The sequence below is a fragment of the Platichthys flesus genome, chromosome 10 (assembly GCF_949316205.1).
Source record: "Platichthys flesus chromosome 10, fPlaFle2.1, whole genome shotgun sequence".
In the NCBI taxonomy this organism is placed as follows: Eukaryota; Metazoa; Chordata; class Actinopteri; order Pleuronectiformes; family Pleuronectidae; genus Platichthys; species Platichthys flesus.
The window spans coordinates 14493519-14565004 of NC_084954.1; the positions used below are offsets into that span (position 1 = coordinate 14493519).

The 71486-nt window shown below is 41.4% G+C and overlaps 4 protein-coding genes across 11 annotated transcripts; 2 read left to right on the forward strand and 2 right to left on the reverse strand.

Annotated features, from left to right (window-relative positions):
• The first annotated feature begins 10541 nt into the window (after positions 1-10541).
• chrm5a (cholinergic receptor, muscarinic 5a) lies at positions 10542-21037 on the forward strand. The gene is made up of 2 exons (XM_062396707.1): positions 10542-11039; positions 18923-21037. The coding sequence occupies exon 2, from the start codon at positions 18991-18993 to the stop codon at positions 20569-20571; it is 1581 nt and encodes a 526-aa protein (XP_062252691.1). The 5' UTR covers positions 10542-11039; positions 18923-18990; the 3' UTR covers positions 20572-21037.
• A 254-nt stretch (positions 21038-21291) lies between these two features.
• On the reverse strand, positions 21292-23822 carry zgc:194887 (uncharacterized protein LOC571819 homolog). Of its 3 annotated transcripts, none has more exons than XM_062396718.1 (3): positions 23641-23822; positions 23350-23501; positions 21292-22674 (listed from the first exon to the last, which is right to left on the reverse strand). In XM_062396718.1, exons 2-3 carry the CDS (start codon positions 23498-23500, stop codon positions 21980-21982), a joined length of 846 nt encoding a protein of 281 aa, XP_062252702.1. In that variant the 5' UTR covers position 23501; positions 23641-23822; the 3' UTR covers positions 21292-21979. The 3 variants fall into 3 exon arrangements, with proteins under 3 accessions (XP_062252702.1, XP_062252700.1, XP_062252701.1); XM_062396716.1 differs by having other exon boundaries at positions 23350-23506; XM_062396717.1 differs by having other exon boundaries at positions 23350-23511.
• A 370-nt stretch (positions 23823-24192) lies between these two features.
• On the reverse strand, positions 24193-27650 carry LOC133961552 (KATNB1-like protein 1). 2 transcript variants are annotated; one of them, XM_062396714.1, is made up of 10 exons: positions 27517-27650; positions 26531-26643; positions 26403-26440; positions 26049-26322; positions 25841-25956; positions 25706-25756; positions 25543-25632; positions 25312-25416; positions 24623-24716; positions 24193-24507 (listed from the first exon to the last, which is right to left on the reverse strand). In XM_062396714.1, the coding sequence occupies exons 2-10, from the start codon at positions 26636-26638 to the stop codon at positions 24475-24477; spliced, it is 909 nt and encodes a 302-aa protein (XP_062252698.1). In that variant the 5' UTR covers positions 26639-26643; positions 27517-27650; the 3' UTR covers positions 24193-24474. The 2 variants fall into 2 exon arrangements, with proteins under 2 accessions (XP_062252698.1, XP_062252697.1); XM_062396713.1 differs by having other exon boundaries at positions 25543-25635.
• On the forward strand, positions 27160-40230 carry acp7 (acid phosphatase 7, tartrate resistant (putative)). 5 transcript variants are annotated; one of them, XM_062396710.1, is made up of 16 exons: positions 27164-27228; positions 27382-27460; positions 28068-28190; positions 28371-28486; positions 29971-30171; positions 30251-30433; positions 31459-31484; positions 32409-32506; positions 36276-36338; positions 37392-37506; positions 37678-37791; positions 38550-38616; positions 39035-39102; positions 39205-39276; positions 39641-39778; positions 39890-40230. In XM_062396710.1, exons 4-16 carry the CDS (start codon positions 28378-28380, stop codon positions 39953-39955), a joined length of 1320 nt encoding a protein of 439 aa, XP_062252694.1. In that variant the 5' UTR covers positions 27164-27228; positions 27382-27460; positions 28068-28190; positions 28371-28377; the 3' UTR covers positions 39956-40230. The 5 variants fall into 5 exon arrangements, with proteins under 5 accessions (XP_062252696.1, XP_062252692.1, XP_062252694.1 ...); XM_062396712.1 differs by lacking the exon at positions 27382-27460 and having other exon boundaries at positions 27160-27228; positions 28366-28486; XM_062396708.1 differs by lacking the exon at positions 27382-27460 and having other exon boundaries at positions 27160-27228.
• The last annotated feature ends 31256 nt before the right edge of the window (positions 40231-71486 follow it).

Consider the following 71486-nt stretch of genomic DNA (forward strand, 5'->3'; position numbering starts at 1 on the left):
ACAACACATAGCTATAAGCAAATGGAAATTCCTCTCCTCTGATCAATACGCATTAGTTTAGCCTGAAGAATTCTTCATCGTGAAAGAGCCTTTTATTATTGGGCAGTCCAACTTCATGCTGTACTCACAACAAAAAGCCGCCCAGGCTCTAATCCACTACAGTGATTTGAACCTATTTCTTTTTTTCATACAGGAATGCATTTCCTGAGAAAGGTGTTCCATTTGAAAAGGCTTCAAAACCTTTGATGCGCAAATGTTTTGGATACTTGTTGTTGTGGGATGTTTGCTGTGAAGTACAACAGTAATGGATGGGCTGTAAATGCATCTGAGGGCACAAACCCTCAAGCACTTGCAAGGGATCTATGTAAGTGTTATGACATGTGAATACATTTAAGAATGTGTCTTCATATGTCCTCAAATAGACCCTGTTTATTATCAGTGACATACAAAGATAATTGAAGAATCACAGCTCTTACAGTGCAGCTCAGTATTGGTTGACTCTTTGATCACCAGTCACATTTTGAACACCTCCAAATCACATTAAACTTAATAAAATGAGGTAGTTATCTCTGATCTGACAAGCCACTGCTGTCATCTGTTCATTGTGTTTCAGCTACACATGCTTTGAGGCTGTCGCTGACTCCCAACCCCCATCTTATCTCCACACGTCATGTTGTGTATGATGGGTAATCTATAGCTCAATGATATTTGTCTGTAGGGTTCTGCTCTGTGTATCCCTCCTGTGGGGGTTGACATATGATATGTGTTTCACAATGCATTAGGGAATAAGCCATTCCTGCAAATAAATGTATGCAATCATCACCTATATTCACACACAAGGATTATTATCTAAATTATTCATATTTTTTCATTTTCTTGTATGAAGCACAAAAGCACAAGAGCTGCATTAAGATCAATAATGTTCAATAATGTTTTCTTTACCAGTGGATCTTTTAAAGCAAATCACACTTATTGTGAGTGTAAACTGTAAAGGTCGCCATTTAAAGAAATTACCCTTGTTTGTCAATAGATTTGTTTCAAAAGCAATAGTTTGACATTTTGAGTGAGAAATCACTTTGGATGAAAGGACAGATATCACTCTCACATCTGAGCAGTTACTGGGAAGCCACAAGTTAGCTTAGCTTAGCACAAACACTGGAAACAGAGGGAAACTTTATAAAATCGTCAATATGATTTGAAAAATACTTTTGCTGTGTAAAGAAGTTTATCTTTGCATTCAAAGTGCAATTCATATTACTGGCATTCACTTGAGACGTGTGTGTAGGTGCAGGCGTGTATGTGTGTGTGTTCGTTTGAGACAGTGAGTGACGTGCAGCATTTTGCATTTTTAGATAGTGGATGGCCTGTGGAGGAAAACACTGATGATGTATTAGAAAGGAGTTATGAAACCTACATTTTAAAAAAATCAAATCGCTTACATTAAAAGAATAATAAATAAAACAACAATCCCTGGTGGTGTGAGGTGAATGTGGGTATAAGGCGTGCAACCCTAGAAAAAAGCTTTCATCTTTTGACCTACGAGCTTACTTCCACATTTACCTTCAGGTTTCAGTGAAAGCTCTTTGTCCTGAAATCAACGCCGGCTGTTTGTCACATATGCAAACGAACGCAGCAACCGCCAGGTGAAGCCCTGCCAGCCTCAGTGCTGTGGTGCAAAAACAAGAATGATCACTGCACTCATTTGTGAAGCCTAATTATCTCCCTTTCTCTCTGACACTCACCCAAACATACCACCAGGTTACACGGAGCCATCACAGGTTCTGCTCACTGCTCATGTAACAGAGGGTCAAAGGAGATTTTACCTGCGAATTACTGTACAGACGCATAGAAGCAATTTGAGGTCATCTCATGCTGAACTGGGTCTATGGGTTAGCAGTGGTTCTCGATGCCAGAGGCAAACACTCTTTGCCACAGATTGCATCATGCTGCCTTTTGTAGCAGGATGTAACAGTGTCTATTTGGCCCACAAAGGTTATATCCAGTGGCGATTTTAGTCTGAAATTTCTGGTGGGGTAATTTTTGATGACGCCATGTCACCGTCACAAAAATAGAGGTAGCTGATTATTATAAGCAGTAGGCCTATATACAGTTGCAATCAGAAATATTCAACCCCCCAAAGATTTTAAGGATTTATCAATTAAAGTAGACAGAATCTTGTTCTTTGATCAAGATTCTGCTTCGGATGCCTTCTTTATGAGTTGAGTGATAAAGAAAATCAAGACGGAAAATGCATGATGTAGTATTTGTGTGTAGCAGTATATTTTGTTAAGATTGCCATGTCAAAATTATTCAACCCCTATATAATATTGTTGTTTTTAAAGCTGTCTGACAGGTTTTTTTGTCCTAAAGTTGAGTTGAAACATTATTAAGCCTTTGGGAACTCTATACTGATCCTTCATTTGCTTCAGCTGTGATGCATATATAAACCCCACCCATGAAGGTATTCAAGGTGAGTTGCAATCATGGAAAAGACAAAGGAGCTTACATAAAAGCTGAGAGAGGAGATTATTTCATCACACCTGAAAGGCCTTGGGTAGAAGAAGAATTCTCCAAAAAATTATATTCCAAGAGACACAATTGGGAACATTATAAGGAAGTTTACAACTGATGGAGCAGCTTCAAACATGCCTGGCCGTGGAAGAAAGCCCAGCATTTCATCAAGGACCCTCAGCAACTTAGTCAGAACAACTCAGATAAACCCCTGTGTGACTGCAAGACACCTACAGGATGACCTGATGAAGGCTGGTACAAGTGCTGCAGTGGCAACTATAAGACATGCACTGAATAATAAAGGACTTAATGGCCGGCTCCAAGACGCACTCAGCTCTTGACCACAAGCAACATCAAAAGTCGACTAGAATATGCCAGGAGGACTTTGGATAAGCCTACAGAGTTTTGGGTGACAGTTCTATGGACTGATGAAACCAAACTGTTTGGACGTATGGACCAGCGGTATGTCTGGCGTGTGAAAGGACAGGCTTATGACCAGAAGAATACCATCCCCACAGTCCAGCATGGAGGTTGGTCAAAGATGATGTTGGGCTGTTTTTCTGCGGCAGGAACTAGCAAACTTTATTGTGTACATGGCATCATGGATTCACAGAAATACCAGGCCATTTTAAAGAGGAATGTGATTCCTTCTGTTGACAAATTGAACCTTGGTGATCATTGGACTTTCCAGCAAGACAATGATCCAAAGCAAAATCTCCAAGTCCACCAAAGCTTGGTTGAGAAAAAGATCCTGGAACGTACTGGAGTGAAATTCACAGTCACCAGATTCAAATTTGATTGAAAATCTTTGGTGGGATTTAAAGAAGGCAGTTGCAGCATGTACGTATACATTTCACATTCTTTCGCGCTCAGCGCGACACAAAGATGTTGCCTATAATACAGCATTGGAGTAAAATGATTGCAACAGAGTAAAACGATTAGACAGACATAGCTTCACATCAATGTCAACATCAATACTCTGAATAAAGAGCTTCAGGAGACGTAATGCTACTTTAAACAGCTGCTCTTAAAATGCAGATGTGACTTTAAATACTCACGTTTCAGTTGATCACAGTAAATCTGTTTCTGCTGAATAATAATCTGTGTAACGTAGTCAAGTCAAATGGGTTGGAGAGTGAAACAACTTTACATACCATTAGATATCTTACGGGGTGGAGCTAATTCTCAAAACACACTCATCCTCATCAACACTTTTCCCCGCTGGGTGGATCGGATCATGTCCGTTCAAAAACTCCGTACGGTCCCGTTAGCATCGCCAAACTAACAAGTCATGTACCGATACCTGCTGATCACTACTAACACATAAATACAATACTGAACTTGACTCACCACAGAAACAGGAACACAGACGTCTTTAGCTTCTCTGTAAGGAAAACAAACCGAAAACCGAAGTGTTATTTATCAGATATGAGAGTGAAGCCTCTCCACAGACTCAGGGAGTGTTCACAGGGATTAGCCTGTTAGCCTGTTAGCTCATGTGGAGCCGAGCAGGCAACAGGCTGGAGGTGGAGTGGCGTTACGCTATATTCGAGTCGAGTTGCTGGGCAGATTTCGTGGGCGGAGTTGGGGCACTTTCAGATGTGCCCCAACTCCGTCATCTCCCGATGTTAACTTAGGCCTGTGTGGTTCATGCTCATTGGTGTTTCCATGGCAAGGGTCTTAAGCTTGGGCCATTGCTCCCAGAGCAGAGATGGACGGCAAGAGAGAAGCTCATTTCACAGAGCAAGCACACAGACAGAAACACACACGACTCAAATTACTCCAAAACAAGACTATAATGCTTGTGAGTCAAGTTTATTCACACACACATTCACGCTACTTTGCATATAAAATAAAATAAAATATATTTTGCCACAAAGTACAAATGTATTGAGCTTTCTGCACAACAGCGCCTTCAGGTTGGGCAGTGCCCCACCAGTGGCGTCCCTAATGTAGAAACGCCACTGGTTCTATCTATAAAATAGTGGAAAATCTTGTTTGATTTTGTGACGCATGTGGAAGTTCTTTGTTGAGATGGGCGTCCTCTGACTTCAGAACCAGGATAGGTTCAATCTCTGAAGCAATCATTTCTATCAATTTCAATGAGGACGTTGGTGCAGCATTCGTGTTTATTTGGACTGCACATTCTTTCTGAAGTACGACATGCAAGGTTTCATTACGCTGCGGTAGAGTGGAAATTCAGAAGGGTAGAGCTGACCTCAACAAGGTTTCAAGCTCCAAAACAGGGGTTGGATATTGTGTAGTGAAAAAGACAGAGAAACAAAAAATGACATGACATCAGATTTAATTACAGATCTCACCTCATCTTTCTCTTCACAGCTCCCTTTGACATCATCTCTCTGGAGGTGATGGTCAAAAGAACAAAAAAACAAATTGAACCTGACAAAGAACGTGACATCTCCCTCTTCGATTACAGAACACAGGAGGAAAACTGGTTAACTTCAGATCATGTGCTCATTCACTTTATAGGGGAATTGAAAGAGAGGGTTGATAACACTTTGCGTAAACAGAAAAACACCCTGACTCTGTCCATGAATTAACACAGTGCATGTTGTTTCTTTATTTCGTTCAGGAACTGCAGTGTAAAAACGAGAGGTTGTGGTTTTACATCATGTTGTGTGCTGCACCATTTCTTGGCTGCTGCACAGCGACGTCCCAGAGTTCCTGTGAGGTGACTGCCAGGTTGTTAATGAGCTTTAGAGGTGCCAACTATAGACTGTACAAGAAACGTGGCGGCTCTGCAAAACAACAAATCCAAAGCGTCTTGATCACCACCTTTGGGCTGGCTGCAGTATTCTTTATATATCTTACCTCCTCCATATTAATGGGTGGGATATGGACCTAACTAAAAAAACCTAAGTAATTGTCAAATGGAGCGAAGCTTACAAGCTAGTTCAGGCGGCCAACTCGAGATGCACGCCTCCAATAATGTTATGCCTCATCGTCACACGTCTGAGCCTAGACAATAAACACAGACTATGTTCTGCTGCAATAAACATTTCAAACGTGAGTTAGCTTCTGTCACTTTAGATAGTACTTGTCACACTGAAGTTGATTAAATTGGTTATTCTTCTGGCAAGTTGGTTTGAATTAGTTATTTGATGCCATGACAAGAGGGTGAAACATCATGACTGACATCTGAGGCTTTCTTGTGATTGGCCTAGCTTCTCTACCGCTGGTACTTTGCTTCCATGGCTCCATTTCCCCACTGCACGGACTTTGGCTCAAAAACGTGCAGGATTGCACAATCGTATCCAGGAAAAATTGGCTTCTTTTCTGGATAGTGGGTGGAAGTAGAGACGTTTCTGGGAACAAGTTCCCCATGTCCCCAGAGGATTATTATAAAACGACAGCACTTTGCTGCTGTGTGGCAAGTTGAATGGTCTGTCTGTTTCCATCTCTCACCTCAGAGAGAGGCAGATGGAAGCTTTCAGCGGGTGGTCCTGAGTTATTTGAATAATAAAAAGACACAGAAGCCCATCCAACATGGGAGCGGGGCTGTGCCCAGACAGACGGGCAGGGTGAGGGAGACGGAGATCAGATATCGATCACTCTTTATCTGTCTGTCTAAGGTCAGACGGGAGGGTAGCCATGTTTGAAAAGGTGTTGTGAGTTTTTCTCCTCACAGTGGAAATTTGGCAGCTACTGATAAGAATGAGACATTGGACTGAGCTCATTTGAAGCCTTGAGTCTGCAGACCAATGATTCAGATGAATGGAGGCTGGACAAGAGAGAAGACATTGTCCACAGCAGGGTCTGTGTCAGGATGCACATGAGCAAGTACACATATCACATGACTGTATATACAAAGACAGCGTTAACCCATTGAACTCGGTGTGAAAAGGAAAACTATAACTCTGGTTTGTAGCCTCATGATTGATGCATTTATTCTAAGTCACTTTGAATTAAAGTGTTGGCTAAATGTTATGTTATGTAATGTAATGTAACGTTTTCCTTATGTAAACATGAAACTGTGAGGGTGTGTTTTCAACTACGGGTGGAGATAGTGGTATTCTGAATGGTCCTCTATATAAGACACACCTACTATAAGTAACAATTGCTATTAGACACCCCCATTTAAGTGACATATACTATATGATATGCCCCTTCCAAATCACATTCACTGTAAGACACGCCAACCACATGTGATATTTCCTTTGAGGCACACCCATTTCAAGATACATTTACTTTAAGACACACCCACTACATGTAACATTTAACATGGGACACACCCATTTGAGGTATCATTTACTATAAGACACACCCACTTCATGTAAAATTTACCATGAGACACACCCATTTGAGGTATAATTTACTAGAAGACATGCAGAAGTATTTAAACTATGAAACGTGCCCACAATATGAAATGTGAACTATAAGACACGCCCATTCTAAATAACCTTTGCCGTAAGACACACCCCCTACATATAAAATGTGTAATACAAACAAATACAAACACGTGATCAGTACCAATACCATACTTATATTCAGTTTTATGTCCAACACATCTTAATTAACTTTGTCTTTTTGTGTGTTTGTTTCTTTCATTGTGACGTTCTGATCATGTGACAGGATGGGCACAACAGTATAAATAATTACTCTGTAATTCATGGTCTGTAATCTAAAGCTTCACGGACATGGATTACGGTGGAAGTGCTTATTGCGCTCGTAACTCGAACGCACGTGCAGCGGGCCGCGCAGCCTCGTCTCACCCAGACAAGGTCATTGTTGTTGACGCAGGAGAAGTGTTGGTGTTGGATGTCGGTATAGGAGTGCAAAGCACAGGTCCACAATAACAGCTCAATCAAGGCCGCCTACTAGCTAATCTCCTCTGTCAGTGCAACATTAAAGTTGCATTGCAGAGAGGGAGAGCTTGTGTGCCACAAGGCCCCGGCTGATATCTGGAGGAGGTGAACAAAGCTGGTGTTTATCGGAGACATGGATACTGTTAGATTCTAATTTCATTGTAAAGCACGTACATATTCATGACCTTTCATTCTATATAGCTTTGATGAAATTATTGATAACTTCCTTAAAAGTGGCAAAATCTTCAAAAGTTTTTTGTAAACAAGGTGTTTATGTAGCAAAATGCTTGAAAACCGGCAAAAACCTGCGTATCTCCTCATCTAAAGAGCTCCAAATGCACCCGTCTTTTATACTCGGGTATTAAAGTGAGCTCCACAGCGGGGGGACTTGTAAATCCACTGACACGGTACAAGGTATTGGAAAATCATTATATCAAAAAAGGAGATGTTGCTCGGGGGCCAGCGGGAGACGGAAAACAAAAAAGGAAAATAGGCAGGCACGTCGGCAGATAAACATTCGTTGCACATCAAAGCCTCGGAGAGAGGGGGAAGACCGGCGGAGGAGTCGATACTTTCAGCCGGCGCGGAGAGACATACGCCCGGGATCAACTAGATTAAAGGAGGCTGCGGAGTGAGGGATTGATCATGTCAGCGAGGTTATTCCGCTGGAGCTTTATCGTTTATAGTGATGGCGGTTAATCTCTACTTTGGCTAATAAAAATAAAGCCAACAACAGAGTGTTGGAGGTCGTTATTCAGCTAAATTAAGCTCACTTCAGGACCTGTCCCTCCCTCCAATTAATGAAAAGAAAGGACAAAAATGGAAAGGGGGGGAAAAAAAAGATGTCACAATTGCACCGTGTAGAGGCTGATCTTTTTTGCCAGCATATGGGTGCACAATTGGGTCAGGAGATAAGCAAGCCCCTGTGGACTGTGGACAGATGCAATCCGTCTCCGGCTGTGTTGATGTCCTCCCCCATCTTGTCTCTCTCGCAGGCACGCAGTGATCAGACAGTGACCTGTGGAAAAAACAGCCATGCCTTCAGGATGCAGATGAGGAGGAGAGGACATCAGATTTCAGCGTTCCTCTGACATCTGCTATCACGACGTAGCATTAGGATGCTTTCTCCGGAGAGGATGAGGCAGGGATGATCAAATTCAAACGGATATCATGAGGGGGAAAAAAAGAAAAAGAAGAATTGGAAAAAACATTATTTTGTGATTCTCCTGTTAAAGGTCATTGCAGTTATCAATTTCCAGTCACACGTTTAATTATAAAGTTAATAATGCATCGGTTTGTCATGATTTTATGATTGAATCAATACGGCAACTTGTACAAAGATAATCAATATGAACGAGCTCCAAAGGCCACATCCTTGTATGTGTGTGTGTGTGTCTGTCCACCTGAGCCTGTGTGTTGTGTAATGTATGGTAATATCAAATGAAAAATATGACCACCCTATAAACTTTATGCAGGTCAGCGATTCAGTGGTAATGATGAGCCAGGTGTCTGTCCCTTGGCCGTGCGCCTGGAAACGGCATTAGATTAGACTGTCAGGCGGGGCGGGAAGTGGAGGGGCGGTCAGATGGGTGATATACGGCGCCTTGCGGATCGGACATGGCGGGACTTTCATGAAACGCATCAATCATGTCATCAGCATACAGTGACGCTCTGACCTAGTGGCAATATAATTTCAGTGTGCTTTATGATGTGCGTCAACGTGAAGTATGGAGCCGTGTGTTTTCCGTCCATTATCCGCTAACAGCTTCTTCTGCTACTCGGGGAAAAGCTCAGGTCTTATTCTGAGTGTCTTTGCACAGAGGTCATCCCCACGGCTACTGACTTTTTATTTTTTAAATCTATTCTATTTGTGTGTTTTGTCACCAGATTTTTTTTTGCTTTTGTCTTTTATTTTGATTTGAACTATTCTAGGTACTTCATTTCTTTACTCTTACTTGATTACTGTTATAAACTTGCACCATTACCATATAAATATAGGTATTTTTTCCCATTTCTTTTAAATGTCATTTTAACACGTGGGTTTCTAAAAATTTGATAAAATTTTGACATGTTTTTATCAGTGTTATATGTATAGTACTTTATGCAGGTCAAGTTTATCATCATTTATTATTGCCTGATATTAGTACTGGTATCGCCCCCCAAAATGGGTCCTGGGTTTATAATGCGATCAATCATCTCACAACCCCTCATATTAATCCAATGATCAGATTCTAAATCACTTTATTAGATTATACAAAACAACAGCCTTGCTTTAGACTCCGTGCTTAGAACCCCTCCTCTCCAGTGAATAAGAATCAGATCAGCAGCCACTTTCGTCCCCTGACCTTGCTATGAATTGAATGAAGGGAAAATATCTACTGTATATTCTACAATACAAAGTATTCTATTGGCCTTGGCTGGATTTATAAGTGTGTCTCAGTTGAGATTTGATGGGAGCTCATGGCACAGATCAGCCCCCATGATCCAGATTAAAACATATAAAGACTTTACACCAATCAAGGGCAGTCGCCTAATGCCGAGCGAATAATTCCCCAATGAGGACAATGGCCTGCCTGATATACAGATGCACACGCGGACGGCACACACACATAAAGGTCCTGCATGGGGAAAAACATCTGTCCCATCAGTGGTCTGCTTATCTGGACCTGGCCATGTCACTGCTCTGCCATGTGAGCACAGAGGCAGCGGTGGTGTTTTATGGTCTGGAGATGAGTTTGCTGATATCCACCCAGAGAGCAGAGCGAGGGCTGATAACCAGGGTCACGCTCCCTCGTTCCCGCTCCTCTGTGAAGAGACGGACAAATTACATGCAAACAGAGGTAATGAATGCTTCGTGTGACACTGGTGTGCAGCCACACAAAGAGAGGGCTTTGGCTTGACTTATTGGCTTGAACACCATCCTCTCCTCCCCCCCCCCACACACACGTTTGCCAACAGACCCCTTGAAGCCACAGGGCCACCTCCTCCTCTCCCTCACCTCCCTCTGTCCCCACTCCCTCCCTCTCTCCGTTCTAAGCTGCATGCTCACTGTCCCGAAACATGATGAACCATTCAGCCCTGTGGGAATTTCTCCTCCCTTCTAGCGGGCGTCAGCTACATCTGTGTCTGTCAGCCAGAGTGAATGCAGCAGCAGCAGCAGCAGCAGCAGCAGCAGCACGGTGGCAGCAACAGTGACTTGTCTCAGGCAGCCTCTCTGTGACATTCTGCTTCAACTTGACTCAGAGCAGCTCATTCAGCTAAGCCCAGGAAAAGTTCCTTCCTTTGCTGTTTCTTTGGTTCTTGAATCAGATTCCTACAAACTCATTTGTGACAGAGGAAGGATGCTCTGCAGCTTGAGGATACCTCTCTCATGTGGACTCAGAGGGGCTGTTTTCGGACGCGTGATGGGAACATGATGCTGTGCTCTGCGCCTCTTGAGCAGGGATGGCCGAAGCCTTCTGGTGTCCACCCCCCTCCTCCTCCTTCTCATCTGTCTCTGAGCTCACACTTTTCCCCCGAATCTCCCTGGCATGCGAGGTCAAGTCAGCAGGCTCCCTGAAACCACCTCAATCCTGCCACCGACTGCGCTGCGATCCTGTTCCTCTGTGCCACACTTGACCTGAAGGCTTCCCAGGCAAAACAAAGGGATTAACCATGAACTTTGCTCAGACCAGCGGCCACAGCTCTGATGAAAAGTCAACTGTAAGTATATGTTTTTATATTTTTTCAGTACATCAATGACTTGTTACCCAGTCTGCAGGGAAGAAGAACTGTTTGATTATTCACTTCTTCATTAATGCGCACAGGCGCGACCTGGATTTAAGGGGGAATAGCGTCATGCGTGCACAAGTGCATGTCTGAGAGGTCTGAGCATGTATTTTTAATGTAGCCTTTTACCCTAATGAAAGCAACAGAGGGTGTGCTCCTGGAAAGGTGCGTGTGTGCCTCCGTTCTTCTGGAAGACTTCATGTGTAGAAAATTGCAATATTTTTATTGATGTTTATTTGCTCATACATGAGGTACATTTTTAAGCTTATTAGATATTTATGAATAACAGGGGAGAAAAATGTGTTTCCATTTTGAATACCTTTTTATAGCACAGTCCTATTTCTTCCACGCCCTGTCACATCTTTTCTCCAGCTCCCTTTAGACTTGCCTTAATTAGTATATACAATGTTCTTGTATGTTTTTTTTTTTTTTTATATATTTCATTCCAATACAATACAAATGATATTTCCCTTTCAGGTCTCTCACCTTCGCGCTCCTTCTCTCTTTGATCAAGGAGAAAATGAAAAAACAGGGGAGGGTTAAGCGGCAAAGCATGATTTTAACAAGTCCCCCTAGTCCCCACAGATTCAGCGAGGTGTCACAATAGACACCTCGCTGATGCAAAACTGGTGCTCTTCACAAAACAGCTATGGTTTGTTAGTTTTCGGACAAATCGTGACTGATGTGTGGACACGTTTTGTTCTTTTTTGCTTTTCTGCAGCTTTTGTAGTTTAAATCATATTTTGAGGTTGGAGTTTGTCCAGCAAGCATCAGACCTGGACTCCTTTTTGCTCTTGTTTTGAGAAAGCTAATTCCAAGCATTGATCTGAGCTTGTGAGGGAGATGCACAGATATGTTTAGTTGTCCTGGTGCTTTTGTGTGTTTGCCGTGTGTTTGAACAGCACAGAGAAAAAATATTTTTCAGACAAATGTAACATCACCCCGAGGAAATGGGATGTGTTAACGAGTTGAGAACAAATGACATATGATCCCGCATTCAAACTCTTCACACTACATTGTGTTACTGGCGGATCATGATCTAAATGATGGGGCGTTAATGAAATGTACTCACTCATTAAACAGAACTCCTCAAGGCTTGAAGTGTTTTCATTCCCTTCCCTTCAGAAGCAGCCAAAACCACTTTGGTGTCCACAAGCGGATCATAATATTCATAATGATCATTGTCTCTCCTCAGAGCAGCAATGACACAAATTAATAATTCCACCGAAGAATTTTTATTAAATGTAATCAACGACAGATAGAGGTGTGCGTTAGAAAATATGCATTCAACAGATGTTTTCCCCCCTCAACTGATCTTTTTATATATGGTGTAAAGGCCATGTTCTATCTTTGGTCACACACAGATTAATATTTTAGATTGCATGTTTTGGAGCAGCAGTTAATGTGAACATGTATAATCCTCCTCGAGGTCTTCTTAGGGTCCTTCATCCAGGACACCACATATATGCAAGAATCTCAAGCATGGGTCAGTGGGCTGAAAACAACATGCCCCAACCATTGTGCAAAAGAGCTCTGGGCTGATTTGCACATCATACAAACTCAACACCACGCAGACACACACAGCGTCCTTCACCTCCTTGGCTTCGACTCTGCGCTCTTTTGCTCCCTGCTTCCTTTGTCTTATGTTGGTCTCTGTCATCTTCTTTCCCTTTTATTTCACAAATGCCACACACACACACACACAGACACACACACACACACACACACACACACACACACACACATATTGTTGTTTGCTTTCTTTTGTTTTGGTGTGCAGAGCAGTTGTGATGCAACCGCAGAGGGGGTTGTAGAAAAAGGTTACATATGTCTGGGAGGCCTGGTGGGGGCCAGCGTATACGGAGCCACAGCACCGGAGCCGTGATGGCCAGGTGCCAGAAGGACCTGCAGGAACTGCCACCGCTCAACACGTCCACCTCTGCAATCAGTCAGGATGTCGAGGACCGATTTGTGCCACCTTGTCCGTCTGTTAATCACTGGATCGATGGGCATCCACTTGTGCGGATTTCACAAAGCTGTTTGATAATCTTCGGGATGTACGATGACAAGGAAGACTTGGGTTTCTTAGCAAGAGTGAGATTCCTGTGCACCACAATTTGTCACTGATTCACTGCAATGACCTCTTGGTATTACCCTCAGCATACGTATATTTTATTTAAAAAAACAAGTCACAAACACATGTGGTAAAATTGCTCAGCATGCAGAGTCTTTCTATTTCAACCCCTTCCGCCCTTATCCCCATGACCAGCGTCACAAGGCTCTTCGAGACAATGCGTCACAGCTGATACCAAACTGAATCCATGAAAACTTTTAAAAAAAAAGGCCAGAACAAACCATATTCACTATTTATAGTGTCCACCCCTCCCTCTGAGCTTGGAGTGTACCATTAAAATGCTTCCTGCTTCGATTTAGAAGCTATTAGCACGCTTGACTTGATCTGCCTCTTGAGGTCAAGAGCCAAACAAGTCTATTGTTTTGTGGGTGTGTGTGTGTGTGTGTGTGGTGTGTGTGTGTGTTTGTGTGTGCTTGTGTGAGTGTGTCTACTTAGTAAGACAAACGTCATCGATGAGTCAGGATTCAAGCTTTCTCAAACGCTGTAACCCTCGTCATTAATAACTTCTCTTTGAGAAAAATACATCCCTCATGGAGGAAGAAAAACTACTACTACACTGCATTTAGATGGCCTAAACCCAACACTGTGATAAAAAAAGTCTAACATCACTGATGAAAAGACTTACCTAAAATGACAGAAATTATTAATGAGTTAGTTTGGCCCATATCCCATCTGCTTACATAGAGGAGGGCAGGTGGATGAAGTGTTTGAGTCCACCAAACACTTTTGGAGTTTCAGGGGTTAACAGTGTTGCAACCAGATCCAATGAAATTTAAGTTGCTGGTGGGTCCTTCTTCAAACGTAGAAAACAGCAGAAATGAAACATAAAATGCCTCCATACTGCTTCTGTCGTGTCCTCCAAGAGTCCTGGAGCCCTGAGATTTAATGTTTTGTTAATGTTTGTAAAAAGCACATGAAGAATGAAATGTCGTGGCACCCCACCTTCCGCTCCACATGATGTAAATATCAAGGACAGTGATGCTCTGCGGTGAAGTCCCCTTCTAAACATGTTCACCATCGTTTTGTTTATTAATACTCTAACATTTACTAATTAGGCCTGAAAGAATGACAAAATATGGCTGAGGCTTATGGGAATCGCCGAAGGCTGAAATGCTTGTAAGAATTCTCCTCCCCTCTGTGTGCAAAAGGAAAACCTCATTATAATGGCATCGTGCCTCATTACCCGGGTTTCTGCCGAGGTAAAGCGGTCCATACCACAAAACGGATGAGAATCTGTGGACAGTTTCACGGCACCACCTCTTACAAACAGTGTAATGATGTTGGGAGTTGAGTGATGTAATATGAAATGTCCTTCTACAACAAGACATGGTACGATCCAAGTCCTGAAGGAGGAGCCCCCCGCAGTGCCTGGAATTTTATTTGTGTTGGCCTCGGGCTGCTGCTGGCACTGCTGCTAACCTGGCACTGTCAAGTCAATGGCAAGATAACAAAGTTGTAGCTCAAGCATTGGTTTTTATTGATTGTATCAAAAAATGTTAACGTGGATATGAACTATGATACATTTTAGAAAGTTGTTAAGAGAGACCACAGCAGAATAAAGAATGGCGATAACATACTCAGAGGAGACATGACACAGCTATTTGTGCAAAAAAGCCTAAATCACTTTTCTTAATGCATACCAAGCTCAATATTACCAATTTCATTAAGTCGTATAAACATATAAAAGTCCTATTTTTTTGTTATTAATTAAAATTCAATCAACAGCAAGCAAAAATAACAATAACAGATCATTCATTTGGTAATTTTCTGTCAGGGCTACTTGGGGGATAAAAGGTTGGTGAAACCAATGGCTGCAGAACTTCCATCACTGTCCGAGATTAGCCAAAGCATCTATCAATCAGATTGGTAATGTGGGACAGCTAAAAGTGGGACGGCTAAAATAAAATTGAAAAAAACATCATCACACATTTTCAACAACTCAATGCATAGTTTGTTGCTTGAATACATAACAAACATAATTTGGAACATTGTCTAAGATTGATATCCTTACATTAATCTTGTCATTATATCATTGACCTTGTCATGCAATTATATATAACTATAACTTTCTGTAAAATTATAACATTAATAAAAGTTAGTCGAACAAATATAATTATGTCTTGCTCATTGTCTTGAATTGGGACTGAAAGACATCACCGCAGCAAGTCCCTGGAACTCTCCACCTGTTGAAATCGTTTAAACGCAAGCTTAAACCTTAGTCTTTAGCCCGCTTTTTAATTAAGTATGGTTTAAAGACAACATTTTATTGCATTTATGTTTTCAATTCAATAAAATTTCTACTTTACCATCACTTTAGTATTTACCCATTTTTTTGACTTTTATTTCTTCTCTTTCTTGTGCTTTTTAGATTCGTTTTTGTAGCCTTTAAAATTGATTTGATAGTATCTCATTGTCAGCATTCGTATTTGCTTTGTCTGATCCCTTGCTCATCAGTCAGTTGTGATGCACTTTGCTTAGCACTGACCTGTGTGAGAGGTGATCGACTTTGATTTAAAATTGTGATGATTTATTGATTGATTGAATGATTGATTGATTGATCAACGTATTAGAGAGCCCGAGGTACATTTAGTAAGTTCTCTGATTGCTATCTCGACCTCAAATAGAAGATTGAGCCAACTTTATCAGGTGTTCAGTTCTCCAAAGTTGATAGTTGTGATCTGATTAAGTTGTGAGAATCTCGATTCCTGGTGTATGGACAATGCAAGTGGTCTGGACTGGTCGTTCAGTGCCTCTAAGAGCTAAAGTGTGGTGCTAACACATGAATTCACTCCTTTTCTTACTTCTCTGTGGGCATGTCTTAATGGATCCAACTGGCTAAGTTCTGAAAGCTTTTTTTTGTACTGAATATGTGCCAGAGTATATACACCCTTTGCCTACTTTGGCTGACGGCCTGGAAGCTCAATTGAATTTATGCACATTTAGGTTTTTTTCTGCAGAGGTGATGTACCCTTGAGTTCCCCGTCGCTTCACACTGAGAACCACACAGCATCTGTGCCTCTCTAATTGTACATTTATGCTCTCCGGGTGTGGGAGTACTTTCCAATAGGTTGCAACGATTGTGGAGAATCTGAATTTTACTGCTTGGAAGGTCATGCTCTGGATACAGATGCTCGTCATGGTGCTGAAACTACCTAATTTTAAGCAGAGCAAGTGGCGCAGCTGAAAATACGAACGTCACGGTGCCCAGTTGGAAGGGGTATTTCCTGAGGGAGAGGAGTGTCCTCTCTGGAAAGCTGGAACGAGCGGGTGAAAACTTATTAACCCAACTGACAGTGTGGAAAAGTATGACACACCAAAGCTTCATGCTCATAAAACTGGATGGGTACAAGTCCGTGTTTTCCCTGGGCATAACCATTGGCATACGTAAGTGTCTTCAAACTGAAAGGATTTATTGCTGCTTCAACACATATCTACTGAAAAACCTCAGAGGCAAGCACAAGACCAAATGACACAGTCATGCATTTGTAGGTCATGAAAGCAGAAGGCATCACGCCGCAGAATTTCCTGTGGTCTTATTTTGAAAACAGAGGTCCAAGTTGGCATGAAAAGCCCCTCATCCACTATTAATTGTTGTGTCCAGCACCCAGGGAGGAAATGTGCACGCACACCACTGCTCTAAGCCGCAGAGTGGGGGGACCATCTGAGCTGTGAGCTTTTGTACCTGGAGGGTGTTTACTGCCCTCTACTGGTGTAGGAGGATACTAGAGAATGGATGTGGCTTTATTATTCCAACAACAGCAGTGATAGTACTGCATGATGGATATTTCCATCATGCAGTACTACGCAGGTCAGTTTTGGACAACTTTGTAACTCCCCCTAGTGTTTCCAAGTGGTATAACTATTGGTGCACCTGTCTTAGTGCTGTGGTGAGGCTGAGTAAAACCAGTAGCATTAATAAATAGACTTGACTTCCAGTTGCTGTAGTTGTGGCCTAGTGGAAAGAGAATTACACTCAGTAGAGCTATACCTCCTCCGAGGCCAAACAGTTCTACGCATCTTTGTCTAGCTCGTAGCTCTGGCTCGACAGATCAAGAAATAAGATTAGGCAAAATCAAACATCTGAAAAAATATCTGATTCTATATTTTTGTATGTTATTTTGTAGGTGGCTGTGGAAATGCAAAGAAATTTATTCAATGGAGAAATTACTGCACAGACAATTCTCTGCTGGCCAGTAATGGTCTCTGTGATTGATCCCAGAAGGGAGTACAGTATGTTGCAGGATGATGGTATGTCTGAAACTCTAAACACAGCTGACATTTTCTTGTTTACTACAGTTCAAGCCCTCTCAGCAATGAAGTACACACTGAAATAGCAATTTGATGCTTGGCTGATAAATTAGCCGACGGTGAATTTGAAATGCAGGCAGTGATTTTGATGTTTCAGCAACTTCAGAGCTGTGGCACCTATTTTGTTTGTCATATACGTTTTAACACATTTCATGGCTGAGTGAACGAGAGTGCATCAGATTGATTTTCTAGTCTTGCTGCCTTCTAGCTGTAATTTCTCATCGAGTTTTGGAGATGATGCTGACACCATTGGTTGATAGAAAGAAATTATAGCAGTTTCTCAGTATTATTTGATAGTCTTTATTATTTATACTTTACCTATCTGTGATCAAGAGATGGAATAGCTTACAGAAGTAACCTTGTATTTGTGTATGTGGAAGTTGACTGTATTTCAATAACATACGGGTTTAGACGTATTAAAGAAAATGGTCTAAGATGCTTACTTAATTTTTGAACTTGTCCTTAAAAACTTTTATATTGTCTTTCTTATGTTTGTTTTTATGTCTTGTTACGTTTTTCTTATTTATTCCAGTATATTTTGTAAAGCGATTTGTAACCTTTTTTAAATAAGTGCTATAAATATAAAATGTTATTGTTATATTAGCATTATTATTCTTAATTTATTCTTCAAACAATAAATTTGTCTGCTATTGTCCTGAAAACTTGCAGATGAACTGGAAATCATTATAGGTTGTGAGCGTGAATGGACTCGTTTTGTTTCTTGCAATCATTTTTACTAAGTCCCTTGACGTCTGTTGTACAGAAGATTGATTTAAAAAAAACTTGATGTGATACTTTCTGCAAAACAGGTCAATTAAAGCAGATACTTTATTAAAATTATATTTATTATGATATTTAATTGGATGATCTGATTTCTGACATGTAAACTCTTAGTTGGACAGCGGCAATGCAAACAGACTTTTAAGGCCATTAACAATCCCCATTATCCTTTGTTGGGTAGATTTCCCTCAAACTAGAACTAGTTGTTGTATTCTTTTATTCAGGACGTTGTGAATTTCTCTCTTAATGAATAGAGTTTCAGCTCTATTAATAAATCAGCACAGATTTAGTGGAAGGAACAAAGTAATGAATTGACCTGGATATCTAAAATGTGCCACAGATGTTTGAGTCAGTTGCCATGTGGGAAAACTCACATGATCTAAGTCTGTCTTCATGCCGTCTTTGAACGGCATGAAGAACGTATATTAATGATTCTTTCATTAGATACAGTTCACAAAACATGTTAAGCTTTTATTTTCACCTCATTTAATGTGAAGGCAAATGTGCCGATACTCAACATGCTGAAAGGTGGCCATCTAGTGGCAATGACAGACTTGTTTTTATTGTTGTGACCTTTTCTGTCTTTTCATTTCAGAAGATCTTCATCACGATGAAAAATCAAGAAAACCTAGTCATGGTTGGACGCCAATAAAACTCAAGACCATGGAAGGAGAAAATGTACTGAACTCCACTGCGAACAGCAGTACGACTGATATCCACCTGGTGTCACACAGTCTGTGGGAGGTGATCACCATTGCAACTGTATCGGCCATAGTCAGCCTCATTACCATTGTGGGGAATGTTCTGGTCATGATCTCCTTCAAAGTCAACAGCCAGCTAAAGACTGTGAACAATTACTACCTGTTGAGTCTGGCAGCTGCAGACCTCATCATAGGTGTTTTCTCCATGAACCTGTATACCTCTTATATACTGATGGGCTACTGGGCCTTAGGAAACATTTCCTGTGATCTGTGGTTGGCTGTGGACTATGTAGCCAGCAATGCATCGGTCATGAACTTGTTGGTGATCAGTTTTGACAGATATTTCTCCATCACCAGGCCTCTGACCTACAGGGCCAAACGGACGCCCAGGCGAGCTGGGATAATGATCGGTTTAGCCTGGATGGTGTCGCTCATTCTGTGGGCTCCACCGATACTATGCTGGCAGTACTTTATAGGGAAAAGAACCGTCCCTGAGAGGCAATGCCAGATCCAGTTTTTCTCTGAGCCTGTAATAACTTTCGGGACAGCAATTGCAGCCTTTTATATCCCTGTGTCAGTCATGACAATCCTCTACTGTCGAATCTACAAGGAGACAGAAAAGAGGACCAAAGATCTGGCTGAGCTTCAGGGGATTAACTATGCCACAGACTCTGGGGTCTCTCAGCCTCCAAAGACCATTATCAAATCCTGCTTCAGTTATAAACTAAAATCGGCCTCGCACGACAGGAACACAGCATCTTGGTCGTCTTCCAGCAGGAGCAACGCTGCCAAATCAGCAGCCACCACCAATGATGAGTGGTCCAAAGCAGGTCAGCTAACCACCTTTAACAGCTACGCATCCTCAGAGGACGAGGACAGGCCTGTGTCTCCGGGAGGCTTCCAGGCCTCATTCAGGAACCAGGCTTGTGAGACTGGCAAGAGTGTGGTGGGCCACGAGAGCGAGCAGCTCAGCAGCTACGACGACGACAGCTACTTCCAGACACCACCGAAAAGCAACTCTCAGAAGAGCGGCAAGTGCGTTTCATACAAGTTCAAACCTATGGCCAAAGAAGCTCAAGCGGAGCACCCGGTCAAGAACGGTGACACCAAGATGGCATCGTCCACGTTTTCCTCAGCCGAGTCCATGAGCATCCCATCCACGTCCTCGACGTCCAAGCCCATCGACGCCACGCTGAAGAACCAGATCACCAAGAGGAAGAGGATGGTGTTGATCAAGGAGAGGAAGGCAGCCCAGACTCTCAGCGCCATCCTGCTGGCATTCATTCTGACATGGACGCCGTATAACATCATGGTGCTGATTTCCACCTTCTGCTCAGACTGTATCCCCCTCTCCCTCTGGCATCTTGGCTACTGGCTGTGCTACGTGAACAGCACCGTCAACCCCATGTGCTACGCCCTGTGTAACAAGAATTTTCAGAAGACCTTTCGCATGCTCTTACTCTGCCAGTGGAGGAAGAAAAGGATAGAGGAGAAACTTTACTGGTACGGACAGAACCCTGTGGTCAACTCCAAACTGGCATGAACTATTGTTTTTTTTTTTAATGGCGTATGAAGAAGGCTGTAAATTACGTGTTCCTTCTGATAATCTTGGCTATATAAACTTGAATTCTACATAGAAAAATATAAATATTAAACTAAGACGCTTATCAAATTTGTAGTTTTCCTAAAATCAATAGTGTAAGTGAATTACTGCTCGACCTTTGAAAATTGAAGACCCAATAATTGTCCGAATACACAAACTATTAATAATGATCTAATCAGATTCAAATATATTGAAAGCATCAGTATTCCCCCTTAAATTGGCGCTTATACACAAAATGACAAGGATTAACACGCAGATTATTTCATATTATACTGTATTTGTATTCCAGCTGCACTGTTGAATATATGAGCACCTAATAAAATGGGTATAACCTAATAACTGTCGCTTTTCAATGGTTCAAACTGTTAAAATGTCCAATTTCCCCTCAAAGATGAACGTAATATTAAAACACATCTGCGAAAAAAACCGCAGATCTGTTTTAATATTTGAGCTAATGTGTTTGAATTGAGGATGAACATTTCAGAGTTGCTGATTTATTTTAAAGGGCTAACGTGTGTCGTCTTGATGTCCGAATCCGCTTGCAATAGTCCGAATTTAACTTGATAACTGAAGCCTTTTCACACGTGCCGTCATTATTTGTAAGATGCTCTGCAAAGATTTCAGCGTAATTATTTCATAAACGAAAAATAGCACCAACCCTTAAAAAAAAAAAAAAAGACAAATTTTATTCAAAAAACATGACAAACATGCTAAACAAAATCACATGTTTACATAGAGAACGGTCTGGAGGGTTTGAGAGCACACATGGTTAAATATAATCTGTTTATTACTCTTCATCCTCAGGATTTGTTTTTGTATTTTCCTTTGATTATTGAAATACAGTATTTATTTTTTCTGAATTACTGTAACTAAATCAATTTCTTTTCATATCTTTATTGTATTTCTGGCAAACTTGTAATGTACTGTGGCAAAAAAATGTTCTTTGTTTGTGAAAAGTTCCTTTTTGTAGACAGTGAGAGGAAGATGAGCTGAAAAATATGTTTGATAAGCTAAATATCATGAAACCCGGTTTTCGTTACTGCGATAAAACAGAAATCTGCACTTATAATTTGGGGAATGAACAACATGCTTGGCTTCATGTACTGACTTGCTGGAAACATAGCTAGAGTTGAAACAATGATTCATTTTTATACTATGTTCAAAGCTTGTGATTCTTTTTGTGTGTTTCTTTTCAGTATTTTGTGATCATGTCCATGGATTTCTGAATAAAATGTGGTGAATCGAACGTCCAGCTAAATTATTGAGGTTACCAGAAAAAACTAGAAAATACATTAAGCTAAACACTCAGTCCATAATATTTATCACTTAGCTCTTAGTATTAGACACCTTAAAGCTCGTCTTTGATGCAGTCTTTGCTGTAAATCAGTTTTACCGTGTCTGAGGGTTTCACCATCATCCATGCATATTTGCACAGTCGCTCCTTGTTGCAGTCCTTTTGCCAGTAGATTACATTCCTGCGGTTAAGATTGGCTCCGGCGCAGGCATCGTACCACCAGCCTCCTCCAGGAACCCCCTGAAACTCCAGCTTGGCACAGTTTTGGAAGTAGTTGTCGTTGTCTCTGTCTTTCGTGGTGAATCTCTGGTTGTCGTGCAGGTAGTTCTCTGTGTCCAGGGTCAAAGCGTCTACAGACGTGCCCTGGAACAGCCCCAGCCTCAATCTGTACGCTGACACTTCGTCTTCAACTAGTAAGGGGTCATACTCCCCCAGTTTGGTGACGGCGTCTGGGCCTACTAGTTTTACTCCTAGTTTATAACGTCCAGGGCCGCGCGTGAGCTGATGAAGGTGTTCATTCCCAAGCCAGTGATCCCCGGACACCCCACCGAAGCCGTGCTTGTACTCGGCCCAGGTGCGATCAAAATTCACGCTGCTGTTGACGGTGATGTGCTGCACGACAGTCCATCCTCCCTCCTGCATGGCACAGTAGGCCACAATGGGCGAGTCGCCTGGTTGGATCAGGTAAACACCATCTGTGGCCTGGCCTGAAGAGATCATCAGCATTTCATGACAGTCTCTGGGCAGCGCTGATGGGCAAATACACACAACAGTCATGACTGTGAATTAGCACAAGGGTGATTACACACACATTTCTCAGCCGCACACACATTTTTTAAAGGATTCTGGGATGTTAGAAAGTTTTAGAAAGTGTGTAAAAAGTTTAATCCTATTAGATACTGTTGATGTAAGTGATGTTGACCGTCCCCAAAAATCTACATGGTGCTAGACTTGGAGGGACACATGTATCTTTTCCACCAGTTTTCCATTTACTCATTCAAGAATTATTTGGATTTACATTTCCCTAATATCTCCCCCCTTCCATTAAAATCACAAAAGCAAAAGCTACACTGTGGTGAACGGACAAGCACATGCAGAAAACAGACATTATATCGAATGTAACAACAACACTGCTTCTCAATGGCTTCCAGGCAAGTCCTTGATCAATTGCTAAACTACTACAACTGTCTATCTCACTGAGGTACACAAATCACCTCCCGGGACACAGTGAGTCAGTGAGTGATTTGTATCTACTGTGGAATTTGACCCACGCCCACAGGAGAATACACAGATAATCGGAAATAAAGTTATTGCAGCACTTCAAAAGCCTTACATGGGAGTTTCATACAAAATAAATACTCTACTATCATCAGCTAGAGTTAGGAAAATTCTCTGAAAGTGACAGGCTACACTAACAAATGTACCTCTCATTTCACGGTTCCGCACCGTGTTCTGCTCCTCGGGGGCAAGCAGATGCAGGTTCTCAGCTTTGAGATGCTCCGTGTCAACTCCAGCGACACAAAGCAGAAGCATCAGGGCCGCAGTAGCTGGCACCCAGTATCTCCAACACCTCATCCTGCACTTTCCTCCATCAAACCATGAGATGTTAGTTATTGATACAGGGCTTCTAATTGAATTCAGTGAAAACACAGCAAAACAGTACTCGAGGAAATATACATTTATGGCCTCTGACGGTTTAAAGTTTAAATGCTTACCTTCAATAAAGCGCCTTGTGTGAGGTGCCAGAAATATGTTATCACTGAATCTTCACACACAGTATTAGCTTCCTCTGACAGAATGACAAAGCACTAGAATGCAAACAAGTCTGGCGACTGCTGAGTTCCGATTCAGAGTTCAGTGAATGGCAGGTCTCTTCACACACAGCCTCCTCCTGCCCAGCCACAGCTGGACTTCAGCCTCGGGTTCACATCACAATGACAGACATCAATTCTCCACTTATCTGTGTCAAGTGAGATAAAGCTGTGTAGAAAACAAACCCCATATCTCTGCCTCATTTAAATCACTTCAGTGAGGCTGAAGTCCAGGCGAGACTGAACTGAAGGGATTAACTGAAATCTGATGCTGTGTTAAAACTTGAGGTAAAGAACAGTGAGTTAAAGTAAAATGTGTTCTGTTGCAGAAAAGTTGAGTATTGTTTTTATTTATTAAAAGAAACATATTTGTACTTTTACTTCCAACATCAAAATCATAATAACATCCACAAATTATATCATCAGGGAAATTAAATTAGGCAAACTCAAACAACATATCAATGACACAAATTTTTTATTCTTAGGGTCATCGAACAACCACATTTCTGTGACAGAACTTCAGAATAGGATCATTTCATACCAAAAATGTATATTGCACATCCTCAGTATTTAAACTGTTCTTTTGTAAACTAATAAATACACCAACTTCTACAGACACGGTACAGTAAAATCCAAGGGCACAATCCAGGAGCAACTCTTTTCAGTTAGGTTTTCATTTCAGAATATTTCAGGTCACTGTTACCATAGAAACCTCTGCTATATGGCTCTTTATTGCTGTCAGGTAAGTTGAGACAGGTAAGAATCGATGACCTGGGGGGAAAAGATTACGTATGTAAGTACACGTGTTTGTACAGTTTGTACAGTTTAAGGATACTCACAGTCAACAATGATGATGACATTCATCACGTGTTCATACAGCACTGACCTTTGCCTTTTCTCCTGCAGCTCCTGGAGCAAATTCCAATGAAGGTTCATCAAGCCATAACTCCACCAACAGCTGATTAAAGACCTGAAAATTCCTATAACAAAAAAAAAAAATTACAAAATAAAAAATGATTAAAATGTTTTTACCATACATTGTGACTAATTCTGACTCTGGGTTTATATAGACTGTATATAAAAATGGACAATATGTCTCCTCACACTACCCAGAAATGAAAGTAAAATACTGGGATGTAGCTGCAGTAGTCCTCGACCAATCAGGCATCAGCTCTCAGCTGTCAAACATGATGTTTCACCTCATTTTTATATTACCAAATAACTCACTTTAAAATCAAACACCCGAAAATGAACACTTGAACAACAGCATGTTCAAAACTACCTCAAATAAACCATCTTTGAGACAAATGTATTTGACGTGGTCTATCTCCCGGCCATTAACATAGAGGAAATGGGATTTCTGACCCTTACTCTAGCCAGCCAGCAGGGGGTGATCCAGACAATTTGGCTTCACTTTTGGGGAGCCATCACAGCGTCCATCTTTATTTGCAGTCAATGTTTTATAGACTGTATGTTATGTTTTATTTTACTGCATATTAATACTGTTTGTACTTTGACAAGACAATTTTGTTTTTCTAAATGCAGCATGTTTTCAAATCTCATAAAAACTCTTACTTCTCTAACACAGCTTCAGATGATCCACTGTAGCCGCTTGCTCTTAGTTGCTGCCACCATTTTTTCAAAACTGAATGTATCCAGTTCAAACCAACTATAAGATACCTGCAAGCATAAAAGACAAACAATAATTTATTTGCATTTCTGTAATTACTCTCCTATATGTCATTCTGTGCTTTACTTTTGTAATAGCTCTATGAAATTAGAGTTTACTTCTGCAGGGATACTCACTCTTCATACGGCTTGGTGAGGACTTCCTTAACTAAAGGAAATAGGTCAACACAAAAGCCAATGGTAATCCTCAGAGAGTCCTGGTCAATGCTGCTGGGAGATTTGGATTTAAATAAAAGCCACAAGCGGTATTTCTCAGGTTCTTGCCAAATACAATGCTTACCTTCTGCTTATCAGTGGGAGAAAATCGACAAACACTCCAATGTCTTGGATTCTGTACAAAGACAGTAATGCAACACTTTTGAAAGTTGAACATATCGCGTTGTCACATGTTTGAAGCCAAACACACAAAACGTACCTCAGGAAGAATGTCAATAGCTCTCCAACATTTCTATGCCACAATGTGAAAGCTACTTTCAGTCTCAGATTTCTTCCAAAGAGCACGTCAATCATCGCGCTGTGATCCTTTGCGAGCTGAAAAATATGATGGGTTCAGATGTATACTGCATGTTAGCGATCCTCCAACATTAAGGCCAGGAACAAATTGAGCTGAACGAGTGTCTGACCTCAGAAAGTGCAGAGCAGTCTGCCTGCTCAGAACCAGTTCTACCAGTCCTGTGGTTATGACTGACATTCAGTGGGAACTCCAGCGGGTCCATGTCAAATATTTCCTGGTGCACGTCCTGTAGAGAGCTCATCTCGTTCTCGTTGTTTGCAGCATCGAAGGTCCTCCCAGGCCCGAGAGGCTTCCTCCAAGCCACCGTCTGGTGATGGGTCTTCCTCTTACAGGACACCACCCGCTTCACTCTGCCGGGGTTGCTAGAGCGACTCGCTGAATACCTGTGTGAAGTAAAATGTTCAAACATTCTGGGCAAAAATGAAAACACATACTGCATATGTTGTAGAGAGCACCAATTCACCTCTTTTTGTTGAATTCCTCGTTCTTATCATAATTCTCCTGTGTAGAAAAATTGGTGGTGATATACTATAATAGACAGTCTATCATACATAAATACATTTCTGATATGTAATGCGTAACGCAGCTCACATCTGTGATGTTTTTCCAATGAGGGTAGGTCACTATGTACTGAGCTGCATCAGGATGGGAGGCAAGTTCAAGACCTTGATAGTCTCCGTCCTCACTTTTAGAGTCCATTATATCTAAAGAGAAAAGAACTTTTAAATCAGTTACCTGGAAAAAATCGTTAGTATTATGACAAAATAATGATGATGTGTGCTTAGTTCAAAACATTTCTAATAAAAGTTCAAACAAAAGACATTACATTAAAATAACGATGAAAACCTCTTGCATTTATTGAGAAAAATCTAAATCTTTGTACTGACTGTACAAAGGATCTGAGGCACCTACACAAAGCTGAGTAAATAATTGATAACAATGCGTAAGACACAAGTAACCTCCACAGTCCACCCATCCCCAGAGATAAGACTGGATCAAACTACAAAGGAGAAAATGAAACTCCAGAGCTTCTGTTGGGATTTTCAGGTAAAACACAACACGCACACACACGAACAAACTTGATAGTATCTCTCTTCAACCACACACACGTTGTATCGCGTTTAAAAAAATATATAGAATAACTTTTTTCAACATCAAGTCTCACAGGTTCTCCAGGCTGAAAAAAAAACTCAATTTCCCATAACCACCGGCGGCACTGTTGTTCTCCCACACGGTGTCGTAGTCAGGAAGTGCTCTCGGGGAAAAACAGAAACAGCTGAGATTTTATTGTGAGTGTTTTTAAATTACTAACGGCACATGAAGTTAACCCGTTCGGCTCAGGGAGGGTTTGTGCTCTCGGGGGAATATGTATCCATGTCATTAAAGTGTAAGTTTCGTTTAGAGACAAATTAAAAAGCGTCATATCTTCTGTAACAACATAGGTAACGTAGCTACTGCTTCTACGGCTAACAGCGAACCTCTAAAAACAGCTGGTGCTACAACCACCGGTCTTAGAGACAGGTAATGACAGTGTGTGTACACTTTACAGCTCTTACCGTGAAATGTGTAGCACTCACCTTGTTTTTCTTTTAGCTGGATAGACAGATAAATAGATAAATAGATAAGTAGATAGCAGACAGACAGACGGACAGACAAATAGATGGATGGATAGACTGGCTCAGCTAACACACTCTTCCAACTGACTCACAATACCGCTTTTAATTGGAGAATAAAGCCTCCTTTTCATTCTGCAGCTCGTGCCATGTGCTCCCTCTAGTGCCCGAGCTGCTCATGGTGCAGACTCCCTCAGCAGAGAGGTGTGGGAGCAGTCAGCTGAAGTCTCTGGGGTCTCAGGTTAAAATGCAGCAGATGCTTTTGCTCTCCTGCCCCTGACATTGTCTTTTCATTTGTTGTTGTCCTGATCAATGAGGCATATCAGCTGTTTGCCCTGGGGACCATTATTGATTCACAGCCTGCAAGCTAATCTCTGTTGTACTTGAGCTCACTTTCACAGCCCCCCCACACCCCGAACGCACACCGAACAACAACATCAGCTGCTTTAATTGACACACCATCTCTTTCCGTGCTGTTTCCCGCTGACACTGCTGTTTTGGGGGGGTTTCTGCAGTTTAATCGTCTAGGTCGGCTGCAGCTTGACTGATGTTGACCTCTCTTCAAAAAAACACAACACGACTTGTGTGTGTGTGTGTGAAGCTGCCAGGGAGCACTGTGTAAACTCTCACTAAGTCAGGTAAGTTGTTGGATGCTTTAGAAGACATATTTTATTGGATTTACTTTGTCTTATATCTTGGTGTCATGTGATTTCTTAGAATGATTGCTTTTTGAAGATCATGTGATTGTGGTGACCAAACAGTTTCGTTTTCTGGGAGTGTGTTGCTGCTCTAACCAGCCGTGTCTTTCTGAAGCACAGTGATAAAATGGAGCCTCTTCACGCTGCCTGCGCCTTGTTAAGCCTTGCACCCCTGTTGGTGCTTGGTGTTGTCCCCATTTGGACTCAGCCAGAGCAGGTGCATCTCTCCTATCCAGGTAAGTGTCTTGGCTGTTTCAGCCAGCTTCATGTGTTTTTACTTAGGAATGCTTTTTATTCTGTATGAATACAAGCCAGTAGCCGATTCATATGGATCACAGATTTGCAGATGTTTGGACATATCCCTCAATTTTACGAAAAAACTCAGAGCTCTGGTATTTTTAGAAAGTTGAACTTTGCAGCACTGGAGCAGTGCCACACAAGTTCACTAAATAAATACAAATTACAAATCCTTTACAGTTATCTTGTTATTAAAATACAGGGTTTAAAACAGCATGAGAATTAATGGCTGATGTCTTTGACGATACTTAAGTTTGTTCCCACAGCATCTTCTGCTTTCCTGGTGCATAAAAAAAGGGAACTACTTTCTGTCACATATATTTAATGTTAAAGTGTTCGGCTTTCAGTATTGAATCTGCCCACAGTTAAAGGATAAAGGATCAGGCTGCTCTGAACACTGACTGCTCCCGGTTTCAGTGCTGTTGGGCTGGTGTAAAAAGAATTCATTCGATCAAGTCAAACACCAGAGCAGAGCAGAGTGGAGTACCATATTTTACCACTAGAGAGTGAAGTAACACTATGATCAGAGGGGCTTACTGACACAACCATTTCACTTTGTCAGCGTCAATTCTGAAATGTTTTCCTGTCAGCTCCGTCAATTTTCTTGGAGATTTAATCTGCTATGTCTCCTCTTGTTGTCACCCCAAACTTCACAATCTTTTTTACTAAACAGACACAACATGCCCAAAGCGCATGTCCTGCTCAAATTTTTTTTCTACCATTTTTCATTCATCCTCTACAGCTCTTCTCCCAAAATAGTCTACTCAGGCTTATGGAAAGATATGAGACGTTTCTCTTTCCAAACAGGAAACCCGTAGCTACTGCAAAAGTTACAAGGCTTTACAGTTTGCTTTAAGGACCCCCACTCCAATAAGAAAACTACGTGGTTCTCACAAGCACAAGAAAGTCGGCTGTGCTAGTACTGTTTGTTTCAGTCAGTGACTCCGCTAAGGGGTTGCATAACAGGCAGTTTGAAATATATGATGAGTTTTGTGAACCTGAACCATGCAACACTCCTCCAGAATAAAAATGTACAAAATATTCCCCTTTTAAACTCTGTAAATCATTTTATTGTAGGTTAAATGCACCTTATAACTACCACATGTATAGGTTGGATTAAATGATTTATAGAGTCAATGCCATAGAAATGCTTTTCGTCTGTCCTTATGAAGGTGAAACATGTGGTACTTATTTAATGAATTGATGCCTTGATGAATTGAGTACCTGGCCAGTTGTCAGCTTAACTCAGCTGTGTGATGGGTGTATCTTGCCAGCGGCAAGATCAGAAGTGCCACTCTTGTACAAAGTCAGCCATTTCATAAGCATCTGTTGGCTTTCTATAAATGCAGCACTAAGTGAATCCAGTGTCTCTGTCAGATCAATCTACATTGCATTTTCAAAAGCTGGAAACTTTTCTTCACAGGCGTGCCAGGCTCCATGTTAGTGACCTGGACCACCTTCAATAAAACAGCGAGCATGGTGGAGTACGGCATTCTGGGGGGCCGGCTCTTTGAGATCAGCCTCAAAGGTAACACTACCCTGTTTGTGGACTCAGGAGAAGAGAAGAGAAAGATGTACATCCACAGAGTCACGCTCACTGACCTCAAGCCTGCTGCTACTTATGGTGGGTTGTGAATTAATATTTATGAATTAATAAGAATGACTCTCTATATGAAGACTCAAACCTCTTTATGTTGTTTTAGTGTACCACTGTGGCAGTGATGAGGGCTGGAGTGAGATATTCTCCTTCACTGCTCTCAATGACAGCAGCCATTTCAGTCCCAGGTTCGCTCTGTACGGTGACCTGGGCAACGAGAACCCTCAGTCTCTGGCTCGACTACAGAAGGAGACTCAGCTCGGCATGTACGACGCCATTCTGCACATAGGTAAGCTAAAAGCTGTTAAAGAGTCTTTATCAGTACAAGACATTACGCAGGACTCGCACATATGCGCTCTGTTAAAAATTCTTGCTGGCACAATCTTCATGAACACTATAGGCATTTACACTTTTTCTACTTGGGACACACATAATAGCTGGTTTTTATGTGAACATTCCATGCTAGCTGTTATTTGTGATGCTAAAGGGAAACACACAGGAAATAAATTCAACAACCATGTTCGCTAGCTGCCTCTGCGTCCTCACTACAGGCTCATTTTGACTGCTGATGTCAGAGAGGTCTCATATTTACATTAAGGTGACGCCTCCATAGAGTTGAGCCGAACCACAATGCAGTTCAGCAACACACGATGTTACCACATTCAAAGTGAACGAGCACCATTCTACATTGAAATCTCCAGCGTGTACATGTGTGTGCTGCGCTAGTCACCAGATTGTATTAACAAAAGTCAAATCAATTAAAGTAGCTGATATCCAACTGAAATATCTATTGAAGCTAGTATTGTAATCATCATTAAATAATCCCCAATTCTGCAATTTTTGCTTTAGAACAATATATGAATGATGACGCACATGTCACTTGATTTCTTTATTATGTTATTTAGAGTCTAGATCTTAAGTGAAGGATTATTTTGACCTTTTAGTGGAAAAAAGCTAAAGCACTCTTGCTGAGTATTAGATGAGAAAATGGATACCACAGTGAGGTCTGTGTAGGAAATCTGATGCTAGGAGCCAGCAGATAATTTGCTCAGCTTAGTAGCTTGGAAACTGTTAGGAAAAAAGTCCTACTCACACCTCTTATGCTCAGTAATTAGTTAGTTCTAACAGCAAAGGCAGATCCAGACTAGCTGTTTCCAGTCTTACTGCTTTGCTAATCTAACCGTCTACTAGCCCTAGCTCCATGTTAACCATAAAAGTGCTTCTCATCTTACTCTATGAATCGAGTTGTGCTAAAATTGAAAATAACTTCAAAATGAACACATTCTAATATATCTGTCTTTGTTTCTTTTACAGGGGACTTTGCCTATGATATGCATGAGGTATTTTGCCCCTTCTTTTTTTCCTAATATCATAAACTGTGATGAAAATTGAGCTCAGTTAAAATTACTGACATCAAATTTCTTTCGTCAATATCTTATACTCGTAAAGCTGCTCTTTTCTCCCACTAATTCCACAGTGACAGACATGATAACTGCTTTACCTTTCCCCGCCGCCCCCTTCCCAAGACTCACAGCTGTTTATTATCCATGCATATAAAGGCACTCAGCTGTGGTGGAGACACACAGCTTATGATTAGCACTGATGTGAAATGCCTTAAGCCTGCGGTGAAAGATGAGAGTTCGGCTAATGTCGCCCAAGTATTTCATGAATAAAGAAAATGTGCCATTCAAAACTCCCTGAACTTTGGTCCCAAATCACATATTTGCTCATACGAAAACCTCCCACCTGTCATCTGTGATATTTAGCAGACATAACCTCGTCTCGGATGATGATATTATTTTTTTGTGAAATGAGTCCCTGCATTATTAATGCCTTTTTATTTTAATATGGAGAGAAAGATAAATGCAATCAGCCGACTCAAGACAATTGTGTTTTCAGCTTGTGTGTGCGAGAACATCCTGCGCTTTCACTGATATTATAAATAGAAAAACAGAGAGAGGGAATTTTTTCTGAAAGGTCATTAATAGTTGGTAAATGCCGTCACCACAGCCATGAGCCGCAGTCTGTGTTTAAAAGCTGTTTAGCCAGTATGAGGATATCTAAGACAATGAATAATCTCTTTTTGGTTTCACTGAGGTTTTGAATGGTCGACTGATGAAAACTTTCCTTCATTACTTTGGAAAATATAAATAATTTTCAAAAACAATTGGGCTGAAGATCAGTAAATGTAAAAAAATTAAACATTGTTGTGAAGCAGGAAAATCTCTGGCGTCATGTTTATCGACTGACTGTTATTTTCCCAGGACAACGGCAGGATCGGGGATGAGTTCATGAGGCAGATCCAGTCCATTGCAGCCTACGTGCCCTACATGACCTGTCCAGGCAACCATGAATCTACATAGTAGGTGGACCTCGTCTCTTGACTCATTCTGACATTTTGAGTGTAACTCAGACTCACACGTGCAGTACAGAGATCTTTACTGGATACGTGGTCGGGGAGTCCACATGTTCTCTGACTGTGTTTTGTCTGTTGTCTGCTTATAGTCGTCCAATGTTTTCCTTTTCGTTAAAAGTGTGCATTTGCAAACCCCCCCCAAAACGTTAAGGTCTGCCACAGTTTTTCCGCCATAGGAAACACTATGGTCATTCGAACAGATTGGAGCTATTTTGGTCAGTGAAGCCTGGAGCAGCATCAGGAACCACCAACATCTAAACAACGCGATGCTCTCCAAAACTAACATTTATCTGAGTGGGAATCATCAGCTCGCTATCTGTTTGTGGATTCCCACTGACGGGATGCAGTGGTGGGATGTGTCTCCATTTAGACTCATCATCACTGAATGTGGTGTTGTAAGTCTGGGAAAAAAAGAGACACGACAGTGAGCAGAGAACATTGCAGGGACCTAACTGTGGAAACAAATCAGGACAATAAGTTAATTTTTGATCATCAATAAGTTCTTAATTTGATAATGAACCAAAAGTCACAATGATCTCATATTAGACTAAATGTATGTAGACTCAAACTTCTTTGGATGGCCGAGGCATACAACCGCAGGGGAGTTAACCAATAACAGACAAATCAATGATGAAAATAATCTTATAAATCTTATAAAGTCTAAAGAAATCATAGTTGTCTTTAGTCAAACTGTACATAGTATTGTACATAGATATTACAACATATTCCTATTAAGTCTTCCCCTTATTAGTTTGATATTATGACCCTATAACGTGCTTTATTATTTTGACCGTTATTTGAGTGAGTCTGAGAGTATTTGTAGTGATGTCTATGAAAGGTACGCTTGTATGCTACGTTTGCCTTTCAGAATTATAGTGTCATATATCACAGTCTGTTGATAGTCAGATCTTTTCAATAAGTACCGAGGTAAATCAGAAATTCAGTTTCATGGTATTTGGATGCCTCTCAGCAGCCTTCTTATGCGTTTTATACTGAAGATCAGCAGCTCATATGTGTTAAATTCCAAGTACGTCTCCTGGAGTTAGTTGTGTGCTTTTCAAGGTGCCTGATCCTGTACCATAATATTTACTCACCACGGCTGTACAGAGTCAGTCCGCTCCTGGCCTTACCGTGTAAAATGTGACTACTGCCTGGTCTTTGTTATGGAGCCACTAACAGTAGTCTCTTTTTCTTGGCGCCGCATCCTGACATAAGAAACTGATAATCAAGTAGCGGCTCGCTACATTACATAACCCAGAAATCCAGCCCCCTCTCCTATACATAAATGTGTGTTTTGTTTTGCGGTATTGTTACAAATCCAAATATTCCCAGCTGCTGGCCCCGTGCATTTCTTCCTCACTCTATGTTGTGCTCCCGTCCACAAAAACTTCTCTGTTCCTCTCTTTCCAACCTCAAAACCAAACGGGTAAAAGGCAATTTAAAACTGTGCTGACCGCAAACGTTTTCAGTCAGCATTCCAACAGGATGAGAACAGCTCGTCCACAGAAGATGCTAAGGCCCCAATCAAGACAGTCTTTGTTCCTTTAGCACAATGTATGGTTCATCAGGATCTCCGGGGGGGACTGGGACATAGCCGTCACCATTTGAAACAGCGTCTCGTGATGGGAGTAAGCGATATGCTTCCCTGACGACTGGAAATGGCTCCCTCTAATTTCTCCGACTGCCTGGATTAAGCTCATCAGATGATGAGAGGGAAGATTTGACGAGGAGGGAAAATCACGTAGGGTCAGTTTAAGAGTCAGGTTTTGCGTATTGAATTTGACATCCGCCGGATTTCTATCTCAATTTTATTTGAATGGAAAAGCAAACACGTGGAAACGGGCTGCAGAACGTGAGTCACATGTTACACTGGACTTTCACGGGGCAGATTAATGACACTAATATAAGTTTATCATATTTGTTCTCAATCATATTTTCCACAGATGAGCCGCATAACAAAACACTTTAAAGCCTGTGGTTGTCTTCATTTCTACCGGCTCATCCTTTCCCTTAGGGCATGCCCGGTGATATCACTGTGTTTGGATTCCAGAGATTATATTATTCCACTAAAAGAATAAACTGTTTATTTGTTATATGTCCTTGACAGACATATCAAAATTATTGCCTGTTCTCTTCCAAGCCACAAGATGGAAGTATAAACCCATTTGTGAGTATTCCTGGTTCAGCGTCACAACTGAAAACTCTGCACCTTAATTGATTTTCACAGGAGCTCGTCACAGGGGCTCTATTTGAACTTCTTTGTTTAGGATTTAACAAGTTCAGAGAATTGATTCTTGTTAATTATTTGACATTTGTGTTGTCAAATCAATTTGACATAAATAAAAAAAAAGTTTTTCCTTAAAATCAGGAATTAAAAAGGACATTTTGAAGGTTTAGCTATATGTTGAGGATTCGTATCTTTGACTGGTCACAACTCCTAAATTGACCTTTGCCGGGTTATCATACTGGTCTTTTAAAGCTAACTTCTGGTCTCATTAGACTCAGACTTTTCACAAGATTTCTGTGATCCTCCTTTTGTTGTCCCTGCTGCTATCTAGTTACATTACTAAATTGGGCGATCTGGCCCACCCTGACCCGGCTGCTGCCATGAATATTGCCCCCCTTTTCTCTGGTCTTTCTTCTCTCTTACATAAGATAACAAAACATCATTCAAATCACCTCGATGAGTTATGACCCGTTGAGAAGACTGGCTCCTGCTTTCATGCTGAAATTAAAAACCTTGAAAAGAGACTGTCAGTTTTGCGTCAGGGGGACGTTTCCATGAAAGAGATTTTCCCTGTTTGCATTATAATATTTGTGTGGATGATGCTGCTGCTCTCTTGTTGTCCCAGAAGTGTGTTTTAATGTGTACAAAAAGTCTAGAAAAGAGTGGTGGTGATTGTGGTGGCAGTGATACATACAGTCAGTGTAGTGGCAGATTGATCACTGTAAGCACACTGCTATATCGGGATCAAGCAGGAACCACCGTGACTTGATGCTAAAACCGCTGTGGAAATGCTTTAAGCTGGGCTTCCTCTAATGGCGGCTACATCTAAAATTAAAGACTTTTAACAAGATGTCACGGTTTAAAGAAGGGTATAGTTAGAGGCCCTTTTTCTAGATTGACAGGTGTAGTACACGTAGTCACTGTGGCTCCTGCCTGCTCATCCATCGCCGCTCCACCCTTGCTCCCCCTGCGTCGCCCCAAGTTTTGATGATCTGGCTCCAGAAAGTGACCATGATTCTAAGCTTGAAAACATCCCCTTTAAAAACTTTAGGGTGATGTCACAGTACGTGCATGTTTTTCTACAGCCTTTAATTTAGCGGGGCAACCATTGGAGGCCCAGCTATAGCACAGCCTATGGTTTCTCAGAATGTCTAAGAATGGCTGGAAGCAGATGTCACCACCACTTGATGGTCATCTTTATCCGATGATATACCATCCTGCGTTTTCTGCCGAGTTGAAGGGTAAAACTGAATATGGAGGAAAAACACAGTGATTTGAAGAACTACAGTCTCATTGTACAGCAAAGCTTGGAATTATCTACAGTGAGTTCTGAATTCATCATCCATTTATTCAGCTCCGGTGGACGCACCACAAAGATAAAAGAGCAGCTGCTTGCAGCGTTTATTGCTGTTTGTTGTATATTCAAAGAATTTAGATTATATGATCAGCCCACCTAATTACGTTTCTCACGATCTGGTTTGTTCACAGCAACTTCTCCAACTACAGGAATCGCTTCAGTATGCCGGGCCAGTCCGAGAGCCTGTGGTACAGGTAAGAGGACAGAAGATAATGTAAGAGTGAGAATGGGCTTTGATTGGCTTAAGCAGGTGAAAGAATCAGAAACAGTTGTGGTCACATGAAGAGCGGATGGTCGCTGCCGATCAAAGCTTGGAAGGAATAATCACTTATCTTCCAACAGAGGTCCTGTGTCAAGCATCTTTGGAAAGTGTGCCAACCCTCCTCCTCTGTTTCAGCAAGAATTAATGTGCAGCCAAGGGAAAGTGGAGGCAGAGGATAGCAGCACTCCATTCTCTCAATTTAGTTTGCCTCTCCCTTCTCTGGAACATGGAAGCGATACAGAGGAGCTATACAAGCGACTGTGTGACTCATTGCCCACTTGAGATCAACTTCTCTGACAGTAAGATAGTACCAGGCCAGCTGCCCACTCCTCAGTCACTGGGCCTTGATGCAAGTTGGCCATTCGCTTATGTTCATGGCTATGAACAAAGGGCGGCAAATGTAGACAACGTGTACACAACTAAATTAACAGCAGATGGTTTTCAGTTAAAGGGTTTGTAAGTTCTTCCTTCAGGTCCCTATCGCCATCAATTTAAAAAAAAATGTCCACTGGAAGAAAACTGATATCTGTGGCCCTCCCAGGACAGTTATAAATAGAACCAGTCATATGCTGGCTCAGCGGTCTGCCTACTTCTATGACTTCAGCCAGGGGCACGCAGAGATGACAGGTAGAAATTAGCGAACATGTCAGGGAAGAGTCGGCGTCTGGCAGTTGTCAGGCAGTGCACATTACTGCGATTTAGGGGCATAGCTTGGACAACAGAGCCGGTGAGAGGCAGTGGGATGTATCAGTTGCATATTTTCAAAGTGTAGCCCCTTGCTAGCTTTTCCAGGATAACCAACCCAAGCTTTAAGGCTCTTTATTGTCATTGCACAGTACAAGTATTTATACAACGAAATGCAGTTTCTCATATCAAGGTATAAGTGAACCCTCCTGTAGGTGGGAATGATGGACTCCTCTGTTTGCCAGTGACACGGTCTGAGGGTTGAAGTGGCAGCTGTATGACAAACAATGTGTGCCCGCAGCTGGAACCTGGGGTCAGCGCACATCGTCTCCCTCTCCACTGAGGTTTATTTCTACCCGGAGTTCGGCCCGGAGCTCCTCTTCAAGCAGTATGAGTGGCTTAAGAAAGACCTGGAGGTTAACAACCACACCATTAACACACTGATGACAGCTCTGCTTTCTTCCCACACTTTTTCTCTGTCTCTCTCCAACTCTCTGTTTCGCTCAATCATAAATCTACTGATAGGTTTTTCTTTCTTAAATAATAGTACCTCTGTGATCTATCTCACTTCCTCACTCCTGATGTAGGAGGCCAACAAACCCGAGAACAGAGCAGCGCGTCCATGGATCATCACCATGGGACACCGACCCATGTACTGTTCTGATGATGACAAGGACGACTGCACCAAGTTTGACTCCTGTGTAAGTTCAAACCACCGAATCCCATCCATTCATTCATATGTTTCCCCTGGCCTACACAGTAATCATTCTTATGTAGATGGAAACTACACAGATCAGCCACATCATTAAAACAGATGAGTGGTTTCAATGTTGTGGCTGATCGGTGTAGGTCTATAGAAACCGTACAGTCTCACTGAGTGAATGAGGATGGTGCCTCTCATATTCCCACAAGGTCTAAAGTGTAAAAATTCCTAATGGCAGACATTTTATTAGCATAATTATTACTATTTTTGTAATAGGACTCTACCTGACATAGCTATATTTAATTTGGACAAGCAACAGAATTAGATTATTGTCTTAAAGCATTATACAAATTGCCTATAAAGGACTCATTGTTTATTGTTTCCTGTGTTATATGAAGAACAGCATGGCTTCGTTGTGGAAGCATTTATTTTCTTACATAAATGCATTTGTAAGCTTTATTTCCTGCCTGACACTTATATCGCTCCTGGTAGCAGACGTGTCGCACGTGTTGCACGGGTGCCGGTCCTCATCACAACCCATCAGCACGTTGAGTACGGTTTGCTGTCATAATTGCTGTAATTTGGACCAAATAGTTTCCAGTTAGAATAACTCCTCTCAGCACTTGGCAGTGTTTGGAGAGAGGCTGGCATTGGTGCAATGGGCTTCTACCAGGTAGCGTTTCAGGTGGCAGGTAGAGTTTCTGACATCAGTGCCAATTCTTGCCAGTGATGTTATTCCTCTCTGCTCTGTCTCAGGTCCGACTGGGACTGAACGACACCAAACCGCCAGCCCCCGGTCTAGAGGATCTATTTTACCGCTATGGTATGCTCCCTATTCGACAACCAGCTGTGTTCTGCTAATGGGGGCTTTAACATCACAAATTTGCACACTCAGACAGAATAATGTCCTAACAGTTGCAGAGAGTGGAGCAATCCAAAAATAATTTATTAAAAAAGCAGACCTTTGGTCTGGCTGATCTCCCACCAGCCGATTCCCACATGTTTTTCTTGTCTTACATTACTCAGACTTTTGTTTGTTGCATTTAATTATTTAAATTGCTGTGGAACAATTTAATGTTTTGTTTGATCTGATCCAAAGCATTTGTTGTCTGTTGAGAAATCTGTAATGAAATGATCAGAGGATTTGAGAATCAATAGATAATGGAGCAGCAGGATGTGCATATTCAGTTGTTGTGGTAGTTGTTTTTTACAGAAGCTTGCTGACGATCATTCTTTCACAGGAGTGGATCTGGAGCTGTGGGCTCATGAGCACACATATGAGAGGCTGTGGCCTGTCTATGGAGACAAGGTCAGCTTTTACATGAAGTTATTCAAAGCACTTTACATGTCTGTATGGCTCGTCTTTTGGCTCAGAGAAAGAGACGTGCTGTGCTCTTCTTTTATTCTTTAGGTGTTCAATGGCAGCAAAGAGCAGCCGTATGTGAATCCAAAAGCTCCGGTTCACATCATCACAGGCTCGGCTGTAAGTACTTTCACATCACTGCATCACTGTTAATGCCTCTCCACCAGGATTGGTGCATGAATTGTCAGCAATATCAACAAAAACAACGTCATGTATAGTACCCAGTCTTGTCTGTGTGGCAGCTGGCCCGCCACAGAAGTTTAGCTCCAGCTGTTTCTCTGGTAAAGTGTTTTCTAATGTGGTAGCGAGCAGCACAGGGCATGCTTTGTCATGCAGCCGCAGAGGGATTAGTCATATTGAAACGCAGCCAGACTCACACCGAGGCACAGCCTTAGTTGTAAATGTCGCACAGGCCTCGTGGACGAGGAAGTCATAAGGTTCATCGGTAACAGACTCAGTTTTATCGCTGTTGGATCCTCTGCAGGGGTGCAGAGAGAGGACCGACCTCTTCAATCCAAACCCCAAAGAGTGGAGCGCATTCCGCAGCACCGATTATGGCTACACCCGCATGCAAGTGGTCAACACTACCCATGTTTACGTGGAGCAGGTCTCCGATGACCAGGTGGGCACACATGGATGAGTTGTACAAGCAACACAAATAGAAGAGACACAAAACATTTTAACCACAAAGAATTTTCTTTTAAGTAGTAACAAAACCTTTTCTGTCTTCCAGTATGGTAAAGTGATTGACAGCATATGGGTGGTGAAGGAAAAGCACGGCTTCTCCGCATGGCTCTGAAGACCCACATCTTCAAAATGAAGTGTTCTGCTCAGGAAATGAACTGAAAACATGCACTTTCTTTTAAGTTGCTGCGCTTCAACATGTATGCAGTGATTATCAAAATCATGTTTATTCATGAATCTTTTAATTTCAGACACTTTCCAATCTGTTTTATAATAGTTTATAATACCGTATCCAATGATCAACAACTGTGAATGTATATAATTAACTGTTGTCTGCTCTTCAAAAATTGCTTTTACATTTTAATAAATTTGTGATTTCTTTTTAACTAAGCATGTCTGGATTTGATCACTGCAACTTCACTTTGATTTGGTTTCAATGTCTGCCCCTTCCTCTTGCATGAATTATCCCCTGACAACAGACGTAGACTCGCTTGAGCATACGTCTGGCGTACACCAGGCCTCATTCCCTTCGAAGCATTATTTTCATTTCAGAAAATACACTCACAGACAGATCAGGTCTCGCCTGGATCACTCTATCAAGATGACAGATCCTCTCTTGGCGTTTCATATCAGGATATTGGAACCTGGTTTCATTGTCCATCTGTGTGGCCGTCGGGAGACAAAAAGACACATGGAAGCTTAGACGCCAACACAAAAAAGGCTGTTATGTAAGTTAGGGATGCTTTGCGGCTTTGGCTCATTCCTTGACTCCCACCACTACGGGTGGTATTAATCCCCAATAACAACATGCTGCCTCTGATGAATACTGGAAGACAACCTGCATAATTTTGTTCACACAACATTGTTAAATATACAAAATCAGTCATTTATTAATAACTTACAAATTAACATACAGGACGTTATTCGCCAGATGTTGTGATCCAAAGCAAATGTGTAAAAAGGAGACTGTTAAAGCTTCAGTCGGAGTGCTGTTCTTTTTTAAACCCTGTGCTCAGCCCCCAAAACAACCAGAAGACAAAAAATGTAGCAGAATTTACATGTCAACATGTGTCACAGCATGTTAGCTGTAATGAGCTCAGAGCCCTGAAGTAGTCAGGCTTCACTAGCACGTCAGTAAATCCTCTGAGTTTTTGCACTCCTCTCTGATTTCGACGCCCCCTCACACTCACATGCTCTTGGGTTTTTCTACCCACTGCTAACTGCCACTCACACACACACAGCCTCATGATTGCGAAAGTAGCTTTGCAGAGAAGGCCCTGGCACCACTGAGTTCCTGACCTCCAACCTGCTCCCGCTGTACTCTGTGTATTCTCTCCGAGTGAGAGACGCACAAGAGACACAGGAGAGAACCGTTTCATACTGCACAGACCAGACAGGAGCTGCAGAGGAGAGCATGTGCTGCCAGACTGAGCCTCGACTCCAGCTCCTTCTGTTTCCAACTGTTAACGGCCACATTTAAAGTCCTATAAAAGGTGTTTGTTTTTCAGCTCGTCATCTAATGTATGATGCACAAATGAATGGATGGAAAGCCCTTGTCTTAAATAGTGACCAAGTCACATGGCTTGCACGTTCTTTATCTCTTAAGTTCATGTGATTTCCTGAAAAGTTGACAAAAAGAAGTAAAAAAAACATTGATCGCAATCCAGGAAAAAAAAAGCTAGGAGAAAATAACATCACATCGGATCGCTTGCCTGTTGGTTATATGTAATGTGCTTATTACCGCCTCTGATAGAGGCACTGCAGGTTGTGGTGTTGTGGGTAGAAGCCTTTGTTGACAGAAAGTGATTCTTGCGTTTTAACATCTTTATGTTTGTCAATTTCAATCTTTCAAGTCAGATTCGTTGAATTTTTCAACCAACGTCACGTTGAGCAATCACCACTTCACATTTTCTGTCATGAAGCGACTTGATAACAACTGTTAGAAAGACTCAACTTCTCTATTTGATACCTCTTGCACACCGATGCTCCTGCTAGCTCTAAGTACCACATTGACTGGACCCTGTCCTGAGTCTAACATTTGAATTTATCTCCACTTAAGAGCCTAGTAAAACAGAACCTACTGTTTGATCAGACTACTGAATATCCCGAGTCCACAACATGACCACACAGCCTTTCCACTATAGTTCATTTCTTTTTAGCAGGCTAATATCTAATGACACATCAACAGCTTTTTATCCATCCCTAAGCCTGTGGCTCAGTAAAGCCTGTAGTCTCTTTCTCTTCACCAAACAGCCGTGGGACTTCTCTTATATCACTTCCCCTAATCTCTGCGGTTTACCAGCATTATTTATCTATTTTCAAAAGTTTGAGGCGTTCAATAACGCAGAGACTAGAGAGGGCATCTGTGGTCTATCCCTCCACGGCTGGGGGAGCGGGCCTTTGATCAGAGGGTTAAACTGTGGAGACTGGGGACATGTGTAGTGAATTCAAGCCCCTCAGATGCGTGTTCTCAGAGATATTTCATCAATCCAGAAGCTCAGCGTTCTTCCAGAACCAAAAGCGCCGCCATTAGGCAGCCTCAGACCACCAGTGCGAAAAACAGCCAAGTACAGTCTGTGCAGGAAAATCACTGCACATTCTAACCATAATTCCACTCACAACATCAACACCACAACGGATTACAGAGCTTCAGAGTGTGGCATCAACAGGAACATTGTGTGCACTGAGAACACGCAATGCCTCAGTAATTCTGAGGTAAAAGTTATTTTGACACAGGGTTTTTGTTTTAGTAAGAAGTATGTAAGGTAAATTGAAACAGATCCGACTGGGTGTTTGGTTCAAAATAACATACACTGATAAAACACCACAGGGAGGCCAACAGCATGAATCCTGTCTCCTCATACCACTAAGGGTGTGAATCACGTCACTATAGCAAGGAGACACGTCAAAATGTGCAAAGATTGTTTACATTGAACACGTGTACTATAGGTTGTTACAGTAAGCAAGAGCCAACATTGTAGATCCTGGTTAAGGATAGAGTTACCGATGGTGAGGGTCTGTTCATTGAATCCTACAGTACGCCTGCCCTGTTGACATTAGCTTCAGCTAACGGAAAGTAATGATTGCCGACCACCGCAGGACTTGCAAAGATTGTAGAATATTTCAACTTATTTGTCAATTGGCTGTTACAATTGGATTTTATATCCACACTGAGTCAGCAAACATTTAAACACTAGGATTTTGTGATTTAAAGCATGATGTCTAAAAAGTTAGAAGTGAACTCACAAGTGAACAATAGTTTAAATAGATAAATGGATGAATAATGGATGATTGCTTAAAAAGTAAAATTACTGCTATAGATTGTAAATAAAGATGGACAACATGCCAGCTCCGCGAAATTGAAGCTAAAACATCTCGATTTACCCCAGGTGGATGGTTGCTTTAAATTCCCCACCTCCTCCATGTTAGCAAATTGGACACGCCATATCATTTTTTTTCCCTCCAAAGAGTTTTTTTCTGTTATTTAAGGTACTTGCCATCACACTGATGTTTTTCCAAATGCTTATATTTCCAGTAACTTGGTCTTAATTAGTTATTTGATTTGATAAAAACAGGCAGCACAGTCGTTATTAACATCTTAGACTGGCTCGCGATTGGTTAGGCACGTGTATCGGCAAGACCTCAAAAGTCTGGCTCCGCACCACGATCACTGCTGTGCAGACTCCAAATTATGTCACCAGTGTATGGTGGCAGCACCTGTATATGGCATAGTTCAGCTTCATTTTCAGTTGGAGGAAGTAGAGATGCTTTGTCAACAAAACAAACTTTTGGTTCCGTTTAATTAAAAAGCATAAACAATATCCAACTTTTTATTATCAGTATTGGTGTGAATACATCCAGTTCAAAATTAATTCAGATTCTACACCTGGATCATCAGAGTTATTGTTTATGAAGTGGCACCTGATAGAGCTATGGAGGTACCTGACAGAGAGGAAAGGGAAACACTGGTGTACAGGATATGTCTGTATAGAACTACTCAACCGTCACTCATACATATGGAAACATTTCCATTCAATTCTGACCACAAGCACATAAACAGAAAACTTCAAAATGAAGCTAGCAAGTATCAGTGGCACAAATGAGGCAACCATCCAGATGAGAAATGCAGCAATTTATCAGGAAGACATTAGGTTAACTACTCTAATTTAGCCAAGCAAGAAAACCTCTAGTTACTGGAGGGCTCATCATCATCATCCTGCAATTTAACAGTGAAAGGACTCGGGGACCGATCTCGATCTCCACAAAGAGTTTCAGGAGACACAGGTCATGTTGTTCTGCAAACAGACAAGGCCAACCTGAGACTCCTCTCAGTCTGCAGGAAGCACTATATTGGTGCAGGGGGCAGAGATTCAACTCATTTACTTTGAGCGCTAACACTTGTCAGGTTCTTGAGAGCTGTAACAGGGGTGTGCTACCACATAGACTGCTGTTGGCAGGCAGAGCGGTTGGTTAGAAAAGTGCCAAGCATAGTTCGGACAAGGGAAATGATATAAGGTGGATCAGTCGACAACATGATGTCAGACATTTTGCCCTTGATTGACTGAGAAGAAAAACTAAATTACCTTTTTGTCCATGTAAATTTGCAGGATTAATCCTAACCTGTTGTGTTTTGTCATAGATACCATGGTGGTAGACAAACCCTAACCATATTCTGGACTTGAGGATTCAACCCATTTAACTCCCTGCACATGCAGTTTGGGCTCCGTCATGCCTCCTTGCTCATGACAAATTGCAAGGCAGAGCTGTTTTCTGTCTCAGGCCTGGCACTGATGACCAAATGCTCTCACAGAAAGCATGCTTTAACAAACAATACCAGGCTCATTTAAGCCTATTTTTTCCTGCTGTTCCTGCCAGGAAGTCTCCTTGGGCTTAAAATATCACCTTTCATTGTTGGCATTTTTGTCAGCGATGCATTGTTATTGTCTACGTTCAGATCCGCAATTTCTTTTTATGAGGTAAATACCTCACCTTTATCGTCTTGAGTACAACTCCATCTCGCCACCAGCTCTTGACATCTGAGCTGTAGCAAAGGAAAGGGTCAGCGGGAAGTCCAGAGATTTATAGAAATGGTAACACAAGCTCCTTTCAAACTCTCGTTTTAAAACCATTTAGATAGGAATGAGGTGATTAACAAACGTAATGGATTTTGCACTCAAAACTCTCAACTCTTACCATCTGAGCCTGTTTATTCTCAAGCTCCCTTGCACGTGTAGTACCATACTTCACACTCCTCACGTTGGGAAACAAACAGTGGGGAGCTAACCACAAGCCCTTTTGAGCATTTCAAACACATGCCAGCTTCTGCTATTTCACATGACAATCACACAGTAGTGAGCAATCCTAACAGTGCCCAGAGGAAATTGTATCGCTCTGTAAGAGTCTCATGACAAGGGCTTAACCTCACTCTAGCCAAAAGAATATATTTCAACACCTAATTCTCCATGGGGAGTTGATAGAGGATCTTTAGGAACTTAAGTGGTATCCACAAAGCCACTGGCAGGACAGCTGCCAGTGATGGATCTTTTAGCACTCAGCAAAAATACAGCCATGTCATGGAACGCAGCCCAAAACTTTTTCTTCTTCAAAACTTTGCCTTAACAGATAAACAGGTTTCCTCATCTCAGGTTCATGGGGAGGCCTCCCCTAATATTGAGGGCAGTGTACTCAGATGATCTTAAAGGCCCCGTTCAGCCCTGGTATCAACATCTGTCGCAAGTTATCTGATCAGAGGTGGAAGCACTCAGTTCGTCAGTCCACACTCATTGTCCGACACGTATTCAGGGGAATGTCCACACAATAAGTTGCAGACTTTGTTGTTTGCTTTTCACATACGAAACAACGCAGTACGAGATTCTCTGGTCAAATACGTTCACAGATAGTGTTCAGGCAAAGCATGCAGGAGGAAGAAAGAATTGTACAGCACATCAACATTAGCATCAATGTACTGCTTGATTCTCCATGGTTCCTGACATTTCATCTTCGTCTATGTCTTCTACGTGTATGCTACCAGTTTTTAATCCTAAAATGTTTTTATTTTTTTGATTTGCGTCCATGTCAACAACGGGACCACTCGCTTCCAGTGAATCTTCTGAATTATCTCTCGCTGTATTCTTACATAGGCTCATTCGAACATTATCCAGAGTTTTTACTAGGGGGATTTCAGGAGAAACTCCAGTGAATGTAGGCCGTTTCTCACACGGACATTTGCATTCTTACATACATCCCCCCTGGATGATTCAGGAGAGGTATTCAGGCCATGTCTAAAAGCAGGTAGTGTCCTGCATGCTTTCACACCTGTACTTAGAGCTGACCATTTGTCTGGTCTGAACGGGGTCAAACACTCAAAGTGACCTATGTAACTGGTGGTTCTGGCTGAAAAGGGGTTAGGAATGTATGTGTGTTGAGTTTGGATGGAGGATTGTCTGTAATTGAGCAAGAGGTAAAATAAAAAGAGGGTAGGAAGAGAGCAACATTGAAATATGTCTCTGTCTACAAAGCCACATTTCAGGCTGTAAAGGTAATCATCTTTGGGAGACGGTTTCTAGAGTTGTTTTGAAAGAATGTGATCATACTAAGACTGTCCGACTGACGTTAAGGTGGTTTTCAGTGTTTGTAAAGAGCTCAGGGGTAAAAAATGTGTAGCTCGCCGATGTAGCCTTGAAAGAACCAACTTCTCTCATTCATTGACATCATGGACTACAAAATATTCAGGGAATCTGTCCAGCAGCAGCAGACGGTTTTGTCATCATTGAACATTGATGTCCTTGGCCTTATGACATGCTAGACTCAGACAGATAGGTATGTCCCCTGTCTGGACCCTAGAAGATACCTTATTTCTCTGTATCTGGACCATCTGGATCAGTCTGATTCGGACCACATTAAACTTGCCATCATTGAGTTGAAATGTAACCAGAGAGCAAGGTGTTGTTCTTTGACACAAAAATTGGTACAGAAATGCTTTACCCATTAGTTACACTGAATTCATTAGGCTGAGATTGAAACATTTGAACAACTTTTGATGGATTTCATCCATTACTGGATTGACATTTATGGTCCTCAGAAGATGAAGCCTATTGACTTTGCCCAGCCCCTGCCTTGTTTTCTAGCTCTACCATCTGGCTGATATGTCGTGTGGGAAACATTGTGAATACTGTATCTGCTAATGGTCGGCATTGAAGCATGATCACTGTTAGCACTTTATCGTTTAGCGCAGTCTCTGGTCAACATAAAAGTAGCCCCTCACAAAGGGGGTGATAGCAGACACAGGTGGAGGCCGGTTTTCTACCATCGCATCAGCATGGAAACAAAGAAAAACACAAGTCGGAGTGTTTTTCTACCTTGGAATAAGTATGGTTGACAAGCCATTAGATGGACCGGGGCATGAATTTGGGCAGAGAAAAGAAAATCATCGCAGTGCTGGGAATTGGTTTTGTGTGGCCACTGGCCACCAGAGGAGCTTGTTTGAACAGAGCCAGACTGAAAGACTTAATGACCATGCTGACAGCAGTCATATAAGATGTCTGGGGAGGCTGGTTTTCTGTGGCTGCACAGAGAAAAGGAGGGATGTTGTGGTTGCCACCTCTTTATGTAAGCTCCGGAGAAAAGAGGCGCATAGGAGTCCTTTTAAAATCAGACTTCAATATTTGTTCTCCCACCAAACCTAAACCAACATGAGTATGGGATACACAGTCCCATGGCAGACTGCTTTGTTTTTCCTGCCACCTCAAACGTGTTCTGCCGTCTGCTCCAATGTCATCTCAATTAGACATTAGCATGCGGACAAAGAACAGCTCAGACTTAAAGGTAGGTTTGTGTTTTCGAAAGGTATAGTGGTGAGTTTGGGTTGCATATCCTTAATGTAATAATAAAATTCTGCTGAATCAATTGAATCCCCAAAACTCATGAGCTATTTACACATGCTGAACACATGCTAACCAGCAGGGAATGTGCGTATGTCAAGAAAAGAAGATGGTGCAGTAACAGAGAAGCAATGGATGAATTTTTTCAAATGCTCTCCAGAACTGATAGACCTATCTGTTTTTTTTTTACATATTCAGTTCTTGGCCCTTATTTGAGAAGACCAAAAATTATTATTTTAAATGCAGATGTGTTATATGTTATATGTTATATGTTATATGTTACAATGTTATGTTAAATGTTATGTTACATAGTATGTCATTTTTTTGTCATTCTGTAAAGTCGCCTACTGCGTAGATGTTTGCCTACCATGTCATAAGAATGTCACTGCTCCGATGACGCTGTCATTGGTGCACGTGACAATAAACTTTGATTTGATTTGATTTGAGATATGCAGACACCAATTACCTAAAATGGAACTATCTCTATCTCAGTCTTGAAATGTTGTCTGTTTGGAATCAAAACTACACAGAGTCTTATAATGTCATAATTGGAAACTGCTGAATTAAAAATAAATGCCACATTGGGAATACACAAAGGGAATATGGCGATAAGATGACGTTTTAAAATCTGAATATTGTTATACTCCCAATAACTATTGGGCATGAACATCAAATTACTGTTACAATTAAGATATACGTACAGATCAACACTTTGCTAACCGAGTTGATATTTCAGGACTTAATCACAGGCTCCAAATGAAGCTTAATAATAGACATTGTACTTCATAAATTGTGACCTGGGCTCTTGAGGGTAATTGTTATCTGCAGCCCCTTCATTCTTCAGAAACCCCGCCGAAGAGACCACACACAATGCATACACAAACAAACTCTTCAGGCCAATGGGCCTCTTTATATGATGAGTAAGAGGCTTGGTCTGCTGCTATGTGCTGATCTGTAACTTCATCCAAGCAGAAGCAAAGACAAGTATACACTTATAAAGCCTGAAGATACAGTACTCATCATCTGCACTGGTCCATACAGACAGAGGTGCTAGAAGTTACAAAACCAAACATTATAGATTTTTCTGTTTTTATTCAGTCTAAATGTGACCTGAGACATATAGAAAACTGTGTGTCTGAATGAACACGATAAACAAAGAAACAACTAAAATTTCTAATAATTGTGTAATGGTGCCCATGTAACAAACACTAAATCTTCCTGCACCTAGTAAAACAGGTAAACCTGGAAATTTTAAACACAACTAACTTATTACATGCCACATTTGTCAGATAGTTTGTGTTCGGCAGGTACGGTACAGTGGGTTTATCTGACATTTGTGTTGCCTCTGGAGACAACATCGATAAGAGAGGGGAAAGCATGAGTGTGCAGAATATAGAGAGAAGTTTCTGTTAGTGATTTAAGACTTCCCAGTCTGCATGACTGTGGCTATCGTCCACATTCCAGCTCATAAGTGAACAAGATTAAATATTTCACAGGGGGACATTGGCTGCTCTTCCTGCTGTGGTTAGTGCAATTGCCTTCAAACGAGTTACAAATGTTATTCTGATGAACCTGTTTCCCTGAGCTTTTGGAATAGTGTTTCACTTTATCTTAAAGGTCAACAAGTATTTTTTCCCCATTCTGAGCCAGTATGATCTGTGCCTCGGTGAGACTGTCTTCACATTTGAAGTTTTATACTAAGGAGCCTGTCTTCGCTGTGGGGCGTCTGGAGATTTTTATGTCGGGTGCACATGATGGATCTGATGTGAAGACGAGCAGAGAGTCCAGAGATACACTGGAGCGCACTTTATATCCCAATGAGACGACTTACCCCAGCCCATAGACAGTGATGAGAGACTCAAACTGTATCAGCAGCTCATCTTTGTAATCTAAACAGTTTCTCACAATCATGTCAGGGTCTAATACAGGATTTGATTTCGAACCAATCTGAAGTTATTCCACTTGTGTCTGGTTTAGTAATTCCTTTTTTCCTCTTTGTGTCCACATAGTCTGTCTCTATATGTAAACTGTCACAGAGTGAGCTAGATTTAGCTCTTTTCCCCTGAATAAGCTTTTCTTTATATCCAAATATTTATATCCAGATTGTACACATTTAACCACATCTCCCCTCCCTGTGATGCAGGAGGAATATGGTACAGTCCAATTAGCAAACATTATACCAATGCTGGTTTGATACAGAAGGGACTTCGCTAACTGACCTGCAGGGGAACTCCAGCTGTAACGCCTGTGAACTGGTTACTGAAAGAAATTTGATATAACTTCATGACAAATTAAATACTTCAAACTACTGGCTGTTTGAGCAAGATTTTTCCATTTCAAAAGATCATCTATCATAAATTACTTTTTGATTACTCAATTTGCCTATTGTACTCAACAAGTGAGTGGGCTCGTCAGCACAAGCTCCTGTCAGACATACACATGTGGAGTGTCTTTCCAGTTATGACCTAGACGCCGTCATTCCCACAACTGTGACGGATCCAGGCATCAGTCCCACGACCCTGCCGAGCAGCATGATTCACTCTTTTGTGATGCATGACTCAAAACTGTCTTCCGTGCCTCGACATGTCCTCTTCTCACCCCCAACATCCTCTGTGGAATCGGAGTTTGCCATTTGACCTACGGTCAGCTTGGATCCGCTCCGTCTATGGTCAGCTGTGGAATCATACACAGCCTCACTACATAGCAACAGTTTCCGAGGCACACACATGCAACAATGACAACCGATGGCCGTGGAATGGCATTTATTTGCATGAATTTACTATACATTTTTTTTCAAATAAAAACGATTAGTGGCCTTTTTCTTCACAATGAAACACATTCAGCTCTAGCGGGAAACAACATGTGTCGATTGTTGTCTTTGGAAAGTGGAGAAATTACTGCTTCATGAGGTGGAGGTAAAAAAATTACTTCTTCCTTTAAACTGGTCCAACATTTATGAAGAAAAAAAACTGTAGTTGCCAGGTCCAGCTGAAGTATCACACAAAGAATGAGCCCATGCGGCCGGGTCATGTGACGGGTGTTAAAGAGGAACAGACGAAGGGGCGAAGGTGTTTTCAGCAATTGGGTGTCTGATGACTATACTTTCTGAGAAGGAAGAGATCTGCAGATGTTGAGGCTTGTTTACCACTATCCTTTGTGCTCATCTAAATTCAGATTGAGCACTAACTGACAGTGATTATGCAAGATCTGCTCAACAGGTCTGCTTTTGTCAGTTTCTTTATTTGCTGATCTCTCTGGACTTGCCACTGCAGCATCTACCTACTAATTCCACAAATGTCTGTCTGTTTGTGGAACCTATGTCATGTGAACCATTACACTTATTGGCTCACACTTGGCGTGTGTATTGCAAATTGTCAGAGAAAGTACAGTGCAAAATTTTGTGCGATTTGAACATGTGATATGTTAAATGTTTATAAAGAATTAATAAACAGGCGACCAGTAGAAGTCAGTGGTGGCGGGGCAGTGTTCCATCAGTCTGAGGATGGGGTTGAACGTGTCTTCTTCTACATCCTCAGATAAACTACAGCTGCATTCAACTACTGGCAGCTTGCGGCCAATAATTCATTTAGATGATTTGACTATTTTTGTGGACTGACACAGACATTCATGGGTGATCCCTGTCACGGCAACAACTTTCATAGAATCACTTCCTCTTTGGCAAGTTGTCTTAGTTAAAGCAGTAAAAGCACAATGTTCGTTTTGCCACTGTAATGCTTTCCATCGAGCCGAACTACAGAACTTTAGTTTTGAAAGGTTGTGAACTTGAGTCTGAAGATTGTGCTGCTTCCAAAAGACATTAATAGTCATCATACAATCTATGACATAATGACAGCAATTAAGTAAATCATTCAAACTCATTAGCCACATGAGAATAGTAATAAAGAAAATTCAGTTTCCTTTTATAAAACCTATAAAATCCTCAATGCAGATAAACCAGGTAGGATGAACACAAAGTTTTCTAACTTCTGTCTGCACAATAGACTGTTTATAAAACGCTCTGAACACAATTACCAGCACACAAACAATAGAAAGTCACAGTATATTGTAAAACTATATGAGGACGACTCACTAATGACAAGGATAATTCTGAAGTAGACTGCGGAGCAAACAGCCCATTCCAAACAGCCACGATTCAACAGGCACAGAACAAGTATTTAAAATGGGGTGTGAAGCGGCACCTCGGACAGAACATGCCCACGGCGAGACAAGGCTGAAATAAAATGACCTCAGAGTGTATAGACTGATAGTTTCCAGTGGGGCCCCTTTTTTATTTCCCGAGTATGCTGTAAAAATAATAATAAAAGTTCCTTCCCGCTCGTGTGAGCTTTTAAGTAATTTATTCAGTTTCTCATCAGAGCTGTGCAGAATCTGAGAATATGATAAAAGCGGTCAATGCAGTTAAATGAGAGGGAAAGTTCATCTGGCCGGCGTGGAGAGGCATCGTGTCATAGAGGCCTGGGAGCCAAACACCACACAGCAGCTCACACACATGGAGGAATGTCCAGTCTCTGTGCATCCCACAAGAGCCACAGAATTAGTTTAATAGCCCACAACAGGCTAATCTGTGTAACGCTTGTCAACGTCCAACAATAATATCTTGGTCATTTATCAGCAACTGCTGTTAACATAGATCTACACAATTAACCATTTAGTCACGTATTACACTTAAGTGATCATTTGTCCCAATGAAGAGCAATTACAGTTGAGGACAATCAGCATTCACTCAGAGCATGGCAGAGCTGTTCCATCTGAACTCACTCCAGACATCTTTATAAAATCCTTGCTGAAGTCAAGAGCGTTGCTGTTCCTGGTGATAATTCTCCTCAGCACGTTTCTCCTGGGCTTGGTTGGTGTCCAATGCAACACAAAAAGGATCTGTTTGTAGCTTTAAAAGAGTTTCTGGCATGGTTCCGTAAACTAAATAATAAAAAAATTATGTGCTCTCTTCCTATGATATGTACTGAATATCCTTCAACAACATCCTCTGCATGCATTTGATTTAATAGTTGGACATTTTGGAAATATGCTTCATTTGCTCCCTGTTGTTTGAGTTTTAGAAAATTTACACCAAATTTTACATTATTTTGGAAAAACAGCTTTCCCAAGAACATGCTTTGCCTTTGTTGTGCATGTTATTCGCTCTTTACCCGGGCTGTGTAGACTTTTGTTGTTGCAGCCCACCACAAATGTTTGTGAACAACTGTACAGTAACAAACTGGCCTCATATGTGGACCAGACCAAAACTATTTTCACCAAGCAAAATATCCACAAGCAGATGCTGCTACATTTATAACATTATATTACATTTCATTTCACCCCGAGGGTACAAACCCAGAACAACAAAAATCAAGAAAGTACAATTTTTTTTTAAATTAAGCAAAACTACAAAGTGCTATAACTAAGTTCCATTTAAGTGCTACTACACTTTAAAAAATGTTTAGTATTTATTTATTTCATTTATTCAAGGTATAGTCGGAAGAGGAGTGTTTTTAGTTTGCGGTGGAAGATGTGTACATTTTCTGATGTCGAAGGGGAGCTCATTTCACCCTTTAGGAGCCAGGACAGCAAACAGTCGTGATTTTGATGAATGTTTAGCTCGCTGTGAGGCAGCAACGAGCCGATTGGCCGAAGCAGATCGGAGTGAACGGACTTGGGTGTAACGTTTGACCATGTCCTAGATGTAGACTGGACCTAATCTGTTCACAGCACGGTGCGCAAGTACTAATGTTTTTAACCAGATGCGGGCAGCTACCGGTAGCCAGTGAAGGAAGCAGAGGAGCAGAGTAGTGTGAGTGAATTTAGGTTGGTTAAAAACCAGTCGAGCTGCTGCATTCTGAATGAGCTGCAAAGTTCGGATGGCAGTAGCAGGTACACCTGCCAGGAGGGAGTTACAATAGTCTAGGTGTGAGATGACCAGGGCCTGGACAAGAACCGGCACCACCGGTTGGTGGCCTGCTTGAAGCAGGCCACCATCATCCCCATACCTAAGCGATCAACCATAACCTGCTTAAACGACTACCGCCCTGTAGCACTGACCTCCACCATCATGAAGTGCTTCGAGCGGCTGGTCAAAACCCACATATGCTCCACCCTGACACCCTTGACCCCTTCCAGTTTGCATACCGCCCCAACCGATCGACGGACGATGCCATCGCCCTGACAACACACACCACCCTCTCCCACCTGGAAAAGGCCAACACATATGTGAGGATGCTGTTCGTGGACTACAGCTCCGCGTTCAACACAATTGTGCCTGCCAAACTCGTCTCCAAGCTCAGGAGCCTGGGTCTTAAAACCCCCCTGTGTAACTGGATTTTGGACTTCCTGACGAGCAGACCCCAGGCGGTGAGAATTGGTAACAACACCTCCTCCTCACTGACCCTGAGCACCGGGGCCCCTCTGTACTCCCTTCTGTACTCCCTGTACACACAGGACTCTGGCAACACACGGTTCAAACATCATCCTTAAGTTTGCAGACGACACCACCATCCTGGGTCTCATCTCCAACAACGAAGAGACCGCCTACAGAGATGAGGTCAGAGGCTTGGAGACATGGTGCCAAGAGAACAACCTGTGTCTCAACGTTTGCAAGACCAAGGAGATGATCGTGGACTTCAGGAAGCTGCAGAGGGGGGGTCACGGCCCGTTACACATTGACGGAGCTGTAGTGGAGAGAGTCTCCTGGTCCAAACAAGCGGACTCTGTGGTGAAAACTTCACAAACGCATTTATACTTCCTGAGGAGACTCAAGAAGTTTGGCATGGCTGCAAAAACATTAACAAACTTCTACAGGTGCACCATTGAGAGCATCCTCTCAAGCTGCACTACTGCCTGGTTTGGTAGCTGCTCCGCTGCTGATCGAAAGGCCCTGCAGAGGGTGGTGAAGACAGCGGAGCACATCATCTGCTGTAATCTACCTTCCATGCAACTCATCTAAAACACAAGATGTCTGAGAAAAGCACGGAAGATCATCAAGGACTTCTCACACTGTTGCCGTCTGGCAGATGTTACCGGAGCATCCGAGCACGGACTACCAGACTCACAAACAGCTTCTACCCCCAGACCATCAGGCTTCTGAACAATCAACATTGACCCCCTTAAACAGTCACCATGGACATTCTGCTCCCACACTCATACAAATACACTTACTCCACATATATTCATCTTATTTAATATTCCCCACTTCTTCACCCTGTAAACTGCTGCTTCATTTGGACTTTTATCTGCCTATGTAATACCTGTATTCATATTATTTGATTTAATTTAATATTACCCAGTCCTTCACCGTGTAAACTGCTACTTCATTTGACTTTGACTTGACTATGTTATATGTATACATATATTCATGTTCATATTATTTAATTTAATATTCCATTCAACCTGTAAACCACTACTTTACTTGACTACATTATATGTTACGATGTGATGTTATATGTTATGTTAGATAGCATGTTGTTTTTTTTCTATCCTCTGAATAGTCACCATGGACATTCTGCTCCCGAATCATACAAATACACTTACTTCACATATACTTATCTTATTTAATATTCCCCACTTCTTCACCCTGAAAACTGTTGATTCATTTGAATTTATTTGACTATGTTATATGTTATACATATATTCATATTATTTTATTTAATATTCCCCACTCCTTCAACCTGTAAACTGCTGCTTCATTTAACTTTGACTTTAATTTGACTATGTTATATGTTATACATATATTCATATTACTTAATTTAATATTCACTTGACTGTGTTATATGTTATGTTACATAGTATGTTATTTTTTTTGTCAGTTTGTAAAGTCGCCTACTGCATAGATGTTTGCCTGCCATGTCATAAGAATTCCACTGCTCCGATGACGCTGTCATTGGTGCATGTGACAATAAACTTTGATTTGATTTAATTTTGATTTGACCTTCTGAGTGAGAAGGGGACCTATTCTCCTGATATAGTACAGAATGAATCTACAGGAAGGTGTTGTTACAGTAATGTTGACAGTCGAGTGTCACACCCAAGTTCCTAGCAGTCTGAGTGGGGGTTAACACAGAGTTGTCAAAGTTAATTGTCAGGTCATTGGTGGGAGAGTCTTTTTCCCTGGAAGGAAAAGAAGTTCAGTCTTGTCAAAGTTAATTTACAGGTGGTGTGCAGACATCCACTGAGGAGGTCAGACAGGCAGAGATTCGTGCTGCTACCGGTGTTTCAGATCTGGGAAAATACAGGATTAGTTGTGTGTCATCAGCATAGCTATGGTAGGAAAATCTATTTGAGTGAATGACAAAGCCAAGAGAGTTGGTGTACAGAGAGAAGAGGAGGGGACCCAGGTCAGAGCCTTGAGGGACCCCAGTAGTGAGAGGACAAGGTTCAGACACAGTTCCTCTCCAAGTTACCCAATAAGTGCAGTCGTTGAGGTAGGAAGAGAGCATGGAGAGAGCAGAGGCTGAGACATCCAGGTCCTGAAGGGAGGAAATAAGGATCTGGTAATTCACTGTTTCAAATGCAGGAGAGAGGTCTAGAAGGATAAGGAAAGAGGAGAGAGACGCTGCTCTAGCGTGTGAAGTTGACCTGCCTTGAAACATTTATCATGTGTGTTACAAAAACACAGTTTGAGTCCCTGTCAAGCAATCGGCGAGCTAGCGACATTAGAATTGTCGCTAAGGCTGTGCAATTCTGTAGAGATTTGGTATCTGGTATTACTGCAATGATCAATACAGAGAAGCATAATGTTTTGGTTCTAGATGCTTCGTGCTGCTAAAGTACATATACCAATTGTATAGATGTATGGTGTTAAACATAGTCTTTACATAAAGATGGACAACGGGTCCTCACACTATCCAGAAATGAAGCCAAAATATCCCTGACATGAACATTGTCATCTCGCACATTTACATACAAATATGGGATACAACCACTGCAGCGAGTTAACACCGGTACAAGCATTCTCACCAAGTCAGTCGTGAGTCAGTCTCAGCTGTCACTCTTGACATTTCACCCAGTTTTTATTGCATCCAACCAAACTTACAAAGAAGGCATTGTTGTTTTCTCTCTATATCCATACCAACACCTAACTGCGACTGGTACTTCACTCCATTAGACTCCTCCCTATAGCTTTTAATAATGATCAACTTCCAAAGAAAGTTTTGTTGACATACTGTTAATGAAGAGTCCTGCTCGGCACCATCTCCATGGCAAATTATCAGTTAACATTAGCACCAACTCTGATATAGTGTAAGGTGTGAGACTGATGAGATACAACTCCAAACAGCCTGTTGGATTATAACCGCTCATCAATTCCTGTGATCTTTTATTTATCTTCAAAGTACTACGATGTAGAGTTACACAATACACTAAAGGGCTATTGTGGAAACAGAGAATGGCGGGGAAGAATGTGCCTCTACTGGAAGTCATGCTTTTATTTACTTTCTATGATTTAATTTTGCAAAGTTTTTGTCATTAGAGACTACATCCCCCAAAGACAACAAACTGTGCCAAGTCATCCTCAGAGATAATGTTTTGGATCAATGAAAGAATTTGCTCCAGACATCATTGACTGAAAACAACAGTGCCTTGTGCTTTAATACTAATGTTGCTTGCCAAAGTCAGTAAAGCTCAATTTTTGATGCTAAACAAAAGGTTCCAAGGAACAATTATTAGGTAAAAGTGAGCTCAAGATTTTATCTTGCGATATCTACAAAGCAAAACACATTTGGTTCTTTCCACTGCTTTTTTTAGGAAACTGAGGGCTGATGAGTTGAAGCGATAAACTGCACATGAAGAACTGGAGAAAGGGTTTCGGGTAGGTCCAGCAGAGCTCCACCTGGAAAACAAAACAGGTGAAAGGATGGCAAGAAATGTGCGTGTCTCCCAAGAATTCAGGCAGTATTTTCCAGAAAAGCCCTGTGGATAAACATTAAGCAGAATGGGCCGTCTGAGAATGAGCTGTCGGTGGGCAGTGACAGATCCAGCTCTCAACTCCACCACAGGGCCTGCATGGTCCAAACAGAAGGGACATCAGATTCCATGGCGACTCCTCAAATAAGCAGCACACGCTAGTTTACAGGAAAACGGGAAGGAAGATGAGTTGGAGCGAGACAGAGACCTTCCTGTCAACCAGTGGAATGGGAAAACTAAACACAGTGGTTTCAACATTCACTCATGGAATCCACTCGTTTGTAATCAACAGCTCCGACAAAAATAGATGCCTCCCATTATTTTATGGTTCATTTTTATTCTCAGAAGTAAAACAAAAAAAAAGCTAAAAGAATTTGTTCCAACGAGAGTTCCAACGCTTAGGATCAAACGGCGAAAAGAAGTTGACCAATCGCAGATCGTCCACCTCCTCCCTTACACTAAACAGTACAGCTGCTTTTTTTAGCCATGCTAGCATCATCATAGGGAATCCCTCAGAAATCGGTCGACCGCTTTGGCCCGTACTGAAATGCTTCAGCGACTTTTGGATGGATGAGCATAACATTTTGTACAGACATTCACCGTCTGCCTACACACTTTCCTCTCGCACTACTGGCATGCCGACATCTTTAGTTTTAGTCTCATCTAAACAAACATTGGATGGACTGTCTTTAATTTGTATAATAGCAAGGTTATTTCATTCCTGTAGATGGGGAAAGATTATATTTCCCATGTTTACATTGGCTTTTAATCGCGGGTCACATAAGAAATGTAAAGGAGATGCTTACAAAACACATAGGGAGCAGCCAAGCAACTGTAAAGGTCGTCAAAGAGTCAAGTCCCTAATAAGAAGGAGTGTTATTGTAAACCCCTGCTCAGCTGTCGAGGCCTGTTTCCTGCTGCTGTAGGTGGCCTCTGAGAGAAAAATAGCACTCTCTATAGCTTCTATTGGGAAAACAAAGTCTTGAGATGAAGCAGTCAAATTTGCCGCAGTATACTTTTCCAAAGTCTAATAAAGTTGTTTAAACAAAAAGTCATTGGAAAAAAACACGAAAAATACAAAAATCGAATCATCATAGATGTTATCATTACAGGACTTTATGCCGCCACTGAATATGTCTATAAAAGGGTAAAGGGGAAGTGATGTTGTCAGAGAGTAGGGATTCGGCAGCTGGTCTCCTGTGGAATCCTGGGCGATACCGGGGATGACAGAGACCAGCTGCTGCTGCTAAATCAGTGACTCATTTTTACCTCAGCAGGGAGAAGAAGGGAAGGGGCGAGGGAAACAGCAGAGCAGCAACTCTCGCCCAGACAAAAAACAGACACAGCCAGCTATAGCAGAGAGAGTAGTCAACATAACACTTCACTGAACAATTTTAAATCTGCTATTTCAGTTTGTACCGTCCTTTGCCTCTGGCTCCGCACTCGGATCATGCTGGAATGCAATCATTTGGTTTATAAACAGGATTTGATGGAAAGTCATCGTATTGGTCTTTTGTTTTTCCTCAGTGATTGGTGTGTGTGCTAAGTGTAAGGTGAAACTCTGGAGAAAGAGTTTGTGTGTGTAACTTTCTATCTCCCAATTTTGTTCTACGAATAACGTGGGTTAATTGTGTCTGGATATTGGATGTAGTTTTATGGTCTGACAGATGGAAATGGATCAGTGGTTCACAGTCCTGGCAGATTGGAAAGGGCTGGAACAGTAACTGATACAGGCTACTCATGGAGAGATGAAATTACTTAGATTGAAGTTCAGACAAAAATAGGTTATATTCATTACAATACTCAAGCAAAAGTATATTTCAAAAGCTCTTTTTGATCACACTATCATAAGGATTAAACTATATATAATATTTTTTTTATATATAAACAATGTACAAAAAGCGTTCCCGATAGTGATCGGGATGCAGCCACGTTATTGAGGTCCTGCCAATCATGCACTCAACTAATCGCAAGTTAGTCTCAGCTGTCAATCAGAATGTTTTCCCAATGTTTTATATCATAAGAGAGAAGAATTATCACTTGAACAACCCTTATAGTAACATAAAATGACAGAAAGCTTTTTTTAGAAAAATGTAACTGATGTGTTTTATTTTGACCCATGTCCCATTCACTTATATGGAGGAGGCAGGATTTATGACCTATACTGCAGCCAGCCACCAGGCGGTGAATGACGCTTTGCCTTCACCTTTGGGGAGCCGTCATTCCGTCCATCTTTATAAACAGTCTGTGGGGTGAACCTTTTCTGTTTTGGTTCATTGTCCTGGTTCTCATCACCCACTTCCATGAGCAGCAGGGAGGTTCAGGAAGAGATTTCGATCAACATTAAATGGCACATAGACGAAGTTTGCTTATAGCATGTGAAGAACCACTAATTTTTTACTTGAGTTGGTGGAAACCAAAACAGATAAGAGTGGCAATCATATTGTATTTAAATTCATAAAAGGGCCACAACACGAATGCAAAGTAATGCTGCTAATGTCTAAAAACTTTTTAGCTTTATAAAATTTATGTCAGGGTTATGTTCATACAGCTTGTGGCAAAACATCTACCACTGCAGGTTCAACAAGGTTGTGCCTTAGTTCCAGAAATGAACCAATTCCTCGAAGTGATGCTTTAAATTTCTGACACAAGGTCCTTGAGAAGGAAACTGCACAAGAGTTACAGTGTATAGACCGACAGGGAAGACAGTTCAACTTGTCATACAGGCAGAAGAGTTGATAACTTGACAAAAGTAAAAAACATTTTTCTTGCACAAAGCGTCCCAGTGGTGATGCAGCATGTACAATGGAACTGGCTCACCTAAATGGAATGCAGCCACTGTCAGTGTTATTAATTATCCTGCTATGACATGTCAACGGTCTCTGTCCTCCCAACCTAATAAAAACATAATCCATTTTCAAAACTAAGGGTACAAAACCTCATGAAATACATCACTTAGAGCAACTAGTACATAATTAGATGTACTTAAAAATCATTCTAATTAGCCGGTAATGTACTCATACTGTGCTTTACCATGAATTCCCAGAGGTAATTGTATTTGGATAATGCAAAAAACAACCACTGGTGGATAAGCACTACTCACCACAGCTGAACCGAGTCAAATGCATGAACTCTAGCACACCGAATTGAGCCCACACACACAAGCACGCACATAAAAAAGTCATAAAATGTATCAGATATGATTCAGTCTCCCTTTTGTATCTGAGAATAGAGCGTCTTCCCCTGTAAGTTATTAGATAAGTGCTTTTGATTAAACTCTTCCCACAACTGGGAGGAGATCATTTTGACACAATGTCCTAATCATCAGACAAAACACTGCAGAGGCCGTGTGGCCCAGTAGCACATCCCCAGCTACCACAGTGAATATGACTCTGCTTGAGCAACATTCATTCAGTGTATTCAGAGAGTAAAGATCCCATCACATCAGCCGTGACTCCAACGGAAAGAACCTCTTAAGATCAACACTCACAAGCTCGCAGACTTTTTGTTTACAAACTACTGATACCGCAGATACCGCCTAAAAGCTCATGTGAAAGAATAAATGCAAAAGGAACCCTCAGCACAGATCAAGAACGAAAAGATGTAAGGTGGAAATGATCATTTTGCTCAGAGTACATACCATTCCTGTCTGGGAGACTTGGGGAAGTTTTGCGATGACACAGTAGCCTTGCCCTTATTTGGAAAGCTGCTGTCCTCGTATTGTGTCCTGCCGAGAGCGACAGCCACTGTACAAGTCTCAGGAACAGCTGACTCCAATTACATAAGAGACTTGGCAGTGACTCAGTGTGTATGCTAAGGGCTTAAAATCTTGAGCCATGCAGGATTTGTCAATGGAGGTTGCTGGAATGTCTGGTATGGCCCGTGGTACCACCAGCGCCCAAACCAGAACAATCTGCTGTTTGTTATCCTGCAAAGAACAATCGGGCCTTTAATTGTTGTCCGAAGTAAAGAGTTCAGGTTGTGAAACCAAACAGACAAAAAGAGAAAAATACAGTGTATCAAGATCCCGAACTTTGACAGCAACACCAATGATTGTTCTCTAAGGACATGACGTCTGCATTCGAGAATCGGGGGGGGGGGGGTTGACTTCTCGAAATGAATCAATTCAGGATTTTCCACTCTGCCTATAATGTCTGATGAGACCCCTTTAGATTCTTTTACCGAAATCAATGACTCACAGTTTATTTGTTTCTTCTTCAAAACTGAACATCTCGTTTGGATTAGGTCTGATTTATTTCCCCCTTTAGTCTGCACCTGATCAATAAACACCACTTGGAACGACATGTCTAGACTGACCCAGGGATGTGTCATTTTACGACAAATCACATGAGAACAACATTTAAGTTGGTTCCAAAAACAAGAGGTGACGGCACCGTAATAAACGAACAGTATTTGTTCGTTTATTGCAAGTTTTATTGTATATTACCAGAGAGAAACATCTGTGAAGAAATGTTGCGTTGTTTCCCCCAAAATGCATCTTGTCTTATCGCACATCTGCAACAAGTTTGCCTTATAAGTACACAGCCAAAAAGAGTCATACAGATTCCTTGTTGCAGAGCAGAGTGGCCTTTAGGGATCTTTGTTGAGAGGCCTGAGTAAACACTGTTGCTATGCAATGAAAGAAACTGAAGAAAATCCTCAATGCTTCTGCAGTTATTCAGGGATGTATGTTGAGATTCAGCCATTATACGTTAGACTGACATCTGACATGACTCTGAATAGCTAATACTAAAACCTACTACTATGTATATTAGGAGCTACTGCTGCAACATTTTCAGCATGTTCACATATAGTGTATCTTTGCTGATAACAAACAAAATCTTACTTTATTCATTCATCTGAGTAGTAATTAATTATCCTGATTCAAATCAATTTTGTATGGTTAGTTATTGATACAACATTGAGCTTGGTTTCATTCTTTTTTATTTGAGATATCTTTCTAGGCCAACACCAAAAACCACTGCCAAGAGAGACACCTTGAAACACTCAAACTGTTATTTATCACAGCCAGAAAACCTTCAGTGATCCAATCACTGGGTAATTTTCAATGTATCTTACATTTACACGTCAGGACTGGACTGGATCTGACGCTGGACATGCGATACGAAACCCAATCAACGATCGAGCAGATACAGAAAGTGAACTCCAGATTTGCTTCCTGGTCAGGATGCAGCAGTTCACAGCAACAAATTTCTGTGAAAACATGTTTCATCTTTTTATTGGACATGTCACTCCTTTGGAATTTGCTAAAGGAAGATCAAATCTCTTTTAGAGTGCGGTCAGCATCTTATCGTTGTTTTACTGGTTACAGGAACTGCATTTCTTCAAGCCCAGTGATTTACTAAACCTTCTGTGTCAGAGATTATGAAAAGTTTACAACGCACCAGGAGAGTAAACGTGGTTGTTAATCTTGCCAGATCGTTGGGTTTTAGAAGCATTTAAAACATTTTTATAAATGTATTTGTATCTTATAGCACTTTACATATGACTTATTAACATAAAGACATATCAAGATCGTAATCAAATTTTAAAGCATTTGTAATCAATATTCTATACCTAACATTTCCTTGAAAAAGGATGCAAGTAGGGATTCTTACTCTGCCGGTCAGCTCTATGGAGCATTGGAGTCTTGTATCTATTGTTTCGGTTTTCTGACTCAACTCAATGTACGAAAAATAAAAATGTTGCTCCTCCTAAATAAGTTCCTCATACGGTAGAAGTTGATGGATGAAAGTTATTACTGTAAATACTGTTTGAATTTTATAAGTACACTCTGTTGGGCCTTTACAGTGTCCAAGTGCTTTACCAGAAAAGTAATGAAGAAACAGATCACTGGACATCTCTTTCAAAAATCTTTGAATTGTGTGAGTTGAAGACATATGTAACAACTCTCTCCCGTACTTACATGATCCAAAATGTGACAACGATGTTCAAACCCCAAAAAATCCAGAATTTCATTTAAAGTAACAGGACATTTCATATTGGTCGCCTTTCAATTGCAACATATCCACTTTACCTGTGGCTTTGTTGTTCTCTGACGTTACTTCCGGTGGCTAAGGAAGTATGAACAGAGGAAAACGCATTGCTAGCCAGTTAGCCAGGCAGCTGTTTTTTTTCATTCCACTGTTTGTAATGGTCACATGTAATACTGTACATTCTGATTATTCATTGCTGTTATATTCAACTGCTGTTTAGACTGCTTGAATTCACAGTAGCCCAGTTGTAGCTGTTTCAAATATTTTTTTTGCGTTTCATATGTAGTTTTTTGACATTATATTGAAATAAAGTTGAATGTAAATTGCCCATTTATAGTGTTGAATTAGAACTTTCGAGGTGGGGCGTGACATTGTGCATTCAGTCTAAAGAGAGGTGCTGAACCACTTTGCCCAATTTTTTTAAATGAATGCCGCAAAATGTAACACCAAAGTCAACGCAGCGAATTTCATGTTGAAGAAAGAGGCTTTATTTTCCGCTCCAGCTGTGGCTGCTCTTGTTGGCAGCAGACTTCTTCTTGAGAAGAATCCTGGCCACGATATGAAGAGTCTCTCCAGCTGAAGTATGAACTCTGGGCTGTGATAAATTAGCGAGAAGTGCTGTAATTCACTCCTGTTCTCTCGTGGGCCCTTAAAAACTGGTGGTACTATTTCCACCCAGACAGTTGGCTGGTAGCTGATGTTGTCACAAAATGTACTTAACGTAGTGTTTTGCTGAGAACGACTGAGGAGAAAAATCCCCCTGAAGATGATCCAAAGAAACAAAATGTCTGTAAATTTTGGGGTTAAAAGACAGGTTGCTGTTTGTGAATCAGTTGTGAGTCTGTGTGAGACATTTGGAAAAGTCAGACGGTTGACTCAAAGCCCAGTGAGAAGTCTGACGGAATATATACACTGTTTAAAAGCTGTCTTGTTTAACTTATATGAAGCTGGATTAAAACAGGGTAACTGTGTTTATGTGAAGCTTCCCTCCATTCATAGCTGTGGTAAACCACTGCATTCCTACAACAGATATCATTTTAGTCATACCTGCTCCGATGCACAAGCCGCAGGAGCAGACAGACACCCAAGAAATCCTTCCATTGTCCAGATGTATACACCACGCAGCCACCCAAGATATGGTACAAAGTTGTACTGCTTAAATCTGAGTGACGGAATGTCTAAAGTTAGCAACACAAAACGTTATGAGTTAATAGTGATAATTTCAGCACTGCAAAAATCTTTTCTATTCTACAGGCTGATAGGTGGATTTCATGACGGATTTATGGAAATTACAGTTCTGTAATTATAGCTCTTTAAATGGAACATATGTGGAAAAATAAATCCTGATGGCAAGTTATGCCTTGTGGTTTCGCTTGGTGTGTGGCTTACTAATAAATGTCAAGGAAGATACTACTGAAAGCAAAAATGCTATATGTGGGCAAATAAAAGTGATTTCCAACTTTTTGACACTATCTATGTGTATCAACACATTCCTTCTGTTCTTGTCGGAATTTAAGTAAAGTCAAGAAATGAAGGAGCTGTTATCCCACACTAAGAATCTTCAGTAAATGCTGACACCTGTTCGATGCTTTACTTTGGGACATTATGGCTTTGCGCTAAATGACAACAGCATCACGCTAACATGCTCACAACAATAATGCTAAACATGCTCATCTTTAGCAAATACAAGCTGTGTCTCAATTTCAGAGGCTGCAAGACGACGTCTCAGGGGTGCGACTCTCCCATTTGGAGGCTCCTTCAAATGTAGCCGACAAATGCATCCTTCTATCCCAGAGAAACAAACATGGATGGATCCTTCATGGCCCAGCCTATCCCTGGATTTGTTGAGATTCAATGACAAACTGTTTTTAAAAGAGGTAATGGCACAGAAAAGCGATGAGGCACCCAGTGCTTGAGTTTTGCCCCACAGGAAACAGTGCATGTAGAAAAAAAAATGCCCTTCATTACAGAATGTACGTATTTTTCTTCATTAATTAGTCATGAGTTAATCATTTAGATTATAACAGTTTTACCATATTGGACATTCTCACTATAACTTCTACTAAGATGAAAGAAAATGATCTACATTTCAACTATCGCCTCTAAAGTGCTGTTGGTTTCTGGGATACCTGCGGAAATAATGACAGTGCCATGTGTAGCAATGTTCAAAATGGGGCCGACAATTTTGTGTTGCTTTTTAATGTGACCCGGGCCAGATGAAGTGATGCTAGATGAAACATTAGGCGATCACCAAAGGCCTTAGGATGCATTCTTTGGGCATTACTGTATGTCTGTACCACAATTCATGGCAGACAATCTTGCGGTTGTTAAGATACCTAAATGTGTATTAAATGATCATAACAATATTGCCATCATCAGAGCATATGCCATAAAGAACTTACTTATGTATTAATTTAGTTATTTATCTATATTATCAGTGGTACAATATATGCCCTACGATGTAGATCAGCTTTCCCTTTGGGTGGCAGTATTCGCCTGCACAGCTGAAATCATTGCTCTTTTTCTTAGAATGGAGGTTATTCTGAATATCATGCAAATGAGGTAATGACTTATTGTTTTCAAGGTTTTTGTAAAAATCTGGAAAACCTGAAGTTGTTAAATCAATGTCTGTGTAATATATCACTATAACAATAAGTTCTTTGAGGATCAAGTCGTTTTGCTACTGAATGGACAGTTACTCCAAAAGGTATTAAAAGGAGAATTTAAAAGGTAAACATTTCATGGGGAGTATTGAGTTGCACATGCCTCATGGACATTTTTATTTCTGTAACACAACACTTTTATTTTATGTGAAAGAAAAATCCAGGAAAACCACATGACAGCCTACAAATTCTCAACTGAGTAGAGCGTATTTATGTATTCCTGTAATAGTGTCACATGACTCCAGGGACAGAGTTCCAGGCTTAATCTGATGACATTATGTCCAAATATATATATATATTATTCACTCCTCAAGTGATTAATGTGGATATTTAAATAAAAACATTCCTATTTGTATCCAAGCAATGCTTATGATGTATTAGCGTTTAAAAATTTAAACATTTCTGCTTATCATAGTTGTCTTCAGCCTGTCTTAATATTTGCCTTTTATGGGCTTTCTGGGGCAAAAAACATCCGTAACAAAACACTGAAATGTAATAACACTTAAATAAAAAAACAGGAAAAAGCTCAATGAAAAAAAACAAGAAGTGTGATAGCAGTGGATATGGCTCTTTGATTCTACTTTTAAAATAATGTCGACATGCAAACGTGCTATTTAACACAATTGCATAATTACTGATCCTCACACTAAAAATACCCCTAGAAAATAAAGTTACTCTTATTTAACTTGTTGCTCATGTTGTATAATTAGATCTATTTTAGGACCCAGTCGTGATGAGTCTTTTCTTAAGAAGCAGGGACGTGTGCCAAGTGCAAATGGCAAAAAGCCATTAACTCTCCTTGATAATGGAGATAATTGAGATAATTGAGCCTCTGCGGTCGCCTCATATTTACTTCCCCTGTTGTGTATGTTTACGATAAAGCTCCCTCACTAAACACAGTATAATTTGAGCGTTGATGACTGGAAAATTCTGATGTATTCATGGCTGTACTGTCCCTGCAACCAGTGGAGTCGCCCTCTGCTGATCAGTCACGATAATACAGGTTTCAGGCACGGCTTCACTTTCCGGTCCTGGAGTCTTTTATGTGATCTGTTTGTGGGCCATAAAACTCAAACACTGCTTTGTAGAAAGAGAAACTTGCATTTGAAGATTTGTGTGTGGGTTCTTTCACATTAAAACTGTATCCATTTGTTATATGAAAATATTGATTAGTGCTGCTTTAAACACATTAAAGTAATTGGTAAAGACACACTAGTTGGGAGCATCATGAGGCTAGGGTTACATGTATAGTCGGTGCAAACCATATGTCACTCTCTAATCTTGATCTACATATGTATGGAAATGTATTTGTCCTTTTGTATCATGTTATTATTGAAAAAACAGATGGAGAGTAATCCATCGCTATTCTGGGTTTGGTTGCACGGCTCAACTAGTCAACAAGTCTGGTTTCTTTTATCGAGATCCTTTTCGTAGTAACCACATGATGAAGCAGCGTCGGTTTGAAAGAGGTCGACTGGTGACATCAAGCAAATTTACAAACAGCCACTGTAAGTAATCTGTAAACCTCAGACATGACGCGTTTGAGACAACCTGGCCATTGAACGGGCTTTGAATGTTGATTAATGAACCCTTTAGACTCACCACAGTTATGCTGCTGGATGCTTAAAAAGACATGATCTAATTCAGTAACCTTCACAGGGCCCATCAGATTACAGCTCTGCTCTGCTCGGCCTGCGGACAGTTTGTAATGTCATCTAAGATGCTATTGTCACAGATGTTAATCGTCACAATAGGTCAAAAGTATCAGCCAGGGGAGGAAGAGGTCCCGTTGACTGAGCCGCTCTGCATGCCGAGGAAGTTGTGTTGGAAATGTTAACGCAACGACGAGGCCAAACGCAAGTCAAAATCATTAACGGCCCGATACCCGGCCTTTGTGGTATGGATATCTCTTTCTCTGCGTCTCAAGAGCGAGATCATCACAAAGGCAGCAGAGCTATCGGGGCACTAAGCGACTTAGCAGAAGGAAATTGGTTGTCTAATGTCTACAGAGAGGTTTGTGCAGAGGTATGCTCGCAAGTTTTCCATGATTGCATGTTCAAATCACAATAAATATCCCTCTCTGCTGAGCTGCGGGGCCCGAGCTAAAATGTTCTGTTGAATGGCCAGATGCATTTGCCATTGAGAGAGCCTGGCAAGGTGCTTAGAGTGTAGAATACCTGCAGTGGAGAGTGCTGCTCGCTCCACTAGAGGAGGGAAACTGGGCTCTGGGTGCATACTAGAGAGCTCTGAATCATACTGAACCTGGATTTATAAGAGAGGTCTACTGAATAGAAGCACACTTTCCAGCCTCTTGAAGAAAGTAGGTTAATAGCCCCTGAGTGTACATTTCTACATATTTTCTTTCCTGTATTCGTGTTGTCATGTTGAAAAACAGAAGCATTTTTCTGACAATACACAAAACTGACATTGAAAAATAAACTAAATAAAGACGAGGTTCGAAAAGCATCCCGAGGTGCTCCTGGAATTATTTTCGCTGTAGATAATTTGCAGTGCAGACAGGTTACACATGGAAATGTGTTTGCAGGGCTGTAAATCCCAACACAAATGCAGCAGGAAGCGCGACGGTAAATTCTCGCTGCGTGAACGATCCAACCTTCTCTGTAACGAGGAGATCAGAAGAAATGCTTTGCCTCGATTCTAAAATAGGACTGAGACGAGACACAATAAGGTCGGCGCAGCCACAGTAAAGAGCTGGACGCAGGAGACTCGGCTCAGCGTGTGAATCCCGCTCGAGCAGACTCTTGGCTGTTAGGTTGCCCATTACTATAGAGGTATAACCACAATCAGCTTTTCCATGTGGCGGACATTCCACGCCACATCTGCTTTTAATATATCCACATGTCCAGCTGTTTCAGACCTATAGGCTACCAGTCTTTTCCCTGAAGCTGTAAATGTTGAATGGCTTCAGCATTGTTTGAATACGTGTGCTGCTGGGTTGTCGTTTTAAGGATAGTATGGAAAATAAGCAACGAGGCACTGTTTGTTTCTCACACAGTTGCATGTGGTTAAATGAATGAAAGGCTGCCGAACACTGATGAAAGACTTTTGGAAATTGGTCGTTACCTCAATGAACAGATTTGAGCAGGTGAACAGTCTTTGTTAAAAAGGCGGTGCACACTGAAATGCATTGGTTATCGACTTCTTTATTTATTTGCATTCATTAGCATCATTCGAAAACACTGCTGCAATCTGCCTCAATGTTACTCCTGTCGCTTAGAAGAACCTTCAACTTGTGTGACAGTGGAAACTTGTCCGACTGTAAACAGGGTACGGCGAACGGAAAAGAGAGTCTTGGCTCTGATAGTCGCTTTGCACAATGGAGGCCATGAAGTATGGTCGCCGCCCCCAAAGGCTCAGACTCAGAGACAAGACTGATTTGTGCATTTGCTCCGTAAACTCCTTTTATTCCTTGATCCTTACTAATCCATCTTGATTATCAATGTATCATGTGTTTGACTGGATCCAGTCCTGCTGTGACCCTGAGATGAGCTGTGATAGAATCTGCATCAGATATCAGTAGCCACTGGCTTCAGCTCAGTCTGCATGTTCTATTCGTGTAAACTGTTTATACTCCTGTGGGACTACATGGGACATTTATGTGGTTCCTTAATCTGTAAAGATTTAACTTCCTTCAATGCTATGACAATGTTTTCTTCTTGTTACCATCCTTTAGTTGCGTGTTTGATTTTGCTGTTAGGAATGATGTACGTGCAGATGAAATGCCTGTTTTTACATGCAGCTTTCTCATTAGCCATATTTTGTGAGTGTCTCGTCGGAGGAGGCGGTCCTGGTTGGTTTCCATAGCAGAGCTCAGGGAAGTGGCTGTGCACTGCTCTTTATCTGAGGTGGATCACAAACACACAAAGAAAAGTTGTTTACTTCCTGCCTTTGTATTCTTTCCCTCCAGTTTTGACTGTTTGCCTGTCCTGTGCCGCCTGCTGCTCGTTTGACGTTTGCTCAGTTTCTATTAAAGTCGACTCCTCAGATCAGTCTCTGTCTTTGCGTCATCTGTGTCTGCTTGTTTTTAGATAATGCTTTGTTTTCCAACAGTTTTGTTTTCTGCCGTGTGTGCTGCTTATTTAATTTGTTTTCAATAAATTGTGTTTTGTTGGATTGGACCTGCCTCCTGCATTTGGGTCCACCTCCTCACCACAACCTGACACTGATCTATATTGTTGACCAGCCTCAACTTATAGAAAGAATTATAAGTTGTCATACTTGCTGTATGTTTGATTCCCAGCAGGTCTGACTGTGGAGTTTCACGTCAGTTTAATGCATTAACAGATATTTTTAACAAACCACATCAGCTCCAGGGTCTTGTTGAAGTCTCTCATCAGCAGCCTTCTGGCAGATCCCCACAGGAGCTTTTCTGATGATTACTCACACACACACACACACACACACAGACAGTTTTTTTTCCAGCTGTGGCTGAAGATAAACACCATAAATATCACTCTTATTTTCAGCATCCATGTATATGAAATGCCCTGTCAGTTCACTTGGAGCACACAATGCAGTGAAACTTAAATTGAAATTGCACATGGGTATCTTTTATTGCCCCCTTCATTTCCCTGTTGTGCAGTAAACTGGTCCTGTCCGCCAGGTTAATGTGTACCTCCATGCAATGTGTGTTTTACTCCGTCCACTATCACCTTTATCTTAGTACTGCCTGTCAAGCAACTATTCCCTCCCCTCATCAACCCAAAATAGCCTTTTGCCATTAACTCACCATCGCCGACTTGAGAGTTCATGTGTTGATAGAGTCTGGCCTCCGTGACCCTCGTTCTCATCCGGACTTTGGAACTCTGTCAAGCTGCCCTGGAGGGGGAGTTGCTCGGACTGGAGAGACCTTTCCCGAGCTGCTGCAGAGGGGCCCGCTGCCAGTCGCTGTCTATTTGTCTTTTCCCAGACAATTACACATTCCTTGATTTTTCAGATGTTTGTTTATTTGGTTGTTTAAGATAAGACTAATTATTGCATTTGTGTCTGCTCAGTGGACAAGTGGCTGTTTTAAATCAAATAACACAAGTCTCAGTCCAGGGACCCGAGCCTGATTTACAGTAGTAGACAAGCTTGGCGAGTATACATCCAACGGCTTAAGTCATAATGCTCAGATCATCTTCCAGCAGCAGCCGCAACAATGTTAAACTGTTTCACAGATCAGAGGCATGATC

What these genes read in the sequence shown, in the direction of transcription:
- chrm5a (XM_062396707.1), top strand. Translation starts at nt 18,991, where the DNA reads ATGGAAGGAGAAAATGTACTGAACTCCACTGCGAACAGCAGTACGACT.
- zgc:194887 (XM_062396718.1), bottom strand. Translation starts at nt 23,500, where the DNA reads ATGAGGTGTTGGAGATACTGGGTGCCAGCTACTGCGGCCCTGATGCTT. An exon ending in GCGGAACCGTGAAATGAGAG is followed by an intron (nt 22,675 to 23,349) that starts GTACATTTGTTA and finishes TTTGCCCATCAG; the next exon opens with CGCTGCCCAGAGACTGTCAT.
- LOC133961552 (XM_062396713.1), bottom strand. Translation starts at nt 26,638, where the DNA reads ATGGACTCTAAAAGTGAGGACGGAGACTATCAAGGTCTTGAACTTGCC. An exon ending in ACTGCTCTGCACTTTCTGAG is followed by an intron (nt 25,957 to 26,048) that starts GTCAGACACTCG and finishes CATATTTTTCAG; the next exon opens with CTCGCAAAGGATCACAGCGC. An exon ending in TCTGAAGCTGTGTTAGAGAA is followed by an intron (nt 24,717 to 25,311) that starts GTAAGAGTTTTT and finishes TTTTTGTTATAG; the next exon opens with GAATTTTCAGGTCTTTAATC.
- acp7 (XM_062396712.1), top strand. Translation starts at nt 28,378, where the DNA reads ATGGAGCCTCTTCACGCTGCCTGCGCCTTGTTAAGCCTTGCACCCCTG. An exon ending in GGTGCATCTCTCCTATCCAG is followed by an intron (nt 28,487 to 29,970) that starts GTAAGTGTCTTG and finishes TTTTCTTCACAG; the next exon opens with GCGTGCCAGGCTCCATGTTA. An exon ending in AGCAGGTCTCCGATGACCAG is followed by an intron (nt 39,779 to 39,889) that starts GTGGGCACACAT and finishes TCTGTCTTCCAG; the next exon opens with TATGGTAAAGTGATTGACAG.